This window comes from Argopecten irradians, chromosome 5 (genome assembly GCF_041381155.1).
Source record: "Argopecten irradians isolate NY chromosome 5, Ai_NY, whole genome shotgun sequence".
Classification (NCBI taxonomy): Eukaryota; Metazoa; Mollusca; class Bivalvia; order Pectinida; family Pectinidae; genus Argopecten; species Argopecten irradians.
In genome coordinates, this window is record NC_091138.1 from 5,220,698 (window position 1) to 5,292,786 (window position 72,089).

The 72,089-nt window shown below is 35.9% G+C and overlaps 2 protein-coding genes and 1 non-coding gene across 3 annotated transcripts; 2 read left to right on the forward strand and 1 right to left on the reverse strand.

Annotated features, from left to right (window-relative positions):
• Positions 1-843: 843 nt before the first annotated feature.
• On the forward strand, positions 844-1,065 carry LOC138324616 (small nucleolar RNA U3). Its single transcript, XR_011208653.1, has one exon. It is a non-coding gene; the product is annotated as a small nucleolar RNA U3 (small nucleolar RNA).
• Positions 1,066-9,333: 8,268 nt separating this feature from the next.
• On the reverse strand, positions 9,334-27,661 carry LOC138324224 (radical S-adenosyl methionine domain-containing protein 1, mitochondrial-like). The gene is made up of 11 exons (XM_069269304.1): positions 24,922-27,661; positions 24,587-24,639; positions 22,736-22,842; positions 22,294-22,426; positions 22,075-22,120; positions 21,787-21,848; positions 14,394-14,499; positions 13,920-14,012; positions 13,723-13,773; positions 10,239-10,292; positions 9,334-9,375 (listed from the first exon to the last, which is right to left on the reverse strand). The coding sequence occupies exons 1-11, from the start codon at positions 25,078-25,080 to the stop codon at positions 9,334-9,336; spliced, it is 906 nt and encodes a 301-aa protein (XP_069125405.1). The 5' UTR covers positions 25,081-27,661.
• A 5,827-nt stretch (positions 27,662-33,488) lies between these two features.
• LOC138322712 (dual oxidase maturation factor 1-like) lies at positions 33,489-45,676 on the forward strand. The gene is made up of 12 exons (XM_069266762.1): positions 33,489-33,639; positions 37,962-38,142; positions 38,519-38,576; positions 39,006-39,143; positions 39,530-39,634; positions 39,938-40,091; positions 40,426-40,640; positions 41,153-41,272; positions 42,427-42,572; positions 43,871-44,025; positions 44,188-44,234; positions 44,627-45,676. Exons 2-11 carry the CDS (start codon positions 37,969-37,971, stop codon positions 44,201-44,203), a joined length of 1,281 nt encoding a protein of 426 aa, XP_069122863.1. The 5' UTR covers positions 33,489-33,639; positions 37,962-37,968; the 3' UTR covers positions 44,204-44,234; positions 44,627-45,676.
• The last annotated feature ends 26,413 nt before the right edge of the window (positions 45,677-72,089 follow it).

The following is a 72,089-nucleotide window of genomic DNA, read 5'->3' on the forward strand; positions in this document are numbered from 1 at the left end:
TCGGACACTTAAATCTACACCTTGTTATATTTAGCAATAAACAAAAGAAAATATAAAAATGTTATCATCCGTAACATGTGAAACAATACAAGGAACCATTATCAAATTCAGAACTTGCAAGTATGAAAGTTATAGTCGCCCATACTCTGTGTTCTTTAGCAAGTTTGAGGGACCACGGATGTAAAATTTCTGTGACGATTCACACCATACTTTTCTGAGAAAAAATCTTTTTATTCCCGGTTCATAGGCGTCTCGCGTGGTGTTTAGTAATGTAAAGAGACAGACACGAATCCTTCTCACTTATAAATCCTTGTTCTTATTTTTATTTGTGAGTTGGAAAAACACGCTTCCAAAGTTTTGATTTCTTGCGACTTTTTATCACTTTTATTATACATGTATTTATTTATATTTCTTTACTAATCCGTATGAAAAACTAGAAAACTACTTTAGACTATAAATCAGCCGACAAGAATGTCGTGTAATTAATGAGAGTCGAAATGACACACTGGTTCTATTAGTTTTCAGATAACCTGCCAGAAAAACGCTGGAGTTCTCTCCCTTCATACCGACATTCCTTAATTTCAGCAGGGGTTGTCTCCCTTATAATAAATCTAATAATTTTCTTAAATTTTCATGTTTATTATCTTTTTTGAGGCAATAATGGCATTTTCTAATTTATTAGAATCTTAAAAATAATAATTAAATGCTCTGTATATCAAAAATCGCTATAAACCATTAACAAATATAGAATTTAAAAAATATGTATTCTTCAGATGCTAATTTATATAAATAATAATGTTCGCTTTCATATCGAATAAAAGCATGCATATTCAACAACATGGTAAGATCATACTTTTAGGGATCATTTCTATAGTATGTATCGCCGGGATGTCAGGTAAAACTGACCAGACCGAAAACCACGATGACGAGTCAGAGCGTCCCCTTCTGAGCGTGAAGCGGGCAGGGGTTGTCTGCAGCACCGCGGACAATGCCCCTTTGACATTGATGACCGTTCCTCTCCTCCCTACGTGGGGAGTTGGAGGAAGGGGACGCATTCTGAGTGGTTCCTTCAAATTATTAAAAAACAAAACAGAATTAGATCTAATTAGTTTACAGGTAGAGAACGTAAAGGACTAGATATGGTAATGGCTCTTTTTGGCCCCTAAATCTACCAAATTTCAAATTAAGAATTTAGAAATTAATTTGCTGCGTTTGAAATATTGAATATGCCCCTGATAAAAACTTAATGGAATTTTTGTTGACAGAAAGTATGTTTTTGCCATGGTAACTTTGTATAAATTATGCAAATTTGAAAATTTGGTCAATTTTGGCATATTTTTGATAGCTTTTCCTTTAAAATCAGTAGAGCGCAACCTAGAACACACTTTATATTTTAAGTGAATTAGCAGACACGAAGAATACATCATTTTGAGAAATACAAAGTTTGTTCTAGAATGCGCTCTATGTTAACTAGATGAAAAACTGCATAAAAAAGGTAATTTTGATGAAATTTTCACATTTTGCCTAATTTATGTACAATAAAAATGGTTGCCATTGGCAAACTAGGAATGCTATATTACCTAATAGCACTATCAAATATGTCAGGTATGTAGTTAATATTTGAAATGCAAGATTAACATTTTAAATAACAAATTTTGAAAAATAGAGGATTTGGGGGCCACATAATACCCTTACCATACCTAGTCCTTTATTTCAGAAGAAATGGCCAATATAGGATTGTAGGTTATATACATAATTCATGTATGTCAGCAATATCGTATTTAATTTCAGAAGGATCTTGTGCAATCGTATAATGATTATGCAATATGGCAAGCCGTTTTAACATTTAATCATATTCCCTCTTAAGTTAAAATATTATTTGAATATATTTCCCTTAAGTGTAATACTTTTTATCTTAAGGTAAATAAACGCTTTTGCATTATGTGTCATTTTCCCTTAAGATAAAACGAATATCACTTAAGGGAAATTAGTATAATTCATCTTAAGGTGAAATCATTTTCACTTAAGTTAAAATCGTTTTCACTTAAAACTTCATGTCAAACTAGAATTCTGACATAAAATACATTTGAGAACCTGCATAAGAGTAATTTTACAAAATGAATTATTTTATCCTTATTTGGATGATAAAAGTATTACACTATTACATTGTCACCATTTGAATAGTGGAGTTATAGTGAGTTCCAGGCAAATTTGTCTGTTCTCTGAAATTTTGATGATTTTAAACCAAATTCAAATTGATGCAGAAATGTGTGGTTTTGCTCTCAAACAAAATATACAGGTACATGATATAGGATATAACACTCACATGTATTTATAAACATAATTTTATTACAAACAAAAATTAACAGGTTCAGGTAAGATAGGTGCAATCTACTGGTAGGCTATACATCTCCGTTATAAGAGTAATTAAATAATAAAAAAATGGAATAAGCTGGGAGAACTTGTCTATCCCAAAATTTTAGCAATATCTTCATATCATGTTGATAAGTTGTGTCAGGTCTACATCCAGGGGAGATAACACCCACATATTGCACCATACATGTTTAATAGAGAGTCAATGTATTCTGTTGTTTATAATTTAGATAAGAAATTACCAGTTATAAGTTCATTTTATTTTGGAGTTGAAGACGAATTGGACCAGTGAATTGTTGGACATACCGATGAGAAGCACTGTAGATTTTGTAAACATAAACAATAACCAACTGTCCTGGAGTTAATCACATGAGTTTTCCATTGTGAAACCTGACGATACCCCGACAGATTTAACTGTTATTTGGACTGATTCTTTTCCTGTTGACCTACATTGTCTCCACTATCACAGTCTGTGTATAGATTGTCTCCACTATCACAGTCTGTGTATAGATGATCTGGTATGGAGTCATGGAATTTATTTTCAATGGCAAGAATAAGATCTGGTAACATGGCATCCAATACAGCCATTCCCTTCCTTGTTGTCCGGAGACCCCTGTAAATAAAAGAAAAAAAATAGCTGTATCTAAGAGGCCTAATGTGATGCACTGCTAATTTGATTAAAAAAAACCAATAATACTATATATAGAGAAATTCTCTATGTCAACAAGTTAATGATTGGTGGAATATAAGTCGTGCAGAGGCCAGTTTGGAGACACTAAACATTGGAAGAGAAAGTGATTTCCATGTGTACCTAAGTGTCACAGATCGAGTGATGTGTTGTCCTGATCTACCAGAGTTACTTCCCTTCATTCACTCCATTTGCACTGTGCAAATTAGAAATACATGTATAATCTATAGCTTTGCTTTCTTTGGGTCAGACTACAACAACAAAATTTCAATGTTATTTTCATTTTGAAATGAAAATAACAATATACTTGACTGGGTTTGTTTGGTATTGATGAGTAAGACGCTATAGAGTATGTAGATTTCTGTAGGAGGGGCTAGAGTGATCCTTTTCCAGCTAGTATCACAGTCACTGGTACGACAGTACCACTGGTACGACAAAAATACAAGTATGATACCGGGGTACCATAGATAGATTATGTAGATTTCTGTAGGAGGGGCTAGAGTGATCCTTTTCCAGCTAGTATCACAGTCACTGGTACGACAAAAATACAAGTATGATACCGGGGTACCATAGATAGATTATGTAGATTTCTGTAGGAGGGGCTAGAGTGATCCTGTTCCAGCTAGTATCACAACCACTGGTACGACAAAAATACAAGTATGATGCCGGGGTACCATAGATAAAGTATGTAGATTTCTGTAGGAGGGGCTAGAGTGATCCTGTTCCAGCTAGTATCACAACCACTGGTACGACAAAAATACAAGTATGATACCGGGGTACCTAGATAAAGTATGTAGATTTCTGTAGGAGGGGCTAGAGTGATCCTGTTCCAGCTAGTATCACAGTCACTGGTACGACAAAAATACAAGTATGATACCGGGTACCATAGATAAAGTATGTAGATTTCTGTAGGAGGGGCTAGAGTGATCCTGTTCCAGCTAGTATCACAACCACTGGTACGACAAAAATACAAGTATGATACCGGGGTACCGTAGATAAAGTATGTAGATTTCTGTAGGAGGGGCTAGAGTGATCCTGTTCCAGCTAGTATCACAGTCACTAGTACGACAAAAATACAAGTATGATACCGGGGTACCATAGATAAAGTATGTAGATTTCTGTAGGAGGGGCTAGAGTGATCCTTTTCCAGCTAGTATCACAACCACTGGTACGACAAAAATACAAGTATGATACCGGGGTACCATAGATAAAGTATGTAGATTTCTGTAGGAGGGGCTAGAGTGATCCTTTTCCAGCTAGTATCACAGTCACTAGTACGACAAAAATACAAGTATGATACCGGGGTACCATAGATAAAGTATGTAGATTTCTGTAGGAGGGGCTAGAGTGATCCTGTTCCAGCTAGTATCACAGTCACTAGTACGACAAAAATACAAGTATGATACCTGGGGTACCATAGATAAAGTATGTAGATTTCTGTAGGAGGGGCTAGAGTGATCCTTTTCCAGCTAGTATCACAGTCACTAGTACGACAAAAATACAAGTATGATACCGGGGTACCATAGATAAAGTATGTAGATTTCTGTAGGAGGGGCTAGAGTGATCCTGTTCCAGCTAGTATCACAGTCACTAGTACGACAAAAATACAAGTATGATACCGAGGTACCGTAGATAAAGTATGTAGATTTCTGTAGGAGGGGCTAGAGTGATCCTTTTCCAGCTAGTATCAGTCACTAGTACGACAAAAAATACAAGTATGATACCGGGGTACCATAGATAGATTATGTAGATTTCTGTAGGAGGGGCTAGAGAGATCCTTTTCCAGCTAGTATCACAACCACTGGTACGACAAAAATACAAGATCTATGATACCGGGGTACCATAGATAAAGTATGTATGTAGAGTTCTCCAGTATGTATCACAGGGGCTAGAGTGATACCGGGGTGTGTTTGGATGTTATCTTGTATGTTACAGGGTACCAGCTGATGTGTTGGATGTTATCTGTATGTTACAGGGTACCAGAGGATATGTTGGATGTTATCTGTATGTTACAGCAGGGTACCAGTGGATGTGTTGGATGTTATCTGTATGTTACAGGTACCAGTGGATGTGTTGGATGTTAATCTGTATGTTACAGTGTACCAGCAGATGTGTTGGATGTTATCTGTATGTTACAGAATGTACCAGCTGGATGTGTTGGATGTTATCTGTATGTTACAGTGTGTACCAGCCAGATGTGTTGGATGTTATCTGTATGTTACAGTGTACCAGTGGATGTGTTGGATGTTATCTGTATGTTACAGTGTACCAGTGGGGATGTGTTGGATGTTATCTGTATGTTACAGTGTACCAGTGGATGTGTTGGATGTTATCTGTATGTTACCAGTGTACCAGCAGGATGTGTTGGATGTTATTCTGTATGTTACAGGGTACCAGTGGATGTGTTGGATGTTATCTGTATGTTACAGTGCGTACCAGTGGATGTATGGTTGGATGTTATCTGTATGTGTACCAGAGGATGTGTTGGATGTTATCTGTATGTTACAGTGTACCAGTGGATGTGTTGGATGTTATCTGTATGTTACAGTGTACCAGTGGATGATGTTGGATGTTATCTGTATGTTACAGTGCTTACCAGTGGATTGTGTTGGATGTTATCTGTATGTTACAGTGTACCAGTGGATGTGTTGGATGTTATCTGTATGTTACAGTGTACCAGTGGATGTGTTGGATGTTATCTGTATGTTACAGTGTACCAGTGGATGTGTTGGATGTTATCTTTATGTTACAGTGTACCAGTGGATGTGTTGGATGTTATCTGTATGTTACAGGGTACCAGTGGATGTGTTGGATGTTATCTGTATGTTACAGTGTACCAGTGGATGTGTTGGATGTTATCTGTATGTTACAGTGTAACCAGTGGATGTGTTGGATGTTATCTGTATGTTACAGGGTACCAGTGGATGTGTTGGATGTTATCTGTATGTTACAGTGTACCAGTGGATGTGTTGGATGTTATCTGTATGTTACAGTGTACCAGTGGATGTGTTGGATGTTATCTGTATGTTACAGGGTACCAGTGGATGTGTTGGATGTTATCTGTATGTTACAGTGTACCAGTGGATGTGTTGGATGTTATCTGTATGTTACAGGGTACCAGTGGATGTGTTGGATGTTATCTGTATGTTACAGTGTACCAGTGGATGTGTTGGATGTTATCTGTATGTTACAGTGTACCAGTGGATGTGTTGGATGTTATCTGTATGTTACAGTGTACCAGTGGATGTGTTGGATGTTATCTGTATGTTACAGTGTACCAGTGGATGTGTTGGATGTTATCTGTATGTTACAGTGTACCAGTGGATGTGTTGGATGTTATCTGTATGTTACAGGGTACCAGTGGATGTGTTGGATGTTATCTGTATGTTACAGTGTACCAGTGGATGTGTTGGATGTTATCTGTATGTTACAGGTGTACCAGTGGATGTGTTGGATGTTATCTGTATGTTACAGTGTACCAGTGGATGTGTTGGATGTTATCTGTATGTTACAGTGTACCAGTGGATGTGTTGGATGTTATCTGTATGTTACAGGGTACCAGTGGATGTGTTGGATGTTATCTGTATGTTACAGTGTACCAGTGGATGTGTTGGATGTTATCTGTATGTTACAGTGTACCAGTGGATGTGTTGGATGTTATCTGTATGTTACAGTGGGTACCAGTGGATGTGTTGGATGTTTTCTGTATGTTACAGTGTACCAGTGGATGTGTTGGATGTTATCTGTATGTTACAGTGTACCAGTGGATGTGTTGGATGTTATCTGTATGTTACAGTGTACCAGTGGATGTGTTGGATGTTATCTGTATGTTACAGTGTACCAGTGGATGTGTTGGATGTTATCTGTATGTTACAGTGTACCAGGGGATGTGTTGGATGTTATCTGTATGTTACAGTGTACCAGTGGATGTGTTGGATGTTATCTGTATGTTACAGTGTACCAGTGGATGTGTTGGATGTTATCTGTATGTTACAGTGTACCAGTGGATGTGTTGGATGTTATCTGTATGTTACAGTGTACCAGTGGATGTGTTGGATGTTATCTGTATGTTACAGTGTACCAGTGGATGTGTTGGATGTTATCTGTATGTTACAGTGTACCAGTGGATGTGTTGGATGTTATCTGTATGTTACAGGTACCAGTGGATGTGTTGGATGTTATCTGTATGTTACAGTGTACCAGTGGATGTGTTGGATGTTATCTGTATGTTACAGTGTACCAGCTGGATGTGTTGGATGTTATCTGTATGTTACAGTGTACCAGTGGATGTGTTGGATGTTATCTGTATGTTACAGTGTACCAGCAGATGTGTTGGATGTTATCTGTATGTTACAGTGTACCAGTGGATGTGTTGGATGTTATCTGTATGTTACAGTGTACCAGTGGATGTGTTGGATGTTATCTGTATGTTACAGTGTACCAGTGGATGTGTTGGATGTTATCTGTATGTTACAGTGTACCAGCAGATGTGTTGGATGTTATCTGTATGTTACAGTGTACCAGTGGATGTGTTGGATGTTATCTGTATGTTACAGTGTACCAGTGGATGTGTTGGATGTTATCTGTATGTTACAGTGTACCAGTGGATGTGTTGGATGTTATCTGTATGTTACAGTGTACCAGCAGATGTGTTGGATGTTATCTGTATGTTACAGTGTACAGTGGTGGATGTTCACATGATGTTTATCCAGGGTACTGATAGTAATCTGTATGTTACAGTGTACCAGCAGCTGTGTTGGATGTATCTGGTATGTATGTGTACCAGTGGAACCTTGGATGATGGTGTATGTTACAGTTCTCTGTATGTTACCTCAAACATACCAGTGGATGTGTTTTGGATGTTATCTGTATGTTACAGTGTACCAGTGGGATGTTATTGATGTTATCCTACGTCCGTGGATGTGTTAGATCATCATTCGTGTATGTATACAGGTACCAGCAGTTTGTGTTGGATGTTGTTATCTGTATGTTACAGGTACCAGCGGATGTGTTATTCAATAATCCCAGGACTCATGTTACCCAACATATCAATGCAGTCTGTTGTGAAACCTTCCGGGTATGTTACTATTTCCAGGTAGGTCTCAGTGGATGTATGGATGTTCCCTCTACGTCCTATGATAAAATCTGAATAGGTCCTGCAACAAAATAGACTAGGAATTGAATACTAAATCCCAGTTGTTACATCTCTGTAGTGAAAGGCCCAGTATGGTGACTGATGCCATTATAACGTACCAGGTCCCACACCTATGTACTGCTGCCATTATACGTACCAGGTCCCACACCTATATACTGCTGCCATTATACGTACCAGGTCCCACACCTCCTATATACTGCTGCCATTATACGTACCAGGTCCCACACCTATATACTGCTGTCATTATATATACCAGGTCCCACACCTATATACTGCTGCCATTATACGTACCAGGTCCCACACCTATATACTGCTGCCATTATACGTACCAGGTCCCACACCTATATACTGCTGCCATTATACGTACCAGGTCCCACACCTATATACTGCTGCCATTATACGTACCAGGTCCCACACCTATATACTGCTGCCATTATACGTACCAGGTCCCACACCTATATACTGCTGCCATTATACGTACCAGGTCCCACACCTATATACTGCTGCCATTATACGTACCAGGTCCCACACCTATATACTGCTGCCATTATACGTACCAGGTCCCACACCTATATACTGCTGCCATTATACGTACCAGGTCCCACACCTATATACTGCTGCCATTATACGTACCAGGTCCCACACCTATATACTGCTGCCATTATATGTACCAGGTCCCACACCTATATACTGCTGCCATTATACGTACCAGGTCCCACACCTATATACTGCTGCCATTATACGTACCAGGTCCCACACCTATATACTGCTGCCATTATACGTACCAGGTCCCACACCTATATACTGCTGCCATTATACGTACCAGGTCCCACACCTATATACTGCTGCCATTATACGTACCAGGTCCCACACCTATATACTGCTGCCATTATACGTACCAGGTCCCACACCTATATACTGCTGCCATTATACGTACCAGGTCCCACACCTATATACTGCTGCCATTATTATGTACCAGGTCCCCACACATACGTACAGGTCCACACCTATATACTGCTGCCATTATACGTACCAGGTCCCACACCTATATACTGCTGCCATGATACGTACCAGGTCCCACACCTATATACTGCTGCTCCCACCCCCCCCCCTGTCCCTATATTGTCCAGTAGGCAGTGTTGTGGTCACTTGTTGCACCCTAAAATGACAATGACAGCATTTAAAGGCTAGTAGATAATTACATTATTTCTACAAAAGAAAATATTCTGTTGTCTGCTGTCATGTTTGTTATACAAAGTATGCAGGCAGAAGTTCTATTTATAGACATGTAATGCACTCGTTCTCACTATGCCATTCATTACCATGGTATGGGAACCATTAGTAGTAAAGTTAAGGTATATTGTTACCTGACTCTCTATATAAATGTAAATGAAGTAATTTCGACTGTTTTCGCCAGAAATTGCTACAAAATCATTACATATGTACAATCCTCAAAAAATATTGACCGGTCAATATTCTGACTGCTGACCGGCTGAGAATGTTTGCACGCGCTTAATTGTTGACGTCACGAAACGAAAGCGTCCGTGCCAAATTTCCAGTTGTCGTACTGCCTTTAAGATCGACATTTGTGACGGACGTAAAATGGTGTCAGAACCAGAACGGTTTGACAAAATTTCTGATCAAGGAATTTTGGATCTGATTGAAAACAGAGATTCTTGGAATACCAAAAATGTGATTAAGGGAGTAGTGAGGATTTTGGAGTGGTATTGCCACGGATTTAAATATCAAAACAATACTCTTGTTTCGTTGTTTACTATTACGATGTTTAGCCTAGAATATTCAGGTAACAAAACAGTTGTTTCATGCCCTATCAGTCAACAGTCAAAACTCTTTTCCCTCGGTGTTGGGAGCAACCTGAGGAACTGTTTCCCTCGGCCTGCGACCTCGGGAAACCATTCCTCAGGTTGGTCCCAACACTTGGGAAAAGAGTTTTGACTGTTGACTGATAAGGCATGAAACACCTGTATAATGTTTTAGGTGTTATTCAATCATCATACTTACATTTTTAGCAAAATTAGATACTTCATATTGTTTAAAACCATGTATTTCCAGAGTCTGAAATGTAAAATGAATCACACTGATAATTATTTTATAACTGTTCAAAGGAGAAATTGTAAAATCTATATAACATTACAAGGAAAGATGTAACTAGTTTATGTTTAGTGTTGATAAAGGATAGCTCCTTTCACTTAATCAAAGTGCCAAGGCCACTCATAGATGCTGTGATTGAAGGATTCAAACCAAATAAGAAAGAAATTGGTTTTTCATTTAAATATTGAATTTAGTATACTTTAAGTGTGCAGTGTTGAATTTCAGAGTTTAACAAAATATATTCACGGTATACCGTATTTATTTTATGATATTTAAAGTTTTTCAAGAACAATAAGTTGAATAACTCATTTTCCTGCAATAACTGTAATAAATTTTATATCTAAATTATTTCTGAAATAACGATTTCAACACCAATGAAATCGCTCAGAATCTGAGTATCATTTTTGATAATTCTTTTTAAATTACTAAATTATCAATTTCATCAATGTCTCTTCAAAGACAAAAAATAATAAGTAAACATATCCGTATCTTAATATCCACTTAACATTGAAGAATATTTTTGGAAAAATAACATTAGAAATATTACCATTTCCGGACATGTTTTGGTTTCCTTTTTAGAAAACTTACATGGGTTGCTTTGACGACTTTTGACAAATAAATTATGGCCAGATACTTTTGTCTAATAAAAGGTACATTATTACATTATGCATATCACGTGGATTTCTAGATCGCTAGCCGTTAACATCAAGAAAACTTCAAGTAATGTACCGGACTTTAGCAAGTCTTCGTAAGCCTAACAGTAACTGGTTGGCGAGATATTATCGTGCAGAACATTATACTGTGAGTTGTGCTTTGCCGACTTTTTACTCATTATAAAACATGGCCATATACTTTTGCCAAGTAAAAAATACATTATTTGGTTACTTGTAACAGTCAAATTTCTTTTGAATTGATAAGAACACTAACATCAAGAAAACTTCATGGAATACATCGGACTTTAGTAGGTCTTCATAAGGCTACCATACATTACACGGCAATATAAGTTTATTTGTCACTTTAAAATGCTCATACATATATAAATCTATATTATCATTATATTTTGTAAGTTTATGTTGATAAATTTTGTGCCTTTCCCCTTTCAATATAACACAGTTGTCGATTAACAAAAGACACAACTCCCAGTGACAGATCAAGAGAGGAAACACATACTCAAAACTATTATTTTTTACTGTGCAATAATATCATCGGATATAGTTTGTCAATGAAACTAACACAAAAATAACTTTATAAGCGTTATAGGACCTTTCTTTAGTAATAACCTTCCTAATATTTGATTACAATAATCGATCAGTAGCATGAATTACGTAAAATTTAAATAAACATACACAATCCAAAAACCACCGAAAGTCTGCTGCGGAGGAAGACAGCGAAGAAGGCGTTGTTTGTGATTTTCGGGAGACTATTATCTCGGAGTAATACCAATATCATAGAGTCCCAACTGAACACTTAAAACACTCCATCCATGGTGTATATGTATGTACAAATTCCATGTCTGTGGTTTTGAATATTGGGGTTTTATTTTTCATACCATCAAGTATAACGTGAAATGAACAAAACAACTTTTAATTTTCATCGCGGAGTGGTTTCATTGTTTTGCTGTGCACAGGCTCGCCAAGCATACCTAAGAATGCTGTTTCACAGCATCAAAAAGTCTACACCTAAGATAAGGGGAGATAACTGTACTTTATGTTATCCTTTCACTTAATAGTCTACACTTAAGATAAGGGGAGATAACTGTACTTTGTGTTTAGTGATGATACTGGACATCTCCTCTCACTTATAAGTCTACACCTAAGATAAGGGGAGATAATTGTAGTTTATGTTAAGTTATGATACATGACATCTCCTTTCACTTAATAGTCTACACTTAAGATAAGGGGAGATAACTGTACTTTGTGTTTAGTGATGATACTGGACATCTCCTCTCACTTATAAGTCTACACCTAAGATAAGGGGAGATAATTGTAGTTTATGTTAAGTTATGATACATGACATCTCCTTTCACCTTATAGTCTACACTTAAGATAAGGGGAGATAACTGTACTTTGTGTTTAGTGATGATACTGGACATCTCCTCTCACTTATAAGTCTACACCTAAGATAAGGAGATAATTGTAGTTTATGTTAAGTTATGACACATGACATCTCCTTTCACTTAAAAAGTCTACACTTAAGATAAGGGGAGATAACTGTACTTTGTGTTTAGTGATGATACTGGACATCTCCTCTCACTTATAAGTCTACACCTAAGATAAGGGGAGATAATTGTAGTTTATGTTAAGTTATGATACATGACATCTCCTCTCACTTAAAAGTATACACTTAAGATAGGGGAGATAATTGTAGTTTATGTTAAGTTATGATACATGACATCTCCTTTCACTTAATAGTCTACACTTAAGATAAGGGGAGATAACTGTACTTTGTGTTTAGTGATGATACTGGACATCTCCTCTCACTTAAAAGTATACACTTAAGATAAGGGGAGATAATTGTAGTTTATGTTAAGTTATGATACATGACATCTCCTTTCACTTAAAAGTCTACACTTAAGATAAGGGGAGATAACTGTACTTTGTGTTTAGTGATGATACTGGACATCTCCTCTCACTTATAAGTCTACACCTAAGATAAGGGGAGATAATTGTAGTTTATGTTAAGTTATGATACATGACATCTCCTTTCACTTAAAAGTCTACACCTAAGATAAGGGGAGATAACTAGTTTATGTTATGTTTAGTGATGATACATGACATCTCCTTTCACTTAAAAGTCTACACCCAAGATAAGGGGAGATAACTAGTCATGTTAATGTTTAGTGTTGATACAGGACATCTCCTTTCACTTAAAAGTCTACATCCAAGATAAGGGGAGATAACTACCCGGTAGTTATGTTATGTTTAGTGATGATACATGACATCTCATTTCACTTAAAAGTCTACATCTAAGATAAGGGGAGATAACTAGTTATGTTAATGATTATAGTGTTCATACAGGACATCTCCTTTCACTTAAAGGGCTACATCCAAGAAAAGGCGAGATAACTAGTCTATGTTTAGTGATGATACTGGACATCTCATTTCACTTAAAAGTCTACATCTAAGATAAGGGGAGATAACTAGTTTATGTTCATGTTTAGTGTTAATACAGGAAATCTCATTTCACTTAAAAGTCTAAATCTAAGTTAAGGGGAGATAACTAGTTTATGTTATGTATAGTGATGATACTGGACATCTCATTTCACTTAAAAGTCTACATCTAAGATAAGGGGAGATAACTGTAGTTTATGTTTACTGATGATGCTGGACTAGGATATCTTTCACTTATAAGACTACATCTAAGATAAGGAGAGATAACAGCTGAAGAGACTCACTTTAACAGCTTCCAGATACATGTCTGCCATAGCGTCTTCATCTGGTAATTCCTGTGTAAAAATTAAACATCTCATCAATGTATCAAAGTCATTGTGTTTTTTAAAGGCATCTTTGTTTTAGCTCACACCACAAAGACGAATTCCTAGAGTGGATTATGATTGTATTTACAGGATCGTATCAATATGGAGGCACTTACAATCAGTCCATTTTGGACCCACTTGAAGAGTTGTGTGCCCCTTTCTAAGGTCAGCTGGTACAAAGAAATATGTTGATCACTAACAGCCAAGATCTGAAACAGGTTCAGGAAAAATTCAATACTAAGCTACACAACCTTAAATATTGTACAAAAAATACTTCATTTATTAAACGAAATTTGACATCATGTCAAAAAAGTAAACCATAGAAAATTAAATTGATCACAAAACACAACAACCATCAGCTCATGGAAATCTAAACTTATTCATCTGTATCTAGAAATGATTATACAGAAATTTCCATACATTTTAAAATCCTATAGCTGCCATCACGAAAGTCTTATTAAATCTACATAGATCTATAGATCACTACTAGACCATATCAGTGTAATGTTTGAGACATTAGAGAATTGGAAACATGACCCAGTTAGCAGAGCAGAACTCTTAAGACATTATATATATCATTGTTCCCTTACTTTTTGTAGCTCTGAGATCCAGCTCCCAAGGGTCTGACCAGGTCGACCAAAGATGACGTCTATAGACACACATCCAGGGAATAGATTCCTTGCCTCCTCTATACATCTGTCAAAAACAAATAATGGATTCTCCACTGGAGAAATAGGCATAGAAAGTAAACAAATGATCCACTGGAGAAATAGGAATAGAAAGTATACAAATGATCCACTGAAGATATAGGCACAGAAAGTATACAAATGATCCACTGGAGAAATGGGCATAGAAAGTATACAAATGATCCACTGGAGAAATAGGCATAGAAAGTATACAAATGATCCACTGGAGAAATAGGCATAGAAAGTATACAAATGATCCACTGGAGAAATAGGGCATAGAAAGTATACAAATGATCCACTGGAGATATAGGCATAGAAAGTATACAAATGATCCACTGGAGGCATAGAAAGTATACAAATGATCCACTGGAGAAAAGGCATAGAAATATACAAATGATCCACTGGAGAAATAGCACATAGAAAGTATACAAATGATCCACTGGAGAAATAGGCATAGAAAGTATACAAATGATCCACTGGAGAAATGGGCATAGAAAGTATACAAATGATCCACTGGAGAAATAGGCATAGAAAGTATACAAATGATCCACTGGAGAAATAGGCATAGAAAGTATACAAATGATCCACTGGAGAAATAGGCATAGAAAGTATACAAATGATCCACTGGAGATATAGGCATAGAAAGTATACAAATGATCCACTGGAGAAATAGGCATAGAAAGTATACAAATGATCCACTGGAGAAATAGGCACAGAAAGTATACAAATGATCCACTGGAGAAATAGGCATAGAAAGTATACAAATGATCCACTGGAGAAATAGGCATAGAAAGTATACAAATGACCCACTGGAGAAATAGGCATAGAAAGTATACAAATGATCCACTGGAGAAATAGGCATAGAAAGTATACAAATGATCCACTGGAGATATAGGCACAGAAAGTATACAAATGATCCACTGGAGAAATAGGCATAGAAAGTATACAAATGATCCACTGGAGAAATAGGCATAGAAAGTATACAAATGATCCACTGGAGAAATAGCATAGAAAGTATACAAATGATCCACATAGGCATAGAAAGTATACAAATGATCCACTGGAGAAATAGGCATAGAAAGTATACAAATGATCCACTGGAGAAATAGGCATAGAAAGTATACAAATGATCCACTGGAGATATAGGCACAGAAAGTATACAAATGATCCACTGGAGAAATAGGCACAGAAAGTATACAAATGATCCACTGGAGAAATAGGCATAGAAAGTATACAAATGATCCACTGGAGAAATAGGCATAGAAAGTATACAAATGATCCACTGGAGAAATAGGCACAGAAAGTATACAAATGATCCACTGGAGAAATAGGCATAGAAAGTATACAAATGATCCACTGGAGAAATGGGCATAGAAAGTATACAAATGATCCACTGGAGAAATAGGCACAGAAAGTATACAAATGATCCACTGGAGAAATAGGCACAGAAAGTATACAAATGATCCACTGGAGAAATAGGCATAGAAAGTATACAAATGATCCACTGGAGAAATAGGCATAGAAAGTATACAAATGATCCACTGGAGAAATAGGCATAGAAAGTATACAAATGATCCACTGGAGAAATAGGCATAGAAAGTATACAAATGATCCACTGGAGAAATAGGCATAGAAAGTATACAAATGATCCACTGGAGAAATAGGCATAGAAAGTATACAAATGATCCACTGGAGAAATAGGCATAGAAAGTATACAAATGATCCACTGGAGAAAAAGGCACAGAAAGTATACAAATGATCCACTGGAGAAATAGGCATAGAAAGTATACAAATGATCCACTGGAGAAATAGGCATAGAAAGTATACAAATGATCCACTGGAGAAATAGGGCATAGAAAGTATACAAATGATCCACTGGAGAAATAGGCACAGAAAGTATACAAATGATCCACTGGAGAAATAGGCAAGAAAGTATACAAATGATCCACTGGAGAAATAGGCATAGAAAGTATACAAATGATCCACTGGAGAAAAAGGCACAGAAAGTATACAAATGATCAACTGGAGAAATAGGCATAGAAAGTATACAAATGATCCACTGGAGAAATAGGCATAGAAAGTATACAAATGATCCACTGGAGAAATAGGCATAGAAAGTATACAAATGATCCACTGGAGAAATAGGCATAGAAAGTATACAAATGATCCACTGGAGAAATAGGCATAGAAAGTATACAAATGATCCACTGGAGAAATAGGCATAGAAAGTATACAAATGATCCACTGGAGAAATAGGCACAGAAAGTATACAAATGATCCACTGGAGAAATAGGCATAGAAAGTATACAAATGATCCACTGGAGAAATAGGCATAGAAAGTATACAAATGATCCACTGGAGATATAGGCATAGAAAGTATACAAATGATCCACTGGAGAAATAGGCATAGAAAGTATACAAATGATCCACTGGAGAAATAGGCACAGAAAGTATACAAATGATCCACTGGAGAAATAGGCATAGAAAGTATACAAATGATCCACTGGAGAAATAGGCATAGAAAGTATACAAATGATCCACTGGAGAAATAGGCATAGAAAGTATACAAATGATCCACTGGAGAAATAGGCACAGAAAGTATACAAATGATCCACTGGAGAAATAGGCATAGAAAGTATACAAATGATCCACTGGAGATATAGGCACAGAAAGTATACAAATGATCCACTGGAGAAATAGGCATAGAAAGTATACAAATGATCCACTGGAGAAATAGGCATAGAAAGTATACAAATGATCCACTGGAGAAATAGGCACAGAAAGTATACAAATACAAATGATCCACTGGAGAAATAGGCACAGAAAATATACAAATGATCCACTGAGATATAGGCACAGAAAGTATACAAATGATCCACTGGAGAAATAGGCACAGAAAGTATACAAATGATCCACTGGAGATATAGGCATAGAAAGTATACAAATGATCCACTGGAGATATAGGCACAGAAAGTATACAAATGATCCACTGGAGAAATAGGCATAGAAAGTATACAAATGATCCACTGGAGAAATAGGCATAGAAAGTATACAAATGATCCACTGGAGAAATAGGCATAGAAAGTATACAAATGATCCACTGGAGAAATAGGCATAGAAAGTATACAAATGATCCACTGGAGATATAGGCACAGAAAGTATACAAATGATCCACTGGAGAAATAGGCATAGAAAGTATACAAATGATCCACTGGAGAAATAGGCATAGAAAGTATACAAATGATCCACTGGAGATATAGGCATAGAAAGTATACAAATGATCCACTGGAGAAATAGGCAAGAAATAACAAATGATCCACTGGAGAATATAGGCATAGAAAGTATACAAATGATCCACTGGAGAAATAGGCACAGAAAGTATACAAATGATCCACTGGAGAAATAGGCATAGAAAGTATACAAATGATCCACTGGAGAAATAGGCATAGAAAGTATACAAATGATCCACTGGAGAAATAGGCATAGAAAGTATATACAAATGATCCACTGGAGAAATAGGCATAGAAAGTATACAAATGATCCACTGGAGAAATAGGCATAGAAAGTATACAAATGATCCACTGGAGAAATAGGCATAGAAAGTATACAAATGATCCACTGGAGAAATAGGCATAGAAAGTATACAAATGATCCACTGGAGAAATAGGCATAGAAAGTATACAAATGATCCACTGGAGAAATAGGCATAGAAAGTATACAAATGATCCACTGGAGAAATAGGCATAGAAAGTATACAAATGATCCACTGGAGAAATAGGCATAGAAAGTATACAAATGATCCACTGGAGAAATAGGCATAGAAAGTATACAAATGATCCACTGGAGAAATAGGCATAGAAAGTATACAAATGATCCACTGGAGAAATAGGCATAGAAAGTATACAAATGATCCACTGGAGAAATAGGCATAGAAAGTATACAAATGATCCACTGGAGATATAGGCACAGAAAGTATACAAATGATCCACTGGAGAAATAGGCACAGAAAGTATACAAATGATCCACTGGAGAAATAGGCATAGAAAGTATACAAATGATCCACTGGAGATATAGGCACAGAAAGTATACAAATGACCCACTGGAGAAATAGGCATAGAAAGTATACAAATGATCCACTGGAGAAATAGGCATAGAAAGTATACAAATGATCCACTGGAGAAATAGGCACAGAAAGTATACAAATGATCCACTGGAGAAATAGGCATAGAAAGTATACAAATGATCCACTGGAGAAATAGGCACAGAAAGTATACAAATGATCCACTGGAGAAATAGGCACAGAAAGTATACAAATGACCCACTGGAGAAATAGGCATAGAAAGTATACAAATGATCCACTGGAGATATAGGCACAGAAAGTATACAAATGGTCCACTGGAGATATAGGCACAGAAAGTATACAAATGACCCACTGGAGAAATGGGCATAGAAAGTATACAAATGATCCACTGGAGATATAGGCACAGAAAGTATACAAATGGTCCACTGAAGATATAGGCACAGAAAGTATACAAATGACCCACTGGAGAAATGGGCATAGAAAGTATACAAATGATCCACTGGAGATATAGGCACAGAAAGTATACAAATGACCCACTGGAGAAATAGGCACAGAAAATATACAAATGGAGATATAGGCATAGAAAGTATACAAATGGTCCACTGAAGATATAGGCACAGAAAGTATACAAATGATCCACTGGAGAAATGGAGGGCATAGAAAGTATACAAATGATCCACTGGAGATATAGGCACAGAAAGTATACAAATGGATCCACTGGAGATATAGGCACAGAAAGTATACAAATGACCACTGGAGAAATAGGCATAGAAAGTATACAAATGATCCACTGGAGAAATGGGCATAGAAAGTATACAAATGATCCACTGGAGAAATAGGCATAGAAAGTATACAAATGATCCACTGGAGAAATAGGCATAGAAAGTATACAAATGATCCACTGGAGAAATGGGCATAGAAAGTATACAAATGATCCACTGGAGATATAGGCACAGAAAGTATACAAATGACCCACTGGAGAAATAGGCATAGAAAGTATACAAATGATCCACTGGAGAAATAGGCATAGAAAGTATACAAATGATCCACTGGAGATATAGGCATAGAAAGTATACAAATGATCCACTGGAGAAATAGGCATAGAAAGTATACAAATGATCCACTGGAGAAATAGGCATAGAAAGTATACAAATGATCCACTGGGAGAAATAGGCATAGAAAGTATACAAATGATCCACTGGAGAAATAGGCATAGAAAGTATACAAATGATCCACTGGAGATATAGGCATAGAAAGTATACAAATGATCCACTGGAGAAATAGGCATAGAAAGTATACAAATGATCCACTGGAAAATAGGCATAGAAAGTATACAAATGATCCACTGGAGATATAGGCAAGAAAGTATACAAATGATCCACTGGAGAATGCATAGAAAGTATACAAATGATCCACTGGAGAAATAGGCATAGAAAGTATACAAATGATCCACTGGAGAAATAGGCATAGAAAGTATACAAATGATCCATGGAGATATAGGCATAGAAAGTATACAAATGATCCATTGGAGAAATAGGCATAGAAAGTATACAAATGATCCACTGGAGAAATAGGCATAGAAAGTATACAAATGATCCACTGGAGAAATAGGCACAGAAAGTATACAAATGATCCACTGGAGAAATAGGCATAGAAAGTATACAAATGATCCACTGGAGAAATAGGCATAGAAAGTATACAAATGATCCACTGGAGAAATAGGCATAGAAAGTATACAAATGATCCACTGGAGAAATGGGCATAGAAAGTATACAAATGATCCACTGGAGAAATGGGCATAGAAAGTATACAAATAATTCACTGAAGAAATAGGCATAGAAAGTACCGGGGGGTTACAAACAATTCACTAAAGAAATAGGCATAGGAAGCTATACAAATCACACAGACAGCCCAGATGGACTAACACAGTAAAATTTATAGTACGAGCTCCCCAACTTCAGTAGGATAGGACAGAACTGCAAAATTTGTAGTTTCCCCCCCTTGAGATCGGAATAAACAGCAAAATTTGTAGTATCCCCCTGGAGATCAGAATAAACAGCAAAATTTGTAGCACCCCCCTGGAGATCGGAATAAACAACAAAATTTGTAGTATCGCCCATTAACCATGGAATGATGGGACAAAACAGAAAAATTGATGGTCTTACCCCTCAACCCCAGAGGGTTTACATAAAACAGCAAAATTGATGGTCTCATATCTCGACCAGAAGTCTGATTGGAACTGGGAGGAGATTTATATTATAGTTGGTATTGGGCCAGAAGACAGACTCTATTTGCATCTCTATATCTATAATCAACGGAATGTTATTGAAAATTTCATTTATACATACCAGTACTTTAATAAGATTTAATTTGATTCCAATACTGCATATATAAAGTAAAATCTGTCTTGGTAACCCTCTCTGAATAAAGACCACCTGCTTAATAAGACCACTTTACTTGAATCCCAAATGACAGATTTCAACACAATTTAACTTGTATATAAAGACCACCTGGCTATAAAGACCACTTGTCTTCAGTCCTTTGACTGGTTGTTATAGATAGGTTTGCTGTATATTTATCTTCATTAGTATTAACATCCGCATCTGACTGAACAATCAATCAAGTAAAACTTTAAGAGTTGTTTTATGTCAGTAAAGGAATTTAAATCACATCTTCACCTGATGAATCCATATTACCAATAAAAAAGTAAATGCACACTCATATACACATGACAACACATGTGTTATGGCACATATGATTAGGATTTGCTTGTTTATACTTCACACTGAGTAGGGGAGAAATCTGTCAGGAAGAGGTACTTGATCTGTAGTTTAGTGTATTATACTAGTCTGGAGACACACATGTATCCACCTAGTGTTGATCTCGTCTGGCTCCCAAATATGTCTCCAGTGTAATGTCAGACTTACTGGTAGACATTAATTGTATTGTAATATCATTCACCTGTGGACTGCAGTAAACAAATGAAAATATCACCTTGGCATATGTCTTTCTTATTTTCCAAGAATATCACAGAGCATTATGATTTTAATCCTGAAGGAAATTCACTAATCATTGTAAATTCAAAATAAGTTATAATGGTAGAAAACAAATTTTCTCCAGTCACAATTTTTGCTTTGCCATTTATCGTATATAAGCTTTAAGAGATCTTGTTCTAAATTAAGATCAGTACTAGTTCAACATAATCTAAGCCCTTACCTCATGGAGTCCTGAGTATCATGTTCTCTGCCTAACAACTTAAGATCCGAGTCATTCAAAGCCTGCAACAGAAATTAAACTTTCATACTGACAATACATGTATTTCAAAGTAATTACCTAAACTTTTCAACCAACTATTTCATTCTGAAAAAGCAAATTAACTTGGTTTACTGCTACAAACCGAGTTAATTTGCTTTTTTAGGAGTAATACAATTATTATTTTTTTCAATGCAGAGAAACAACAAATGACCAGTGAAATGTTTTGTTGTCTAAATATGGTATATTTACCTGAACACCTATAGACACTCTGTTTACACCAGCTGACCGGAAATCTCTGAACAAACAAAGATATCACACTTAATAATAGATAACTTATACAGTACCAACTCTTGTTAAAATACATCTAGAAAAAAAAAAAAAAAAAAAAAAGGAAAAAAAACATAGTGAATTGATCATCAAATGAAATTGAAAATATCATTTTTTTTCTAAGATTCAGAAGATGCTTGCCTTAACTTCCCGGTTTCCAGATGAGTAGGGTTGACCTCCAAGGTGACCTCAGCATTGCCATGAAGCCATGTTGTCTTGGTGACCGTTTCAATAACCTTGGCAATTGTCCTTGGCGTTGCTAGACTAGGTGTTCCTGATAAGCGATAATCAATGCTCTAAACCAACTACCTTTCACAGCTACTAAAGTTTACTATTTCCATTTTTAAGAAGTTCAAAAACATAACATTTGAGGATTAAAAAATTGATCAGATATTCATATCAATATAAATGATGTAGATATTTCTGAAAGAAAACCTTTTAAACATTTACTTGGAAATTTTCTAAAGTAAATTGTACACAGAAGAAAGTAAGTTTACAACTGAATTAAAATATATTGATTGAATTAATTTTACACTGATACATTTCTGTATTTTACAGCATTGAGCCAAACTTCAGTACACACCTCCACCAAAGAAAATAGAATTGATTCTGCTGACATGGCTGCACTCAATCAGAGTTTGGGTCTCTTTCATTAGACACCTAGTCATTCTTTCATTGTCCACATTACGGCTGTAACAGATAACTAGATACAGTAATATACGGTTATACGAAACACAAGGAACCAATAAAATCACTTTGTTATAAGCATAATTCGCTATACATATATTACAGATACATTATAGGAATTTTGTCTGGGAATGAAAAAAAACTATGCTATAACCATGAATTTGTTGTTAGCGTGTTCATCTTAGACATGGTTAACTGTTATTATACTACATTTACAGTCAAACCTGCATAACAACCTCTGTATAAAGACCACCTGCTTAATAAGACCACTTTCTTTAGGTTCAAAATGGTCTACTTCAACACAATTTGACTTGTGTATGAAGACAAAAAAACAACATTTTATACATATTGTGAAACATATAAAAACAAGAGGCCCAGAGGGCCTGTATCGCTCACCTGGTTTGAAATGCCAAGTAATGTTCTGAATACAGGTTCATTGTTTCTTTTGTAAAGGAATTTTAATATTTACCTCTAAATCCCCTATTGGGCCCCACCCCTCCTGCCCCCAGGAGGTCAGAGCCAAAGTTCTGTTCTCCTTCCCCCAAGGATGTTTATGGCCAAATTTGGTCACAATCCAAGCAAAACTCTAGGACAAGTAGCGATTTATAGGATTTACCTCTATTTCCCCTATTGGGCCCCGCCCCTCCTGGCCCCGGGGGATATATCAGAGCCAAAATTTATACAAGTACTGTTTCCCTTCCCCCAAGGATGTTTGTGGCCAAATTTGGTTACAATACGTGCAGAACTCGATGACTAGTAGCGATTTACAGGATTTACCTCTATTTCCCCTATTGAGCCCCGCCCCTCCTGCCCCCTGGACCAGTGCCAAAATTTATACAAACTCAGTTCTTATTCTCCCAAGGATATTTCTGGCCAAATTTGGTTACATTCCATGCAGAACTCTATGACTAGTAGAGCTACATGTAGCCCCCGGGGGGTCAGAGCCAAAATTTATACGAGTTCTGTTCCGCTTCCAAAAAGGATGTTTGTGGCCAAATTTGGTTACAATTCATGTAGTGACTAGTAGCGATTTAAAGGATTTACCTCTATTTCCCCTATTAGGCCCCGCCCCTCCTGCCCCTGGGGGATCAGAGCCAAAATTTATACAAGTTCTGTTCTCCTACTCCAAAGGATGTTTATGACCAAATTTGGTTACAATCCATGCAGAACTCTAGAACAAGTAGCGATTTAAAGAATTTACCTCTATTTCCCCTATTAGGCCCCGCCCCTCCTGCCCCCGGGGGGTCAGAGCCAAAATTTATACAAGTTCTGTTCCCCCTCCCCCAAGAATGTTTGTGGCCAAATTTGGTTACATTCCATGCAGAACTCTAGGACAAGTAGCGATTTAAAGGATTTACCTCTATCTCCCCTATTGGGCCCCGCCCCTCCTGCCCCCGGGGGGTCAGAGCCAAAATTTATACAAGTTCTGTTCCCCCTTCCCCAAGGATGCTTGTGGCCAAATTTGGTTACAATCCATGCAGAACTCTATGACTAGTAGCGATTTAAAAGAAATGTTGACGGACGGACGGACGGACGGACGGACGGACGGACGGACGACGGACGCCACGCCATGACATAAGCTCACCGGCCCTTCGGGCCAGGTGAGCTAAAAAACACAAGAGTACATTGAAATGAGTGACAAGTGGAAGTTTTATTTTGATTATATGAATGAAATAAATTCTGACTGATAGCTAAAGAGTTTTACATTAAACCACAACTTCAATGTTTATCTAGTTTAATTACTTACCTGATGTATTTGTTGAAATTACAGTAAGTACAGCGCTTAGAACAATACGGCCACTGTAAACAAATATCAGACATACATATGTATTTATCACACTCTACCTTTTATACTCATTAGTAATTTGGTCTTATTCATGTGATGGAATGATAATGAAACGAAAAACATGTATAACTGTAACAGCTTCATGTACATGTCAATTTCTATTGATGAGATTTCCTTCATATAAAATAACATTTTAGATCACCGACTACACCTATATGCAAATGTATAGAGTAAACGTAAATTCAACCCAAGACTTCTGCAGATTTTTAGTAATTGACATATTTTAAAGCACTTACATGTACATAGAGCACTGCCTGGTCATCAATGGGCAAGTCACTTATATCAACACCTTGGGAATACTGAGTTCTCTTTCCATAGACAGCATGCAGTCTCATGTCCAAAACATTTTTGGAATGAAAACATTTAGAGAGATTTCGGTACAAGGTCGTCTTCATTTTTTACCGACTTTTTTAGTTAGATGTGTCATTTTGACTAATACTTCCACTGAAACATACTTGATACTTGTCAGAGACACATATACTTGTACAATGTAACTTCGTATTCACTTTTCTGTTCCTGTGGATAAATTCAATAAAAATAAAAGAACAAGTGCGACCCTCATTGGAATACGCTTTGTCTTTGTGGGATTCACATTATTGACATAATTGGGACATTCATAAATTAGACATGGTCCACCGTAGAGCTGTTCGTTATGTCACTAACCGATCTCATAGCACCTCCAGTGACATGCTGAAACATCTTGAGTGGCCTACCCTAACTAATAGGCAGAAACACTGACAATTCAAAAAGTTATATAAAATTAGTAACAACATTGTAGCAATAAAAAGAGATAAGTATCTGACCCCACAGTTAGGCACGACTCGACACTCACATCCTCTGGGTGACACCCTTATATCCCTACAGCCTAATAGTCCTAAGGCCTATTAGTCCGAAGGCCCAATAGTCCGAAAGCCCAATATTCCGAAGGCCCGATAGTCCGAAAACAGATAATGTATCTGAAATTTAAATGCGAACAGTACCCAAAATGAAACAAATATTTATAGCAGTTTTTTATTCAAAAGGGTCTGTAGTAAACTTGCTAAGATAAACTTATCTGCCTATTTAGATTTGACAATGAAAATGATAGGCAAAAAAAAAAAAAAAAAAAAAAAGAGCATAATCTTGAAATACGTATTTGATGTTTAAGAGTATATAATTTTATATTTTAACACTGCAATCCTGTTTAACATATCCCCTAACAAATATCATTATACTAACGATTTCCATCATTTTAGGAGAGAATGGGTCAAAGAAAGGAGTAAGGAAACGCAAAAATAAGTCGTTAGTGCAAATGTGCATTTATCAAATTACGGACCTCAGCAAGGTGTTATAACGCCTTGGTATAATTAAATAATGGCCGAGGATGTAGACTGAGATCATTAATTTCTGTATTAGGTATGTCATTCCATTGAGAAATGTCAAAAGAATTTTACGATTTATATATTAATTACAGGTTACAGGACGTCACCTTGAAGAGTAATGATGTCACAGAAGGCATATTGACTCGATGTTTCTAAAAATGGAAACTTCGATTGAATTGATGCTATAGTATATATCGAACCTCACGTGACCATGTATTAACCAATGGAAAAAGAGCAAAAACAGAGCATATCTATCAAGTCGAGTCAATTCACCTTCTGTTACGCCATTACCAAAATGTTGAGTTTTTCGGGGTGACATCTTGTATCCACCATTCTTCCTGCTGTGTAATGAACATGTACATCAGATAATTATTTTGGCATTTACCAAAGTAACAACCTATCCAATATAAAAATTGAGAACCTTTGATTGGTTCCATAATTGATAAATATAGCGACCTTTACAGGTATATATAAAGGTCATTTTTTCGGTAAGACTTGATGATTTATATACATCATTATACAATCAAATTACAGATCACATAATGTTTACATTTGGACATCATAAAGCTTGTATATTTGTAAGATAATCCATAGAATGTATGCTTATGAGATATTTTATATATTGTGATTTCATTTTTTCTTTTTATAATTTTTTAAAAAGTTTTGATGTAAGCTTGATCATGCAATGCTACATAAAACAAGAGGCCCAGAGGGCCTGTATCGCTCACCTGGTTTTTTGTTAGTAATTATCACAAGACTCTGACAATTAGAAAAATAAGCAAAATTGACTCCCAAAGTTTAATTTGGAATCACAACCATACAATGATGCTATTGATACCATACAAATATGCTATCCAATACATAGGTTCAGAGACAAAGTAATTTATATGAAAATAGTAGCCTAATTGACCTTTTTGACCTCGCATATATTGCCGTTTAAAGCCAGGGGGTAAGCCCTATCATTTGTACAATTTCAATTGCAGGGAAAAAGTCATTTATATGGAAATTGACCACTTTTGACCCCGCTCCTCAGGTCCCCGGGGGTCAGCCCTATCATTTGCTCAATTTGGAATCCCCAGCCTACAAGGATGCTACCATTGCATTATGGGTGCTATACCATGCTTAAGTTTCAGAGAAGAAGTCATTTATATGGAAATAGCCAAATTGACCCCTTTTGACCCCGCCCCTCAGGCCCCCCGGGGGTCAGCCCCATCATTTGTACAATTTTGAATCCCCACCCTATAACGATACTACAATTGCATTATGAGTGCTATCTCATGCTTAGTTTCAGAGAAGAAGTCGTTTATATGGAAATAGCCAAATTGACCCCATTTGACCCTGCCCCTCAGGCCCCCCGGGGGTCAGCCCCATCATTTGTACAATTTTGAATCCCCACCCAATAACGATACTACAATTGCATTATGAGTGCTATCTCATGCTTAGTTTCAGAGAAGAAGTCGTTTATATGGAAATAGCCAAATTGACCCAATTTGACCCCGCCCCTCAGGCCCCCGGGGGGGTCAGCCCCATCATTAGTACAATTTTGAATCCCCACCCTATAAGGATGCTACCATTGCATTATGGGTGCTATCCCATGCTTAGTTTCAGAGAAGAAGTCGTTTATATGGAAATAGCCAAATTGACCCCTTTTGACCCCGCCCCTCAGGCCCCCCGGGGGTCAGCCCCATCATTTGTACAATTTTGAATCCCCACCCAATAACGATACTACAATTGCATTATGAGTGCTATCTCATGCTTAGTTTCAGAGAAGAAGTCGTTTATATGGAAATAGCCAAATTGACCCCATTTGACCCTGCCCCTCAGGCCCCCCGGGGGTCAGCCCCATCATTTGTACAATTTTGAATCCCCACCCAATAACGATACTACAATTGCATTATGAGTGCTATCTCATGCTTAGTTTCAGAGAAGAAGTCGTTTATATGGAAATAGCCAAATTGACCCCTTTTGGCCCCGCCCCTCAGGCCCCCGGGGGGTCAGCCCCATCATTTGTACAATTTTCAGTTAGTAGCCCATAAGGATGCTACCAGTCAAATTTTGTTGAAATCCGACCAGCGGTTATGGAGAAGAAGTCGATTGTTGACAGACGACGGACGCCGGACGCTGTGGTATCCCATAAGCTCACCTCCGTCCTTTGGACCAGGTGAGCTAAAAATGACACCTTTTTGTTCATATAAATTGAATTGGCTGATCAATTACTTTAAAGCAGTGCCAAAACATATATTCATCAAAACCCATCGAAAACATACCAAACTATGAAAATAACGTGAATTATAACAACGGTATAACTTGAAATATTTTCTGATTTTCGGACTAACAGGCCTTTGGATTATTGGGCCTTCGGACTAACGGGCCTTCGGACTAACAGGCCTTCGGACTATTAGGCCGTAGAGATATAAGGGTGTCACCATCCTCTGGCAGACCAAATCCCTTACTGTAGAACAGACTCTCGTAAACACTCTAAAGTCTCTTTCTTTCCCCGCACTATGCAAGACTGGAATACACTTCATCCAGATCTTGCATCATCCAAATCTCTAGACTGTTTTAAATCACAACTTTCCAAAATATAGGTGTGCATACTGTACCTGTGGACATCATCTGTAAACTACACTTAACTACACAATGACGTTAACTATTTGTGACAAACATCTAACCAGGTCATATAGTACCCTGATACGGGTACATGTACATGTATATAAGGTCAAAAAACGCTACATGTAGTTATAACCTCTGTGCATGGAACAATATGCAGCTTCAAGATAATGTATTTGGGACTTACAAAACAGAAAAAAGAAACAGAAAATGCATGTGTATTGCATAAACATTGCCTTAACGCATGGACACATAACATACGCTAGGGTGTTATCTCACAATCTGACGAACAGTATGCTCTAGTCCAGTTTGACATTACACACACGTGTTTGTTGTTTTGATTTCCGCCATCTTGTTTTTTCTTCTCTGTCATCGACAAGCTTAGGTTGCTATAAAGTTGTCTGCTTTTGCGATAAACGTTTCAACGACAAAGCGAAATTAGGACTGCAATATAGTAGATAATTAATTTTAGAAAATTAAAACGCATGAACAAAGAGTCTAATAATATGAATGGAAGAGCGAAGCTTTAGTTGTTTATTTTATTTTCTATTTCATGTAGAAGACATAATTTAGAAATAAAAGAAAGTACTTTAAACTTTTGAAGTAGACTAGATATCTAGATATTATGTGATATATAATAATTTTCTAGCGTAAACTTAAAAAATGCTCAAAAATTCGGATTTCTCTGTGTCCATGCAATACCTGGAGTGCCGCGAATGCGAACCCTATGATTTCGCGCCATTTGTTGACGCCATGTGACGTCATGATTCCTTGTGCTCGTCTTCGATCGCTTGGTGGATATTTTGCAATCTCTCCCAGGGTGCACTGGTCCCCACATTTTAATATGTAGGGACCGTAATGAACTCCGAGATAGATTGTTGAAAGAGGTGAGTGTGGGGACCGCAATTAACCCTGTGAGAGATTGTAAACGGCGTCCACCCTTTCAAAAAATATCACTGTGACTTCATATATGAAGAGGGCACAATGTATTAATGGAGCAATCATCATGACGTAATATTCTGTGACCCTTGGTCAACAGACGCCAGTCCGACTCAGTGAGCTGTTGACAGAGGTGAATGTGGGGACCACAATTGCAATGAACCCTGGGAGATTGGATATTTTGACAGCACTTCATAGCTTTTAATTTTCAAAGCGTTATTATCATTATTTTAAAAAATAATACAAAAAATGTTTAAAGATGCTCCATCGCCAACAGAGCATAAATGATATTCATCATTTGAACAATAATTGGTGTTTAATCGTGTATATAATAGTCTAATTAACACAAAAAATAATATAAAATAGTTTATTTTGCCTTTGGTGCATGCGCAATCATTACTTCATTCCATATAGGGAATAGTGCTATGGATTTTTTTCGGGATGCAATTAATTATTTTTCATATTTTGAACTTGAAGTAAAATTAGAAGCTCAAACTTTTTAATGGTGATAATGGTGTAAAGTAAGTAACTTTTGTAACTGAAGAAAAATACTAAATCGTCTGCTCTTGTTTTAAATTGTAAAAAAATACCATTTGTCAGCGATGGAGCATCTTTAATTACTCCTGTTAATGCATTAGTTGAATATATTTATTGTGGAAAGCAACGTAAAACCTGCTTCGAGCGTCGAAAGAGCTTCCTATGTGTACAGAGAAATAAATAATGATGACTCCATTATTACTTCAGTCATTGATTGATTTATTGATTGATTGATTGATTGATTGATTGATTGATTAGTTTAACGTCCTATTAACAGTCAGGGTCATTTAAGGACGTGCCAGGTTTGTTGATGGAGGAAAGACGGAATACCCGGAGAAAAACCACCGGCCAGCGGTCAGTACCTGGCAACTGCCCCACATGGAATTCGAACTCGCGACCCAGAGGTGGAGGGCATGTGGTAATATGTCGGTACATCTTAACCACTCGGCCACCGCGGCCCCTTACTTCAGTCAGAAACATACAGCATGCATGTTTCTGCTTCAATCAGATCTCAATGCTGCAGCAAGATGGGAAGCAGAACGAATATAAGTTATATTCTTCCGAATAAATCCATGTGCAATAGTTGCGCTTATCCGCAAAGTATAACAAATATTCGCAAATGAATATACGCAATATTCGCAATACTTATTAATTTTTCGATGTCAATCGGCTTCCGTAAGTACTATTTATATCGCTAGTTAAATGTCTGACATTCATCATCTGGAATTACTACACAACGAAAATTGACAACTGATTATTATTTTCACCGAGGGCCGTATTATGGCAGATATTAAAAGGCGTCCTTAATTTTTGTTAAAAGAAAAAGATTGAAGTGGTGCGCGTGTGTTGCAGGAGACTGCGGTACGTTGGTGTTGTTTTCCCCCCTTCTAGTTTTACCACTTTCTTGCATACTTTAACTGAAGATATATTATCAAAGTTTGTTTAGTTTTAGTTTAAATAAATTTTATTGAAACAAAAGACAAATGGATTCGACAAAAGTTATTAGAACTTACTGACGTCCTTTCCGAACAGATAAATATATAATTACAATGATATTTTGTCTCGTGATAGCTTAAATATGTCTATATATGTTTACTTTATATATCAAAACAAAACAAAGGTTACAAATTAGGATATAGCTAAAGAGATAAAGGAGGGATGAGAGACACCAACGCATATTTATGTTTGTTATAGAGGGTTTTACTTAGAACGTGTGAGTGGTTATTCTTAACTAGGCGGCGTAAGTATAATCCATGTCTACACACACATATGTAAGATGGCGCATATCGGCCGGTATCGACCTAAAAGTGATCGTTTTCAAATCCAAACATATATATATATATATAAAATATATATATATATATAAAAGAGGGTTCTAAATAAACATACATTTAATTTATAAATTATTTTATTTGGGGAAAAAGTAGTTAATTGCAATAGATTAATTTATTAAATGACCACAAAGTTGCATCATCGTGCGATTTGTGATTTAATATTCCTACAGTTTATAAGCTATCTCAATTAATATATCAGATTTCGTATATAATTGTAATCATGTTGCTATATAAGATATTTATATATAATAAGATTTTGTTGAATTTTAAACCTTTTGGCCTTTTGATGAAATGTCGTTCCCATTGAAGATATCTTATTTAACTATATAACAATGATATTTTAATGATATGAGATGTCTTATATACGATATAAGATATTTTATTAATAATTTCTGTTGATATCTATATAAGATATCTCATATAGTATATAAAATATTGCATATATTATATAAGATATCTAATATATTATATGAAGTATCTCATTTATTACTATGAGATGTATTACATCGTATTCGAGATAACTTCACGATTGACATTGCTCCTTGAATGACTGTCATGTTGGCTTGCCATACTATTCCCAAAAAAGTAGACCTCCGATGCGCTCTTGACGAAAAATAAGAAAAACGTGATTGATACAATATTTTTTATTTAATATCATCCAGACTGCGTATGAATTAATGTCGCAACAAATTAGAGTTTCAAGTTTGTGTAACTCGGATGTTTGAGACGTGGCACCGAGTACTAAGGATTCAGTGTTCGAATCACTATCAGGTCCTATCGTCTTTAGACAGTAATCACACATACCATGTACGAACCAGTTTACACTATTCAGAATACAGAAAAATCAGTTAAATGACACATTTTCAAAAGGTGAAACGTAACTATGGCAACGAAAACGCTCAGTAAATCACCCACATTTAAAAAAGTGCTTTAGATTTTACAGCTGATCATTGCTCCGATCAAACATTAATGTGTTGTTTCTCTAATGGGAAACACAGTTATTTAGGAGTCTGGCTCATTCAGGAGTGAAGGAAACACGTAGATACTGTTACTTGTATTGGAGTGACAGATAAATGCACCCTGACAGAGACTGATATGTTACACTTTACCGTCCCTATTCTCCCGAGAGGACAGGGGCTGGTTAAGATATAGGTGGCACAAAAAAAAAAAAACAACAAAAATCTCAACAGGAGTTATTGCCAGCAATGGAAAAGACGAGGCTCCATCGCTCTGTTTCCACGACACTTAAATCCCTATAACGTTAGGACTAGGTCTCCTTGGTAATCAAAACTGTAAAACAAGCAAAAACATAAAAAAAAACAGCAAAAACTATGTTTTCATTCGAAGCCAATTGCAGACACCATAAAACGATACAGAAGGGAATACCAGATACAGAGGTAAACATGGCGGATTAATGGGTAATGTGGGAATGAATGACTTCACTTATATCACAACAAAGGTTACAACAAACACACGCTCTCTCTCTCTCTCTCTTTCTCTCTGAAAACAACTAACATGTATAGGAAGTATTGATAAGGAAGGCAAATAAAGCCGAAACTTTATACACATTCCACAATACACAAGAATATACAATGTGTGTAAGTACGCCCCCATGACTTCAGGATATGAGATTTTTTGATAAATTCAATAATTTTGTGAACCATATCACTATATAAATGCATTCAAACGCGACGAAAATATATCTTTATCATCCAATTGCGACATGTCAGCGTTAATATAGTGTCAAAATATCATAACATCAAGATAATTGTCAATTTAAGTCACTTTCTTCGCTTTTAGTAAAGTATTCATATGTCATTATGCCGTTGACGCAGAAATTCTTATTTTTAGTTTTAATTGGCCAGGCATTTATATAAATATTTCTTTAATTCTAATGATACCACATGCTCCGGTCCATTGAAGGGGATCATCGTGTCCTGGACTCAGGTGGACGATCCTGGAGTAACTGATAAGTACTCCGGAACTCCATTGAGGCAGTGTATAGCTAAACATAATAATAACACTGACTTAACAATCAACAGGTCACGTGATCTATAAACGAGGAAGTTAAAAGCCCGATACAATATAACATTATAGAGAGAGTCGGAGAAGGTGAAGGAGGTCCTGATATTTGTGACATTTCATCGTCTTTGTTGGGAGGGACGTATCACAGGTAAATATAGAAATAATGACAATAATTGATGAACGTTTTATAGAGAGAAATGTTGGAAACATTCTATATCTGTTAAAAGTGAAAGCTAGAGCTTTGGATTTCCTACTCGTAGATTCGGCTCTTATTTACTGAATACTTCTGATTGCATGATTATATTTGCTTGGGTTTACGAACGAAAGTTTAGTTTACTAACGTGTATGATACATATATTAATTAAAGCACTGTTTAAGATGAATATTCTGTCTATCGAACAGAAGGACGATAACATTGCTATTCCCCCCTTGAAGTAATTGAAATTATTCATTTTACACCTTGCATTAAGGCGTTGTCAAACATGTGAAGAGACATAACTTAAAACGTCCACTTCCTCATGTGTAAACACATATCTTCACACATACATTAAGTCCGCGTAGACAGGAAATCAGTGAGTAAAACCAATCTCCGTGAAAGGGTGTCGTTTAATGTAAAAGATACCCAATACACACACACAATGTAAACTATGTGGCATGGCCCTTATGTTAAATTGTTTGTGTAAACTTTATATCGATAAATGGCTGTGTTGTAGTGCATGGCGAATCGCTCTGTTTACTTATTCAAAATTATCTTAATTAAATGTCATAACTTTAAAGATCAGACCTAATATTTATGAATACAAGAAGCTTGAAAAGTTGACAAGGCAGTCATCGAAACATCCTGAACATTGGAGAGGTTAAGACCAGTTGATCCGACTGAAAAGTGTGTACGTGATGTGACTGAAACATCAAAAGATTATAGTGTTTGAAACCATTTATTTCCAAAATCTCAGTACGTAAGTATGCATTCGCGATATACCGCTTCATTATGGCTATATTTTGCTAATACGTCAGTTTCGAGATCCCAAAACGACGTGAGTAGAGAACAATTTACCGTCGATTAGTCCAACCATCCGGTGATTATTACGTCATCATTTGACGTGAGTTTCGTGACGTCATAATCACCGGAAGGTGCGACTAATCGACGGTAAATTGTACTTTACCACCGTCGTTTTTGGATCTCAAAACCCCCGTATTCGGACTAACAACTAGTTCGTCAGTTTATCCCATTAGATGATCTATCCTATAAGGTGAGGTTTCAGGTCATGTTGGACAATATCGATAGAACACTAATCGTAGTTCACACGGTAACACGCGATAATGATTTTAAACACATACATATGTATATGTGTGTCAAGTCTTAAAAGCATGCTCTTGGAAAAAGTTGTTCTAAAATTTTGCTCTTAAAAGCACCATATTAACAAAAATAATAACAATTTTCTAGGTTGATGTCTAAAGGTATTCTAAAGAGGAAGGGAGAGGGAGAGAAAGAAAAAAAAATCGATATCTTTTAAATACAGCCGCAATATTTTCACTTAGCCATTCATATTTTTGACATATTTGAACGAAGACGAAATTAAACAATATGAATAGAAAGTCGTTTTGATTTTTTTTTTGAAAACCACCATAACTCATATTACGAAACATATCACATAATTATATCATCAATCAAACATTTGCTTCGTGATATAGTGCCTGTTTCTATCTAGCTTGTTATCAACAGATCGTGAACATTGTGTTGCCATCAAACAGGAAGATTACTCCTTATTTAGACATCGTCTATATTTACAAATCGTGATCGGCCAACCCGGAAGTATACCCTAATGTTCCACGTTACGTTTAATACAAATACATAAGTTAATGGAATGTTAAGGTCATATCAGTGATTTAGCTTGACATATAACTTGTATAGGAAAAGGAAACTTAGTTTATCTTTCAAAAAAGAAACTACCATGTTGATGTTATAAAGTTACGGCAAGGACTAATGTGGACTAGTCGACTGAGGAAGGGGTCATCTTCTGAACTGAATTAACAAATTTTGTAGCAAAAGATAAAATTGAAACAAGATACATTATTCCACGTTTAAAACTGTTTCGTTACTCTTAATGACTTTAAGTTACCTCGCGAAGTTATACGATAATACAGTACTTCGACAACCTCACCTCCCCCCTTTCGCCATTAGGATAAATTCTATTACATATGACATATAAAATCTTACACTTTCGGAGGTGCCTCATTACAAAGCATTATACATATTTCGTCGTTAAAATCACACACCCTGGATATCGGACACCCCCAGCCCGCACCTTTGACCTTTAGGTGTCCAGCAGATGATTACATCATCCCCATACACCCGATACTTATCTAAATCCAGTAGGAGGCGAATGAAATATAATTCACTGGCTAGGCTAATCTAACATGGCATTAATCGCTGTGACGGTATCACACACAGTTCATCTGGTACACTTACAACAATGCTCAGCAACAAACTCTTCTAAAACTAGGATCCAGTAAAGAGGTCTAAAGATACCGATTGATTAAAACACATCGTAGAAATATGTGCTCCATTTGTGATTTAGAGCTAGACAGAATGCCTCCAACATTAAAGGCAACACAGGTTACTAGGTTGAATAAAAGACCTAAAGGTGATGTTGATTTCCTACAGGTATGGAGTGGGTGTAGGCAAGATATGACATCTTTAACTAAAACAATCATTCAACCATATACTTATTGTATTTAAATGATTAAAAACTGCTTCTGTCCATAATACAGCAATATTTCTTTAAAGAGGATATTAAAACAAGCAAGCCATTTTGACCTAAAACGGCTTAATTCATTCGGGATAAAGACCTTTACTTCATGTACTAAAAAAGTGATGTATATACTGTAGTATACACCTGGCGCATTAATAAGCTCAGTTTCACCACAATTATACTAATTCTAATGAAGTATTTTTACAAAAAGTCACCCTTTACCACGTGTATGGCTATACTGTGGCACCTAATACATGTGTATATAGTAAACTATCTATTTCATACACAGCGTGGTAAAAAATATTATTTCTTCCAAATGTTTTAAGTAAAACGTAAATTTGATTTTTAACACTTTGAAAATCAGAAATAGTTGAACTGAAACGAAATAGATCAGTATTTTCAACTTCTTATACTTTATATGTAACTTCGAAAGATGCTATCATAGACGATTTGTACGATGATTAATGACATGTTTTATGTTATCCTTTTATTACATTTTTTAAATCATGTATGATACAAGATTTTACCCTCTGGTTTGTCACTTGGGAAAACAGAAGGAAATTGGTGATGGCATAAAATCTTGAACATTTGCTGATCAATTTATTTATATGCAGCACAAAGCTCCTTCAAAGTCTTGTCGGTCGTGCCAGTGACAAATATCGTTAGACTAGACTTACGAAACAATACGGCTAAGCTCCTGTTATTTAGGGGACTTATTTCCTCTGACATAATAATTTACTCTCTTAAAGCCTGAATCACCCACTAAATCTCCGTCCACAAGTCAAACTAAACATAGTAACATATTCATTCGCTACTGTCGCTTATAGAATATCAACAGAACTGGGTATTATTGCAAGTTCCTGTTCTAAAATGATATATATGGCAGGGCGATTATATGGGATTATTGTACTTTAAAGTTAATTTGATAAAATAAACTACACCTTGGACTGACGACTTTCCAATCGCGTCCGTACCTTGATCCGATAGAGATAAGCACGTCTTTGACAGTTCCACAGCCGTCGTGATTATTATTGTGATGACGTTGCCTGATAGATTGGTCGTAATTGATCAACACAAACTAAATCTATTGTTGACCTACATTCGCCGCTTGAGGAGTATCGGGATATTATTTTTTTTTATTTACGACACATATGATCTTATTCCAAATGTATTTAGCTTAGACAGGTATTTTGTAGTTGCAAAACGCTCTACGTTATTTTATAATTGTCATGGGTTTTGTAGGTACAAGATGAGTTTCCCTTTACGTTATTTTATAATTGTCATGGGTTTTGTAGGTACAAGATGAGTTTCCCTTTACGTTATTTTATAATTGTCATGGGTTTTGTAGGTACAAGATGAGTTTCCCTTTACGTTATTTTATAATTGTCATGGGTTTTGTAGGTACAAGATGAGTTTCCCTTTACGTTATTTTATAATTGTCATGGGTTTTGTAGGTACAAGATGAGTTTCCCTTTAGGTTATTTTATAATTGTCATGGGTTTTGTAGGTACAAGATGAGTTTCCCTTTACGTTATTTTATAATTGTCATGGGTTTTGTAGGTACAAGATGAGTTTCCCTTTACGTTATTTTATAATTGTCATGGGTTTTGTAGGTACAAGATGAGTTTCCCTTTACGTTATTTTATAATTGTCATGGGTTTTAGGTACAAGATGAGTTTCCCTTTAGGTTATTTTATAATTGTCATGGGTTTTGCAGTTACAAGATGAGTTTCCCTGCTGGCCTCTATGACGCGTTTCGCGAAAATGGCGCGCCAACCTACTATGGGCCTAACCAGACAGCTTTTATGACAGACGTCCTAGAGGCCGGATTTATATTTGCCTTCATCATCCTAGCCATATCCTTCTACGTCGTCCTACCTGGTATCAGAGGCAAAGAGGTAAGTCACATAGTAACGCACTCAAACACTTCCCTCTTATTATAACTATGTAGACAAATGCCAAAATTCAAGAGTTTTCCGATCGGTGCAACATTGGGGACGAAACGGAACAACATTCAGATGCTACATTTAGGTACATGTAACTTCAGTGCTACGACAAGATATGATGCTGCTGGTAAAAACATTGAATTCTTACACCTTATTACATAACAATGCATCCACTTACACTCGTCAGCTTGACACCACAGAAACGCGTTTCTACTTTGCCATTTCTCAATAACGTAAAATGTGATGGACTAAAGCAGTTTTTATTGTTATTGGTGTTGTCATTGTTATTGCCGTTGTTGTTATTAATCGTTTTCGCCTTATTTTACAGAGAATATTCGCTTTCATCCGGATCACATCGTTTCTGTTCCTTGGAGCAGTGATAATTCGTAAGTTTATACAGTGAAATATGTTTGTGTAAACAAACCTCGCTTTGGTAGAGCCACGAAACAAGCAATAACGATATAAACATTTAAAACATACAATATGCATATAAAAATAATTGAAGCAAATCTTTACGTAAGTTCAGATATTTTTCTCGTTCGAAACCTCTTTTCCTATTACCAACTTGTATTTGTTATTCAGGTTGTATTTGATGCTAGTTTGATGTGAACGTAGTTAAATAGGAAAGCACTTTTCCTTAGCTATTTTAATCTCCGGGAACCATTCATCTATATAATCTTCGCAATCTAGGCTACATTTCTTGCTTGAAACTCATTTCATGAGTAATTGGTCACTACAAATAGTTTTATTAATTGATTGTTACAAATGAGAGCTCCGGAGGTGAACAAACGCTACTGTGATTCTCTGTGTTACAGTGGCCAACTTTACGTATGACTGGGAGGTATCAGAAATCAAAGATCTCACCACAAAGTACAAGGCCGGATCAAAGGCAGACATCCATGCTGATGTGGCCGTCCATGTAGGACTCCGCGGCATCAATATCACACTAAAAGGTATAGGGGGTCAGGTAACAACGCGTGCATCATAAATGGACAGGTATAACGCGTGGAATTTTATCAAGTATTAACTACTAAGTAACATTATTGGTATACACGCAAAGTATGCCGTGGGGTAGTTCAGAAAGTGTTCCATACAATATAAATTAAAGTTCTATGGATATACATATATATTTTCTGTTATGGCAAGTGAACCATATATGTATCATTGTGTCAGATGCTAATGGTTTTGAACTAATTTAAGTAATCTAACTAGACGGCCTAAACCGGCCAACGTTTCCCCCGCAAAATCTGTACTTCAGCCTACAAATCACAGTGCGATATCTTGCGATAATTCATGGGCATTGATTCGGGGTGTGGTTTATCTACTGAATGTTTTACAGGACTACCGGAAGTTCAGAGTGTAGACAACCTAAATGAGACCATCGACTACAACGAACATTTTGATTGGAGATGGGAGCAGGGCAGATTTGGCTTCGGTATCTTTGGTAAGCTATTCTTAAATGTATCGTGGTTGAGAAAGATAGCAAAGTCAAGTTGAACAAAGACAATGTTCGGTTAATTAACTTAGCCTTAATAACTTAGTTTTTACTAAATGTTTCTGTAGAAGGAATGGACTGGGTCGATGGTTGGTGACAAGGTAGCTCAATCGGTAAAGCATCCGGCTATAGTGTTCGGAGGTCCCGAGTTCGAGCCGCGGTCGTCTCTCCTGTTAAAACTTTAATCCGAAAACACAAACGTTATTGAGAATATTACTCATAAATCTCAACAATTAAATTGTTACTCCACAGCTGGCAGGTTTAACCGTGAGTTCCGAGCAGCCCAGTTCCGCGGTCTGCCCCTCCCAATCCTGTGGATAGCCGAGTACTTCACGTTTGACGGAGAAGGTATCCGTTGGGGACGACATTACCGCCAGGCGGGCTGGTACGCCCATATCATGATGTGGTTGGTACATTATATAAAAAGACTGTCATAGAAATCAATCTGAAACAAGTTATTTCTTACAATAGATGCTGTTATTTTTACGGATGATACATAAACTATTTTAGGTACAGACTTTATAGTAATCAGGGGCTATATCGGATTTCATTTGCACAGACAGAGCACTAGACTATATTTTTTCATGTATTTTTTATATTTTGTTTTAAGTGATAATTTTCTGCTTGAAATAAAATATGTGTAGTAAACGTAGTTTTTCAAAATTTCTATTAAAATTACCAAAATAAATTGAAATATTTTAGAAAATGTGTAAAATATGTTTCCTTTTGTGTGAGCGTAGGTTGGCCTTGCCGTTGTGGGTCCTCACAGTGATTCTGTTCTACGTCCTTCTCCGGTACGGGGCCTGTATGTTGATGTTGACTGGAGCTGTCATGGTGACAGCCAATATTATTTGGTCCTCCATAAGGAATTTCAATGAATTGATAATCCCCTTTACTGAAACGAAGCAGCTTGTGTTCACCTACGGTGGTTCATACTGGATAAATCTTGTAGTCGGTGGGTACCAAGTCGAGTGTGAAACACATTGGAAACAATGTAACCGTTTAAAAGATTGTAGTGTATGGAAATAAACACTTATTTCTTTGAGCTTAGGTGTTCTCTAAGCAGACAATGTACTAAAAACTATCAAAATAGCAGTCTAGTTCAACTTCGAACTAAGCTGATTATCATTACCTTTTAAAGATGCTCTTAAACGTATGTCACATAAAGTTGACAGAAACAAGTTTTGGCACATCAATATTATATCATTTTCTAGTTATTCCTTATCTATAAGGAATTCCTTAACTTTATTTATAGAACACCATTACAGAAGGTTAGGAAAACTCTCTTAGGGAACGTTCTGTACCTCTGTAACGCTTTCCTATGGATGCTTTATGTTAAGGAATTCTTTAAAGTTAAGAAATGCTAATGACATTGAGTCAAGCAATGATGACTTTTACTGGTAATACAATATGCAGGTGAATTTTTCGACAGCTTTATTTGATGTACTCATTTATATCACTTGACAGGGATCCTTTGTATCGTCCTGGGAATCATCATTTATATCATGGACCTGAGGTTTCCAACTGCCATATCCTCCTTTTTCGGTGTCGATGTCCTCCAAGATATTGATGAGGTCCAGGAGGAAGGTATTTATCTGTAAAAAAAACACCCCCCCCCTTAAAAAAAACCCAACGAAATTAATTATTGCATATTGCACTGCAGTTTTAACACAGTTTAAGCTTTATCAATTTCTTTAAAATAATGCACACCGCACTGCAGATGTGTTAACACAAGCTAGATACAAATGTATACCGATTTCTTTATCCATTATCACAATTTAAAGATAGACCGATTTCTTTATCCATTATCACAAGTTAGAGATAAACCGATTTCTTCATGCATTATACACCAGTTTCTTTACGCGTTAACACAATCTAGAGACACATGTATACCGATTTCTTTAAGCGTTACCACAAGTTAGAGATATACCAATTTCTTTATGCATTATTACCAGTTAGAGATATACCAGTTCTTTAAGCGTTACCACAAGTTAGAGATATACCGATTTCTTTAAGCATTACCACAAGGTAAATATATTTCAAGCATTAAATTGCCAAACGCGCGTTATTCAATTTGTCTGCAATCCGGGAGAAATATAGGACCATAAATCCCCCCAAAAGGCAATTTAATGCTTATATTTCGGGTTCGTATTATTTTTAAGCTAACCTGTAATGTACACTGTAATCGCTATTACCAAATCAAATTAACCGCTGCCCCCGTCAGTAGAGCCTCTTCTTGTGACGTCATAAGTACCTCCGACGTCATGAGAACTCCCGACGTCATTCGCGGATAAAAAATATGTCCATGGAAATAAACATAAAATCATTAGTACGCCTTTTAATCAATATGTTCCATCATTAGGATGTTCAACATTTTAAAATCATAACTACAAATATTGTTGCGAATTACAAAGAAAAATTGGGGATTTTCATTTCGGTAGCACGCAAGTACGCACAAAAAATGCACATCGCGTCATTACATCATGACGTCGCTCAGAACGACGTCACAATACATGTTATGCATATCACTACACCAATAGAAATTATAGGAAAATTATGATCTCATAAAATCCCTTTTTGGTTTGTAAAGTTATATAGTGTCAGTCCCGAGCAAATGGAAATATACCGATTTCTTTTAATAAAGCTAAGTGTATGTCCTTTGCAACTGTGGAATAAAGTAAATACGTACTACGTGCAAGAAACTTGTTTATTTGTTATACATAGGAATATTGTTATTTCAGACCTTAGTCTCCAGAAATCTGACAATGGTGGAATGGAGATGGGTGAGATGCCAAGCTCCTCCGCTAATGGACATCGTCCTGCACCGCCTCCTCCTACTACGGCTGACGACAGTGACGAGGACGATGACGAAATATACGAACCTCCGGTAGGGGACGCTGTTTCAGCTATAATTGGGCGTCTAAAGATTTATTTTTTGGGGTTCATAATTCAATACTGTGTATTTAGACACCGATCGATCTAAACAACCTGTTATCACAGGTTACCTGTTAACTAGCTTCCGGACTGCAATGTTATACTGTAAAATACGAGACAAAAATTCTTCTTTTTCTCTTTTATCAACATTTTTCTTAAAACTGATAAGGGAATTAGCACAAGATACATAGAAAATGATGAAGTATTTTTCGAATTATTTCCTTTTTATAGTTAAAAATATCGTGGTTAAATCATCAAAGGAACTTATAGCAGATAAAAGATATTTAGACATACTCTATGTACATAATTTTGTAGAGTATTCTCTACTCAAGTCGGTATTTGAAATAGAACAAGAAGTACGTGTCTTTTACTCTTATATACACATCGTGAAATGAGATACATAAGATGCTGAACCACAGATACTGTATCTATGGTAACATAATAATTGACAGTTACTCGTGACCCCAGGGACATCTGCTTTGCTTACATTTCTCTTTAAGTCCTCACGAACACCCCCCTTATGAGTTGTAGAAATAAAGCAGTGTTTGCATTTGTCAAGTGATGGTGTTACATTGACTAGTTTTAGGCTATAGGATTGTCATTAGAACAGATGTGCAGGTATAAACAGGGCTGTTGTGTCCGACTTTTAAACAGAACAAGATCACCTGCTGGGCAAACATATACTGTTATTTTCTCGTGATCAATCAATAAAGAAATTGGACATACAATAGAACACAAGCGAAGCTATACCGAGTTCAGTCATCGTGTCTTCATATGCTTACATATATGTCTATATGTGTTGCGTTCATGGCAATTTTCAAAAACCGAAAATGGTAAATGGGTACCTATAAAATGTTACTGGTTCAGTGAAAGCTATCCCTTTTGTGTCATAGATGTGTCACCATTGTATGTAATATGATGGATAAACACCAGCGACTTAGTTAAACGGTAGTAATTATGTATATTGAATTTCACGTTTTAGATTAAAATTGACACTTATTCAACATGATATCAAAATGAGCAGGCAACCATTGAACACATAATATTAATAAGTAAACATTGATGTCGGAAAGGTGTTTAACAAAAGGAAGTGAAATCCTAATAAAATTACCTTATCTACAGAGAGATTGTATTCCTCTGATCTCTTAAGAAGATCGTATCGTGTTAACACCCTTGCTGTCTGAACTTAATGCTAATATTTCGATTTTCTGATTTCTCACAGTTTTATTATTTTCAAATTTTGGTTTGCAGACGTTCCATGTACAACAGCAACAAGAAACGAGAGAGGAACGTTACCAGAAGCGAAAATCCCGTAATTTGACCAAGAGGTTGCAGGCACCCCGCCGAAGGCCGCCACCTCCCATTCCAGGAGACGAATCTCCGGAAGAACTCTATGAGAATGCAGCGTGAGTATTACCTAATATAGCTGATCTAATGATATGCTACGTAACGACAAGATTTGAATTATCGGACATTCCTTTCTGGAATTCAAGAAGCTCTCATATCTGTGAAAATGCAAATATGTAGTGATGTCTCAGAACTTACACGGATTTGTTTTTTGCTTTCAGTTTCAATCGAGTGTAGAACCTCACCATGACAGTTGGACGAATTTTTGGTAAGATGGTAACAATGCCATAGCTATGCATTACATGCGTAATTGGATGAGGTTACATAACAAGGACTTAATAGGATTGAACAAACTTTCCTTGGTGTTTAATATGCATGTGTTAAAGTATAAAAAAAATAATAATTTGGGATGGGATTATGTTTTCTACATGTTTTAGTGTATGAACCCAAGATGTGTTGTGTATTATATTCTTCTTTTTGTATACTTTATTTCGTATCTAGAAAAGTAAATAAAAATTACATAGTATAACAAATTTTAAAGAAGCAATTTAAAATAAAAAAGTATAAAAATGAATTAGAAAATAAATAATCAATTGCAAACCTTTCAAAACTATAAAGACATATACTTTCTGAAAGAAGTTCACAGTAAATTTTTTTCAGGTTTAAAAAGGCAAGTGGTAGTGATATGTTGAGACATCAACCTGTACTTTTGATCGATATGATCAGACGTTCGCTGTTCTGGTAATGGCCTTACTTAAGACACAGTCTGTCGATCCTGGGAGGATAGTCCTGTTATGTGAGGAATAGGACGAGGAATGGAATGTTTATGGAGGAACAACCTCATAATCTACACTATCTACATTATCATCACTATCGAGACGTCGTCTGAATGATACCAGAACTGTTATTTACTGACCATTTGTACTTCGTTAGCCTATTGTTCCTAGGACAATATTTCTGTGCCATACTGTATAGTAAAATGTGAATGCAAAATATGCGACACTTGAAAGGGACTTGTTTACATTTATTATCATTTACATTGTAATAATATTGCTACACCTACACTACTGTATATTGCATGCTCAATTAACTGATATTTAATCTCATTTTATGGTTTAAAACTAGGTCTTACGTTTATAACGTTTATAGCTGTTTATTATGTAAACTGACTAAAGTATCGTGTCCTAAAGCTGTTGTCATATACTTGTATTGAGCTAAAGAACTAGATTGCAGTATCATTTAACAATCCTAGGCTTAAGTGTTTATTTAGCGAGTCAAAAATGATGAAAAGATTCGTGATGTCATATGTAATTGGCTAAGTAAAAACTTAAAAACTGTAGTCAGGTTCTCATCAATGATATGTATTAATATTCACTGAATTGTATAACCCTTTAAATAATACAATTTGTACAAACAATGAATTTCAGTCCGTTATACTTTTATACTATATGTTTTGTAAGTTATAGCATATTCAACCACACATTTTAAAATTTCTATAATATAAGGGGATATTTACAATACAAGATAGATTTGTTTTTCTGAAAAGGGTATTGTACGATGTACCTGGTAAATATGGACTTTTCATTTGGCTTTTTCATGAATGTTTTCTTCATAGATTGTATGCTAAGTATGTAATTTGGTTTGTCTTAACACTGACCTTTGTAATTGGTTGAATAAAAGGCTATTATATTGAACAAAATCTTCCCTAAATGATATTGTTTCTCCATTTTTCCTTTCCGAGACCTCCACTATCATTTTTTTACTTATAACATTAACACATAGCATATACTGGTACGAAGGACCTACCTGTCATACAGTACTGTGGCATAGAGTACATAACCTTGAAAGCTGTATTGCTGAATATTCAAGTAAGGGCGATGCTAAGGCTTTTGGTGACTTGAATAGCAGAACACGTACGGATGATGATTTTATTAGACAAGATTATATAAATCAGAATATACAACAACATTTGCAAAGTTTTCAGATGTTGGCATTACAAGAGAATATGGTACAAAATTGTTAAATCTATCTAAGGCATCTGTCCTAAAAATAACAAATGGAAGGAATAAATTTTAGATAATAGATTTTACATTCCATGGTAGAATCAGTATGAGTGTAATTTATCATCTTATTATGCATACCCAGCTAATTTCAATTATTGATACGTATATATACAAACATATCCAAATTAAATAAGATTTATCTGGTACACGTGATAATGTTAATGTCAGATACTAAGAGGTCTGTATATAAATTGGATTATGATTTTAAGAATCAATGCGTTACAACAACACGTGATGATATTGATAGGATTAACGCTGCAAGTAATATTGAAGGGGGCATAACTCATAAATATATAAACACCTGTGTTTACAATGCCACGCATGAGTTGACAAAATTACTATCTCCATTCACGAAAGTAGAACAGGCTGATGAGCGACCTGAGAGGTCAGACCAGAACTTCCGGTTTCAGTCACGTGTTTCTGAGAAAAACAAACCATGGTTTGACGAAGAACTACAGAGATTAAGAGGTCTGTATATATATAAGTTAAAAGTATTAAATAGAGACAAATCCCACAGTAATAACTAAAAGCTACATGCAAGTAATCGAGAATACAAAATAGCAGAGATACGCAAGAACATGTATAGGAAGGTAGAAGGTGATATATTGGAGCATTTAAAAGGAAATATAACCCTAGAATTTTTATATATTTTTTTTCTATAAAACGCGTTAATCAAGCAGCACAAATATCTGCCGTTTATGATTATTTTAAAGAGCTTGCTGTCAATAATAATGACATGACCAGGGTCACAATGATAATACGGATGACTCTACTGTGTTTTAGGAATTAAATCACTCAGGAATTTGAAAAGGCTATTAGGGGGTTGAAAAGAGGTAAATTTCACGGCCTGGATGGCATTCATAACGAATATTTTATTGAATTCAGTACAAATACATACTTGAATTCTGTTCTAAAGACAATTTTCAATAATATTTTGAGCTCAGGTTTGTTCCCTGAAGCTAGGTCAACTGCTGTAATTATACCAGTTTATAAGAAAGGAGACAGTAGTGACCCTGTCAATTATAGAATTATTAAATCAATATATAGCCAAGTAAAATTTTGTGTAATCGTAAATGGGAGATGTTCAGATTTTTTTGTAAACAATATGGGCCTCGCTCAAGGAGAAATTATGTCACCGATAATGTTTTCATTGTATGTTAATGACTTTGAAAACTATTTTATAGAACATGGAGTAAATGATTACCAATTTGGTGAGTTAAACCTTTTTCTCATGATGTATGCTGATGACATTGGTTTTGTTTGCGGAGTCTGCCTGGGATTTACAAAACATGCTGGACAACCTACATAATTATTTGGAAACGTGGAATCTAACTATGAATGTTAAAAAAGGTGGCAAGATACGTAAAGAAGATTGTTGGTTTTATGATGACAAACAGTTGGAAGTTATAGACCAATTTACATATTTGGGAGTTGTTTTTAGATTTAATAACAAGTTAAATGCATTACAAAAAAGTTGTTGGAACAATGGCGAAAGACTGTTTTTGCTTAGTTTTCAAATTGTAAATTTATGCAAATGAATTTATATACTCTTTTAACTTTATTTGATACCTATGTTATCAGTGTATTAAGTCATCGGAACTCTGGGGTGACTGTAAAGCTCCAGATATTGAAAAAATACAGCTTGAAGTAAAAGTATAATACATGTTACAAATCCACATGCAATGGTGTAAGACTCTTTCATATGTGGATATGAAGGATATGGATATTTTACCCGAGGGTCACAAAATGTTGTAAAACCCGAGGCTTGCAAGTTTTCCTCTTTTCACACCAGAAAGTAACGTATGATAAAATACTGGTTGGAAATTATAAATTTTAATAACTGTATTTTGAAAACTGCCGATAATGTTTTATTGAATTGAACAAAATCGAACATGTATAGAAGACATGTTGTACAGTCATGGTTTTGGTGATCTTTGAGTAAACATAAAGCATACAGTTGTTCCTTCAAAAATTATACCAATATCAAACAAAGAATAAATGATATAAATTTTCAAGAGTTGTCAGCTATATTAGAAAACTCTTCTAGGTGTTATTTATATCGTCACCTGGTGAATCAAGTTGATATTGAGGACGAATATAATTTTATTCGTATCTGTCCAATTTACCAAGATATTAGAAAGAAATTTATAAAAAGACATTATTGGGGGAAACCTTCTGTGTTTAAGTTAACCAAACTTTTGAGGACTACAAATATAAAGGAAGTAAATCGACTGAGTAATTATATATATAATGCAACTACTTTGAGAAAATCATAAATGTAATGCTGTTGTCTATTCTCCACTTATCCTTTATGCTAATTGTATTTGGATTTTATTCTTATATTCATAAAAAGCAAACATTAAGTTGAAAAACTTACTGCAAATAAAATAATTTGAATGTGAATTTTAACCTACCAGTGTGTCACACGGAAACCTGTGATGTTACCTAGCTGTCGGTAATACGTGACAGTTGAGATGACCACCTACAACAGCTCGCTAGAGAGAAGCCAAAGTGTGCCAGCATCTGACAATGGATTAATTACCTATATATTATTTTCTATATAAAAGTACGGACTTGAGGGCGTTATCACACAAAAGCTGTTAATATGAAGCCTGTCTTCCGTAATTCCTGTGTATAGTTAATTCACGAAATGACATAAATACAATACGTACAGAGGTACCATAGAAACCGATATAATACTTCATGTATGGACAGAGAGTTTGATGAAAACGCAGATAAATAATAAAAATATCATGTAAACTCAAAATGTGAGAATGTTCATTTAAAACGTGCAACGTTTTAGATATAGTTTAAAACTACAATATTATAATTGACCTCATTGGGTATTGTCTATTTGGTATATGATCATCTATATAACATTTCAGTATCATGGTGGCGATGACCGTAGCTACTGTCCAGGCGATGACCATAGCTATTGTCCAGGTGATGACCGTAGCTACTGTTCAGGCGATAACCGTCGCTACTGTCCAGGCGATGACCGTACGTAGCTACTGTCCAGGCGATGACCGGATGGTGTTTGGTCAAGGAGAGATATTCTTTTTAAGGACAATGACATGTATCACATACAGAAGGCAACACCACGTGTAATGTTAGTATAATCATAATGATTTCACATCTGGATTATTACCAGTCGGATTGGTAGATTATTGACCTAGCTAAGATCCGCTTTTGTTTACCAGATTAGATTGAACATAAATTTCAACCATCGCTGATTTTTGTTATTTTATCAGCAATGATTATGTTGTGTTTTTCTACTAGTGCTTTCTGCAACACGGTTTGATAAAGTTGTAATATAACATAGACAACATGCCAGAATAATTATGTTATAGTGAAACAACAAAAACAGATTAATTTCAAAAGGGGTATCAGGTATATGGAAGTTATAAAATATACCATATGGCAATAACACGTGCGGTCCTCGTGGTCATATTAAATCTCTCACAATCTGCCATAAGTCACCAACACGTGGTAATATCACAACTCTTATGCCCATTTTGTACAATCTACAACAACACGTGAAGTATCAAATTGGAGTTTTGTATAATTGGATCATTCTGCTCGTAAAAAGAATAACATGTCATAAACACGTTCTATAAATTATGGACTGTTGTAATGAAAGCTTTTTTCCTTAGGAAAAATCAATTCGCCATTCTTAGCAAATGAGTATTTGTGTAGGAGTTCTAAACATCTAAAGGTCATAACACTATTGCATTGAGATTGTTTGATGCTCATTTGCGAATAGTATAAAATAAATGTTTAATTTGAAGATAAAAAGAAGACATAAAATAAGATAGAAAAGATCAGCAATAATGATCCTTTTGGTGGTTCAATAGAACACAAACGTAGTCGTACTTTACAGAAATACGTAATGCGACACATACGGGAACTGATAGTAGTTACCACCGACTATACATCTTACCCAATCAGGATGAGGGTCCTTGTTGCCAGATGAAAGAACACTTTGATAAGATAACTCTGTGTAGACTTGGTTTCATATAAATCAGGAAATGCTATTCAACATGTCACTGCGCTTATATGCTATACATGCAGTAGGATTTGCAATAAAAATTATTTCACTTAGTAAATGCCAGTAATAAAAAAATCCTCTCACTTAATTCCCATTTAACCCATCTTATTGATTAACTACTTATTTACAAATCAATAACCTGACCCGGATGCGTCCTACATCTATATGGTTACAGATGTCGATGGAGCAGAGAACGCGTACACTTTTACGGATAAATTAGTTTTTTTATTATGCCAAAAGTTTTCTTACAAATTTGTGACCCAGTTATTAACACCAAATGTCCTACAAAATGTATGACAAAACAGCCAGGACAGGTTGACATATAACACTGGAACACCTATTGCGGACAATCAAAAACAATTGAAGAATGGGTACCAAACGCAAGTTCGAAACAGGTCTGAATATTAACACAAAATTCTTATCATTTTAGATAGTTCGTGGAAAAATATTTCCTGGTCAGCCAAATCACAACACATTCATCGGTTAGATAGGATACAAAGATTATACACGAAAGCAAGTAAAACGAACATGCAGGACAATTACAGACATATATGAAAATCATGCAAACGACGACTTAAAAAGTAGAGTGGAATAGCATCCCTTCTGGAAATGCATAAAATCTAAGCAAACAGTCAAAATCGGACACCACTCATACCCGAAGGTATACTTACAATGGATTCAGATCAATTTTGAACAATTACACGTTATGACATAAACAAATAATAATAAAAAAGTCTCTTATAATATAACATTCAATTCAAATGCTTTACCGAGCGACAGTATTACGCAAAGTAAATCAATCAAAATTACCAGGGCCCGACAACATCCCTAATAGAATGATAAAGGATAGTGCTGATTAGAGAACATCAGCCTGACTCTCAGTAGTATGTCACATGACCTTAAACACTGGGCTATTACCAACGCCTATCTTTAAAACAACATCATGCAGTAGAGAGCCCAGTATAGACCATGGTCATTAACACCTGTAGCGTGCAAGCTGCTAGGATATATTACTTGTATTATTATTGTTTTTGGAGCGAATTACCTGATCCTGACAAAGATCTATAAACATTAAATGCATATTTTTCATTTTGTATTACCTTATTACCACTGTAGGATGTTGATACTTGCTGGTGTGTAGGCGTGTCGCCACACCCTGACGACTAAGTGAGGATGAGTCCATCAACCCTGGCCTTCCTCATTGTGTTTCGGAGGCCTGATGGGACAGCCATTAGGGTCCTTACCGTAAACGTTTTGTATGGAAAATTAAGGTTTTACTTTGTCAACATTATTGGAGACATGTTTAATTTACCACATATAAAATTAAAATACAAACAAGTTAAGTTAACCCAAAATACATCATTATAGCTTCAAAAGAACCAAATTCATAGAGAATTCCATCTACAGTCATAAACTATTCGATACCATAGAGGATGTCCTCTGGTGAAAAGTCAAAATTTTCTGATGACTAACTTTTTTTCTAATAGAGATTTTTGGAAATATGAATTCATACCAAAGTTAAAAATGTAATAAGAACAATATAGTGGTGTGCTTGATTTTCAGCCATTATGAATCAAAGATAGTTATTTGACATAAATTGTGGTTTTCAGTTTTGAGCATACATACGACAAACTTAAGCAATATTTTACAAATTGGTTGTCTGATAAATATGAATATTCGCAAAGTTGACAATATCAATGTTTTCTTTGAAAAAATAATAATATCCCATTTTCAATCCATTATTTTGCTCAGAACAGTTGTAATGTTACCCCTACTCCCCTAAATTTAAAAAATGAAACTATCTGGAATATTATTTTTTTTACAATTTTTGGCAGATTCAACGCTTCACAGAAAAAGTAATGATGACCAATTTTTTATATAAAATTTTCGAGTTCAAAAGAAAAAAAGTAACGTTTTCTAAATCCATCATAAAAATAGGGGGTCAGTGTGTTTGATTTTTATTCCAATACAAAATTTGTCATTTTTCAGCATTTCTTGATAAAAAAATTGAAATAACTTAAATGCTTATCAATTTCTTCTCAGTTAACCCAAAAAGATTTACAGCAAACATTAACTTGATGGGGTTAAAAATATTGTCGCACCGGCGAAGTAAGTAAAAATGGGTGAAAATTCAACTCTCTACAAAGTGTAAGAAATGCGCCTTTTCAAAATGGTCACCTAATTGGCCATTTCTTAAAATTTGTGTGTAAAAATTCTACAAGCAATAGAAATATAATTTTCTGACCTATGGTAGCTTGCTAAAAAGTGAGGCAATTAGTTTTTGAAAATCATAAAATCGCTAAGATTAATGTTGAAACCAGACTTCAACGAGACTTAAATCTCACCAGAGCAGATCCCTAACAAAGCTCTGGTCATCTTCTTCCACCCCTTTTTCAATTATTTTCCATTCTTGTAGGTTGACGTCTCACACCCACGTGGTCTCGTGTGCATCCGACTATTATAAGGGTTGTGAATGAAATTAGTCGAGACATTCTAGGTAATATTAAGTCAGCAAAAAATATAACGAAACCAAAATCATATGCATGTGACACGTGATCAGTTCTGTTCAGTATCGTGCATTAACTCATTTAATGAAGGATATTTTTAACTGCATGTATATAATTATATCACGTTACTAGCGCACCAGTTTACATACACATGGTAGATGAAAATAGAAGATCAGGTGCGAGTGTGTGGGAGAAGGTAGACAATATCCGCAGGCTTCATGATTAAAAGGAAACTAAAATCATCAGAAAAAGACAAATTTATTATTCCACAAACGCCACATGGCACGAACTGCTAGCAATAAAAATTCTCCGTCACGTTGTTATCAAAAGACAGTGGGCATGCCTCGATAATATATAGACTGGAGGATCACGCGACTCAAAATGACATCTTTCACGGAAAAATGGCGGCAAATCCTGCCACATCAGACATATGTTTCATGCAAGACAGCTTGTATTACCACGCAATCCTTGTAATTCGTGGCCTAAAACCATCTCTATATTGGTATCTGTTTGACTGTGTAATCTCGTATTCGAAATCATAAAATTTTGAAGAACATTCGATCAAAAGATTATGTGGCTCGAATATCTGCATGGACATTGAAGAGTTTACTAACAAATAAACATTTCTTTCACCTTTTTACATTATTTCAGGTGTATAACACTATTTATTACTGAGGTATATGATTTATTGACAAGCAAAGTCGTCGTACATTATCGTAATACAAAATTAAATGTAAACGATGCATAATTTGATTTGGATACGCTTCGCGGACCAACTTATTATAATTGGAATCACGAACATTGTACTACACTGTATTTTTTTCATAATACATGTAATACATGTACAGGGTAAATCTTTTGATTTCAAAATGAACTCTAAATATTTGCAAAGAGTATGGCCTCTAAAGCCTTACCAACGTTTTTGGAGTTCTTAGGAGATACAATCAAATATATTCAATACATTTACCAAGAAAATAACATGCTTCAATACAGGGAGGGAACTAGATATTTATGGACCTATATTCTGGGCATGAGAAGAGGTTCAGATGACCGACTGTTACATTGACGTTTTAGGTAGAGACCCCCCCATCATGAATCTTATTGCAATGTGAATATATCAGATAGGTATTAAGGAACACAGTTTTCTCCAAACCGTTACTTTTCATACTGGAGAAAAACATATTTTATCAGCATAAACCACCGCATCCCTTAACGTAAAGAATAAACCACCACATCCCTTAATGTAACAAATAACCCATCACATCTATTAACGTAACGAATAAAGCACCACATCCTTTAACCTAACGAATCGAATAAACCATCACATCCCTTAACGTAACGAATAAAACACCACATCCCTAAACGTAACGAATCGAATAAACCATCACATCCCTTAACGTTACGAATAAAACACCACATCCCTTAACGTAAGGAATAACACATCACATCTCTTAACGTAACGAATAAACCAACACATCCCTTAGCGTAACGAATCGAGTAACCCACCACATCCCTTAACGTAACGAATAAACCACCACATTCCTTTACGTAATGAATAAATCATCGCATCTTTAACTTAACGAAGAAACCACCACATCCCTTAACGTAACGAATAACCCATCACATCACTTACCGTAACGTATAAACCATCACACCCCTTAACGTAAAGAATAAACCACCACATCCCTTACCGTAACATATAAACCATCACATCCCTTCACGTAAAGAATAAACCACCACATCCCTTAATGTAACGGATAAATCACCACATCTCTTAACGTAACGAATAAACCACCACATCCCTTAACGTAACGAATAAACTACCACATCCCTTAACGTAACGAATAAACGACCACAACTCTTAACGTTATGAATAACCTATCACATCCCTTAACGTAACGAATAAACCATCTCATCCCTTAACGTAACGAATAAATCACCACAGCTCTTAGCGTAAGGAATTAACCACAACATCCCTTAACGTAACGAATAACCCACCACATCCTTTAACGTAATGAATACATCATCACATCCCTTAACGTAACGAATAAACCGACACATTCTTTAACGTAACGAATAATCCATCACATCTCTTAACGTAACGAATAACCCATCACATCCCTTAACGTAACGAATAAACCAACACATCCCTTAACGTAACGAATAAACCACCACATCCCTTAACGTAATGAATAAATCATCAGATCACTTAACGTATCGAATAAACCACCACATCCCTTAACGTAAGGAATAAATCACCACATCCCTCAACGTAACGAATAAACCATCACATCCCTTAACGTAATGAATAAATCATCACATCCCTTAACGTAACGAAAATATTACCACATCCCTTAACGGAATGAATAAACCATCACATCCCTTAATGTAACGAATAAATCAACATATCCCTAAATTTAACGAACAAACGACCACATCCCCTAACATAACGAATAAACGACCACATCCCTTAACATAACAAATAACCATCCACATCCCTTAACGTAACGAAAAAATCACCACATCCCTTAACGTAATGAATAAATCATCAGATCACTTAACGTATCGAATAAACCACCACATCCCTTAACGAAACGAATAAACCACCACATCCCAAAACGTAACGAATAACCCACCACATCCCTTAACGTAACGAATAAACCATCACATCCCAAAACGTAACGAATAACCCACCACATCCCTTAACGTAACGAATAAACCATCACATCCCTTAACATAACGAATAACCCACCACATCCCTTAACATAACGAATAACCCACCACATCCCTTAACATAACAAATAACCCACCACATCCCTTAACGTAACGAAAAAATCACCACATCCCTTAACGGAATGAATAAACCACCACATCCTTTTACGTAACGAATAAACCATCACATTCCTTTACGTAATGAATAAATCATCACATCCCTTAACGTAACGAATAAACCACCACATCCCTTAACGTAACGAATAAACCATCACATCCCTTAAAGTAACGAATAAACCACCACATCCCTTAACTTAACGAATAAACCATCACATCCCTTAACGTAACGAATAAACCACCACATCCCTTAACGTAACGAATAACCAATCACATCCCTTAACGTAACGAATAAACCATCACATCCCTTTACGTAGTGAATAAATCATCGCATCTTTTAACGTAACGAATAAACCACAACATCCCTTAACGTAACGAATAACCCACCACACCAATTAACGTAACCACATCCCTTAATGTGATGAATAAACCACCACATCCCTTAACGTAACGAATAACCCACCACATCCCTTAATGTAACGAATCGAGTAACTCACCACATCCCTTAACGTAACGAATAAACCACCACTTCCCTTAATGTAATGAATAAACCACCACATCCCTTAACGTAACGAATAACCCACCACATCCTTAACGTAACGAATAAATCACCACATCCCTTAACGTAACGTACCACCACTTCCCTTTATGTAATGAATAAACCACCACATCCCTTAACGTAACGAATAAACTACCACAGCACTTAACGTAATGAATAACCCATCACATCCCTTAACGTAACGTATAAACACACCACATCCCTTCATGTAACGAATAAACCACCACATCCCTTAACGTAACGAATAAACCATCACATCCCTTAACGTAATTAATAAACCACCACTTCCCTTAATGTAACGAATAAACTACCACAGCACTTAACGTAATGAATAACCCATCACATCCCTTAACGTAACGTATAAACCACCACATCCCTTCATGTAACGAATAAACCACCACATCCCTTAACGTAACGAATAAACCACCACATCCCTTAACGTAACGAATAAACCACCACATCCCTTAACGTAACGAATAAACCATCACATCCCTTAACGTAACGAATAAACCACCACATCCCTTAACGTAACGAATAAACCACCACATCCCTTAACGTAACGTATAAACCACCACATCCCTTCATGTAATGAATAAACCACCACATCCCTTAACGTAACGAATAAACTACCACAGCACTTAACGTAAGGAATAAACCATCACATCCCTTAACGTAACGAATAAACCACCACATCCCTTAATGTAACGAATAAACCACCACATCCCTTAACGTAACGAATAAACCATCACATCCCTTAACGTAATTAATAAACCACCACTTCCCTTAATGTAACGAATAAACTACCACAGCACTTAACGTAATGAATAACCCATCACATCCCTTAACGTAACGTATAAACCACCACATCCCTTCATGTAACGAATAAACCACCACATCCCTTAACGTAACGAATAAACCATCACATCCCTTAACGTAATTAATAAACCACCACTTCCCTTAATGTAACGAATAAACTACCACAGCACTTAACGTAATGAATAACCCATCACATCCCTTAACGTAACGTATAAACCACCACATCCCTTAACGTTATTAATAAACCACCACTTCCCTTAATGTAACGAATAAACTACCACAGCTCTTAACGTAATGAATAATCCATCACATCCCTTAACGTAACGAATAAACCACCACATCCCTTAACGTTACTTTTAAACCACCACATCCCTCAACGTAACGAATAACCCATCACATCCCTTAACGTAACGTTTAAACCACCACATCCCTTAATGTAACGAATAAGCCAACATATCCCTTAATGTAACGAATAAACTACCACATTCCTTAACGTAATTAAGAAACCATCAACTCCCTTAATGTAACGAATAAACCACCACATCCCTTAACGTAACGATAATCTACCACATCACTTAACGTAACGAATAAACCATCAGATCCCTTAACATAACGAATAAACGACCACATCCCTTAACGTAACGAATAAACCACCACATCCCTTAATGTAACGAATAAACCACCACATCCCTTAATGTAACGAATAAACCACCACATCCCTTAACGTAAGGAATAAACCAACATATCCCTTAACGTAACGAATAACCCACCACATCCCTTAACGTAACGAATAACCTACCACATCCCTTAACGTAACGAATAACCCACCACATCCCTTAACGTAACGAATAACCCACCACATCCCTTAACGTAACGAATAAACCACCACATCCCTTAACGTAACGAATAACCCACCACATCCCTTAACATAACGAATAACCCATCACATCCCTTAACGTAACGAATAAACCACCACATCCCTTAACGTAACGAATAAACCACCACATCCCTTAATGTAACGAATAAGCCAACATGTTCTTTAATGTAAGAAAAAACGACCACATTCCTTAACGTAACGAATAGCCCATCACATCCCTTAATGTAACGAATAAACTAACATATCCCTAAATTTAACGAAAAAACGACCACATCCCTTAACGTAACGAATAAACCATCACATCCCTTAACGTAACGAATAAACCACCACATCCCTTAATGTAACGAAGAAACCAACACATCCCTTAACGTAACGAATAACCCACCACATCCCTTAACATAACGAATAAACGACCACATCCCTTAACGTAACGAATAACCCATCACATTCCTTAACATAACGAATAATCGACCACATCCCTTAACGTAACGAATAACCAAACATATCCCTTAATGTAACGAATAACTTATCACATCTCTTAACGTAACGAATAAACCACCACATCCCTTAATGTAATGAATAAACGACCACATCCCTTAACGTAACGAATAAACGACCACATCCTTTAACGTAACGAATAACCCATCACATCTCTCAACGTAACGAATAACCCATCACATCTCTTAACATTACGAACAAACCACCACATCCCTTAACGTAACAAATAAACCACCACATCCCTTAATGTAGCGAATAAACCACCACATCCCTTAACGTTACGAATAAACCACCACATCCCTTAACGTAACGAATAAACCACCACATCCCTAAATGTAACGAATAATAAACCACCACATCCCTTAACGTAACGAATAACCCATCACATCCCTTAACATAACGAATAACCCATCACATCCCCTAGTAATGAATAAACCACCACATCCGTTAACGTAACGAATAAACCACCACATCCCTTAACGTAACGAACAAACCACCACATCCCTTAACGTAACGAATAAACCACCACATCCCTTAACGTAATGAATAAATCATCACATCCCTTAACGTAACGAAAATATTACCACATCCCTTAACGTAACGAATAAACCACCACATCCCTTAACGTAACGAACAAACCACCACATCCCTTAATGTAACGAAATAAACCACCACATCCCCATCCCTTAATGTAACGAATAAATCCCACAATGTTTCCCAAATAACGATGAAATCACATATCCCTTAACGTAACGAATAAACCACCATTATACATAACCCTTCCCAAAACGTAACGAATAAACCACATCCCACATCCCATTTAATGTAACGAATAAGCCAACATGTTCTTTAATGTAAGAAAAAACGACCACATTCCTTAACGTAACGAATAGCCCATCACATCCCTTAATGTAACGAATAAACTAACATATCCCTAAATTTAACGAAAAAAAACGACCACATCCCTTAACGTAACGAAATAAACCACCACATCCCTTAACATAACGAAGAAACCAAACATATCTCTTAATGTAACCAAAAAAAAAACCACCACATCCCTTAACGTAACGAATAACCCACCACATCCCTTAACATAACGACATTCCTTAATAAACGACCACATCCCTTAACGTAACGAATAACCCCATCACAATCCTTAAACATAACGAATAATCGTCGACCACATCCCTTAACGTATAACGAATAACCAAACATATCCCTTTAATGTAACGAATAACTTATCACATCTCTTAACGTAAAACGAATAAACACCACCATCCCTTAATGTAATGAATAACTTGACCACATCTCTTAAACGTAACGAATAAAACGACAATAACATCCTCATTAACCGTTAACGTAACAAATTAATCCCCATCACATAACTAACTAAACCACCACAACCTAACGTAACGAATATCCTCTAAATGTAACGAAAATAATTAACCACCACATGATAACGAAAAACCCATCACATCCCATCTACTTAACATTAACGAATAAACCACCACATCCCTTAACGTAACGCATCCCATAACGTTATAAATAAACCACCACATCCCTTAATGTAGCGAATAAAACCACCACATCCCTTAACGTAAAACGAATAACCCACCACATCCCTTAACGTAACGAATAAACACACCACATCCCTAAAATATGTAACGAATAATAAACCACCACATTCCCTTAACGTAACGAAAATAACCCATCACATCCCTTAACATAACGAAAACCCATCACATCCCCTAGTAATGAATAAACCACCACATCCGTTCATAACGTAACGGAATAAACACACCACATCCCTATACGTAACGAACAAACCACCACATCCTCTTAACGTTATTAATAACCACCACCTTCCCTAATGTAACGGAATAAACTACCACAGCTCTCTAACGTAATGAATAATCCATCACATCCCTTAACGTAACGAATAAACCACCACATCCCTTAACGTTATTAAATAAACCACCACTTCACCTTAATGTAACGTATAAAATCTACCAAACAGCTCTTAACGTAATGAAAATAATCCATCACATCCCTTAACGTAACGAATAAACCCACCACCATCCCTTAACGTTACTTTTTAAACCACCACATCCCTTAACGTAACGAATAAACCCATCAATCCCTTAAACGTAACGTTTAAACCACACATCCCTTAATGTACACGAATAAGCCTACATTATCCCTTAATGTAACGAATAAACTACACATTCCTTAACGTAATTAAGGAAACCATCAACTCCCTTAATGTAACGAATAAACCACCACATCCTTAACGTAACGATAATCCACCACATCACTTAACGTAAGAATAAAACCATCAGATCCCTTAACATAACGAATAAACGACCACATCCCTTAACGTTAACGAATAAACCACCACATCCCTATAAGTAACGAATAAATCACCACATCCCTTAATGTAACGAATAAACCACCACATCCCTTCACGTAAGGAATAAACCAACATATCACCTTAACGTACGAATAACCAACCACATCCATTTAACATAACGAATAACCCATCACACTCCCCTTAACGTAACGAATTAAAACCACCATCATCCTTCACGTACGAATAACGAATAACACCACCACATCCCTTAATGTAACGAATAAGCCAACATGTTCTTTAATGTAAGAAAAAACGACCACATTCCTTAACGTAACGAATAGCCCATCACATCCCTTAATGTAACGAATAAACTAACATATCCCTAAATTTAAACGAAAAAACGACCACATCCCTTAACATAACGAAGAAAACCAAACATATCTCTTAATGTAACCAAAAAACCATCACACATGTTCCCTTAACGTAACGAATAAAACCACCACATCCTTAACATAACGAATACCCGATCACATCCCTTAACTGTAACGAATAAACCAACAATTCCCTAAACATAACGAATAATCGACCACATCCCTTAACGTAACGAAGAAACCAAACATATCCTTAATGTAACAAAAAACTTACCACATCCTCTTAACGTAACGAATAAACCACCACATCCCTTAAATGTAATGAATAAACATGACCACATCCCTTAACGTAACGAATAAACGACCACATCCCTTAACGTAACGAATAATCCACCACATCTTAACGTAACGAATAACCAAAAACACATCTCCTTAACATAACGAACAAACATCACATCTCTTAACGTAACGAATTAAACCGACCAACTCCCTTAATGTAATGAATAACCATGCCACATCCCTTAACGTAACGAATAAACCACCACATCCCTTAACGTACGAATGTAAAACGATCACATCCCTAAACGTAACGACATAAACACCACATCCTTTAACGTAACGAAAATTAACCCATCACATCCCTTAACCCATCACATCCCTTAACGCGAATAAACCACCACATCCCTTAACGTAACAAATAAACCACCACATCCCTTAACGTAACGAATATAAACCACCACATCCCTTAATGTAACGAATATTAAATCACCACATCCCTTAACGTAACGAATAACCACCACATCCCTTAAAATGTAACGAATAAAACCACACACATCCCTAACGTAACGAATAAACCAGCAATCCGTTAACATAACGAATAACCCATCACATCCCCTAGTAATGAATAAAACCACCACATCCGTTAACGAAACGAAAATAAACCACCACCAATCCCTTAACGTAACGAATCTAAACCACCACATCCCTTAATGTAATGAATAAATCATCACATCCCTTAACGTAACGAAAATATTACCACATCCCTTAACGTAACGAATAAACCACCACATCCCTTAACGTAACGAACAAACCACCACATCCCTTAATGTAACGAATAAACCACCACATCCCTTCCCCAATGATGTTTCATACCAAATATGGATGAAATCAATCCAAGGATGAAAGAGGAGAAGGATTTTAAAGCCTAAATAAGAAAATTTGCCCTTTTGGGGCCCCACCCCTCAGCTCCTAGGGGTCGGACCAGGCTCATTTATATAAAATATGATTGTCCTTCCCCAATGATGTTTCACACCAAATATGGATGAAATCCATCCAAGGATGAAGGAGGAGTAGGATTTTAAAACTTAAAATAAGAAAATTTGCCCTTTTGGGGCCCCACCCCTCAGCCCCTAGGGGTCGGACCAGGCTCATTTATATTTAAAGCTTAAAATAAGAAAATTTGCCCTTTCGGGGCCCCACCCCTCAGCCCTTAGGGGCCGGACCAGGCTCATTTATATAAAATATGATTGTCCTTCCCCAATGATGTTTCACACCAAATATGGATGAAATCCATTCAAGGATGAAGGAGGAGTATACGTAGGATTTTAAAGCTAAAATTAAGAAAATTTGCCTTTTTGGGGCCCCACCCCTTAGCCCCTAGGGGTCGGACCAGGCTTATTTATATAGGATATGATTGTCCGTCCCAATAATGTTTCACACCAAATATGGATGAAATCCATCCAAGGATGAAGGAGGAGTAAGTTTTAAAAGCTAAAATTAAGAAAATTTGCCATTTTTGGGGCCCCACCCCTCAGCCCCTAGGGGTCGGACCATGCTCATTTATATAAAATATGATTGTCCTTCCCCAATAATGTTTCACACCAAATATGGATGAAATCCATCCAAGGATGAAGGAGGGGTAGGATTTGAAAGCTTAAAATAAGAAAATTCGAAGTTTTGGGGCCCCACCCCTCAGCCCCTAGGGGTCGGACAGGCTCATTTATATAAAATATGATTGTCCTTCCCCAATGATGTTTCACATCAAATATGGATATAATCCACTCAAGAGTTAAGGAGGAGTAGGCTTTTGTATAAATAGTCTTACACACGACGCACGGCGGACGGCGGACGGCGCACGACGACGGACAAAACATGATGACAATAGGTCATCCTGACCTTCGGTCAGATGACCTAAAAAACTAGAAAAGTGAGGAAACATGTGTCATGTAATGTTTATCGGTAATAAACATTATCATGTAGCTTCAAATTTCAGGTTTTTTTTTAAGTTTTATCAGTCGAGCCATAGAAAATTTAATACGATTCCTTTATGACTGTGACTTCCTCACATAGACATATCTTAACACCTGCCCATGTCTAAGCACGTGTTTAAGGCATGCCAAGTATACAAACAAGGAAAAGACGATTAGGGTGTAGTACAGAAAAGAACGGCAAGTATACAAACAAGGGAAAGACGATTAGGGTAATGTAGTACAGAAAAAGGTATGGCAAAGTACAGAAAAGGTATGGCAAGTATACAAACAAGGGAGGAAAGTTAGGGTAATGTAGTACAGAAAAGGTATGGCAAGTATATAAACAAGGGAAAGACGATTATGGTAATGTAGTACAGAAAAGGCATGGCAAGTATACAAACAAGGGGACGGTTAGGGTAATGTAGTAGAGAAAAGGTATGGCAAGTATAATTAGGGTAATGTAGTACAGAAAAAGGCATGGCAAGAATACAAACAAGTGAGGACGATTAGGGAAAAGGTAGTGGCAGAAGTATACAAACAAGGAATATACGATTAGGGTAATGTAGTACAGAAAAAGGCATGGCAAGATTGGGTTAATACAGAAAAAACAAGTTACAAACTGAGGACGATTAGGGTAATGTAGTACGAAAAAGTATGGCAAGTATACAAAACAAGGGAAAGACGATTAGGGTAATGTAGTACAGAAAAAGGTATGGCAAGTATACAAACAAGGGAGGACGATTAGGGTAATGTAGTACAGAAAAGGTATGGCAAGTATACAAACAAGGGAAAGACGATTTGGTAATGTAGTACAGAAAAAGGTATGACAAGTATACAAACAAGGGAAAGACGATTAGGGTAATGTAGTACAGAAAAAGGTATGGCAAGTATACAAACAAGGAAAGACGATTAGGGTAATGTAGTACAGAAAAGGTATGGCAAGTATACAAACAAGGGAAAGACGATTAGGGTAATGTAGTACAGAAAAGGTATGGCAAGTATACAAACAAGGGAAAGACGATTAGGGTAATGTAGTACAGAAAAGGTATGGCAAGTATACAAACAAGGGAAAGACGATTAGGGTAATGTAGTACAGAAAAGGTATGGCAAGTATACAAACAAGGGAAAGACGATTAGGGTAATGTAGTACAGAAAAAGGTATGGCAAGTATACAAACAAGGGAGGACGGTTAGGGTAATGTAGTACAGAAAAGGTATGGCAAGTATACAAACAAGGGAAAGACGATTAGGGTAATGTAGTACAGAAAAAGGCATGGCAAGTATACAAACAAGGGAATGACGATTAGGGTAATGTAGTACAGAAAAAGGTATGGCAAGTATACAAACAAGGTAAGGACGGTTAGGGTAATGTAGTACAGAAAAGGTATGGCAAGTATACAAACAAGGGAAAGACGATTAGGGTAATGTAGTACAGAAAAAGGTATGGCAAGTATACAAACAAGGGAAAGGACGATTAGGGTAATGTAGTACAGAAAAGGTATGGCAAGTATACAAACAAGGGAAAGACGATTAGGGTAATGTAGTACAGAAAAAGGTATGGCAAGTATACAAACAAGGTAAGGACGGTTAGGGTAATGTAGTACAGAAAAGGTATGGCAAGTATACAAACAAGGGAGGACGATTAGGGTAATGTAGTACAGAAAAAGGTATGGCAAGTATACAAACAAGGGAGGAAAGTTAGGGTAATGTAGTACAGAAAAAGGTATGGCAAGTATACAAACAAGGGAAGGACGATTAGGTAATGTAGTACAGAAAAAGGTATGGCAAGTATACAAACAAGGGAAAGACGATTAGGGTAATGTAGTACAGAAAAAGGTATGGCAAGTATACAAACAAGGGAAAGACGATTAGGGTAATGTAGTACAGAAAAGGTATGGCAAGTATACAAACAAGGGAAAGACGATTAGGGTAATGTAGTACAGAAAAAGGTATGGCAAGTATACAAACAAGGGAAAGACGATTAGGGTAATGTAGTACAGAAAAGGTATGGCAAGTATACAAACAAGGGAAAGACGATTAGGGTATGTAGTACAGAAAAGGTATGGCAAGTATACAAACAAGGGAAAGACGATTAGGGTAATGTAGTACAGAAAAGGTATGGCAAGTATACAAACAAGGGAAAGACGATTAGGGTAATGTAGTACAGAAAAGGTATGGCAAGTATACAAACAAGGGAAAGACGATTAGGGTAATGTAGTACAGAAAAGAAAGCATGGCAAGTATACAAACAAGGGAAAGACGATTAGGGTAATGTAGTACAGAAAAAGGTATGGCAAGTATACAAACAAGGGAAAGACGATTAGGGTAATGTAGTACAGAAAAGGTATGGCAAGTATACAAACAAGGGAAAGACGATTAGGGTAATGTAGTACAGAAAAGGTATGGCAAGTATAAAACGATGGAAAGACGATTAGGGTATAGTACAGAAAAGGTATGGCAAGTATACAAACAAGGGAAAGACGATTAGGGTAATGTAGTACAGTACAGAAAAAGGTATGGGCAAGTATACAAACAAGGGAAAGACGATTAGTGTAATGTAGTACAGAAAAGGTATGGCAAGTATACAAACAAGGGAAATACGATTAGGGTAATGTAGTACAGAAAAAAGCATGACAAGTATAAAACGATGGAAAGACGATTAGGGTATAGTACAGAAAAGGTATGGCAAGTATACAAATAAGGAAAGATGATTAGGGTATAGTACAGAAAAGGTATGGTAAGTATACAAACAAGGGAAAGACGATTAGGGTAATGTAGTACAGAAAAAAGCATGACAAGTATAAAACGATGGAAAGACGATTAGGGTATAGTATAGAAAAGAATGGCAAGTATACAAACAAGGGAAAGACGGTTAGGGTAATGTAGTACAGAAAAAAGCATGACAAGTATAAAACGATGGAAAGACGATTAGGGTATAGTATAGAAAAGAATGGCAAGTATACAAACAAGGGAAAGACGATTTGGGTAATGTAGTACAGAAAAGAATGGCAAGTATACAAACAATCGAAAGACGATTAGGGTAATATAGTACAGAAAAGAATGGCAAGTATACAAACAAGGGAACGACGATTAGGGTATAGTACAGAAAAGGTATGGCAAGTATACAAACAAGGGAAAGATGATTAGGGTAATGTAGTACAGAAAAGGTATGGTAAGTATACAAACAAGGGAGGACAGTTAGGGTAATGTAGTACAGAAAAGGCATGGCAAGTTTACAAACAAGGGAAAACGATTAGGGTAATGTAGTACAGAAAAGAATGGCAAGTATACAAACAAGGGAGGACAGTTAGGGTAATGTAGTACAGAAAAGGCATGGCAAGTATACAAACAAGGGAAAACGATTAGGGTAATGTAGTACAGAAAAGAATGGCAAGTATACAAACAAGGGAGGACAGTTAGGGTAATGTAGTACAGAAAAGGCATGGCAAGTATACAAACAAGGGAGGACGGTTAGGGTAATGTAGTACAGAAAGGCACGCCACAAAACCAAACAAAGTGGGCGGTATATATACTAGTTTTGTTTGAATTTAGAAATGAAATATTAATTGAACACTTGTTGGAAGGTAAAATATCGTCAGTACGATGTAGATGAAAGCATTACACTCTGTTTAAATGATTCGTCATATTTTAAGTAAACCTATACAAAACAAATTAAAAACATATTGATGACGTGTGTATGTGATCGGACAGCGGTTTTTAGGAAATGCAATAAAAACCATAAAATAACTATCTACATAATATAAAAATGATATTAAGTATAACAAAATAGAAACTTATCTTGATTATATATATATGAAAGTCCAATACATATTTCTAAGTAATTTATAAATGTTTATAAAATTAAAGAAGAAGAAAATTGTATCATCAAATTATATTCAGAATATTTTAGAAAAAAATTAAGAATTAAGGAATGAGCTTCAATGAGAATATAGGGAAATGAATGTTGAATGAAAGCTCTATTGCAAGAAGACAATTATGTACGGATGCTGAATCTAGGGTCCCAACCCGGGCAGTCATCTATATATGCTTATCATGTCTGGGGAATATTTTTTTTGCATTAAAAAGAAAAAAAACTAACCAATCAAAGAAGGCAATCAAACAAAGGAAATAATTTCTGTATGATATCATGTTTCACAAGTCTTTTATAATAATGAGTGTTAAGTGATAATAGACCGACAAAAAAATCCAAGACGTCTAAATACGTGGTATTCTAGATATTGTAGGATATACAAGACATTGGAATTCATGGTATTCTAGGTATTATAGGATATACAAGATGTTTGAATTGGTCGTATTCTAGATATTTTAGGATATACAAGATGTCTGAATTTGTGGTATTCTAGGTATTATAGGATATACAGGATGTCTGACTTTGTGGTATTCTAGGTATTATAGGATATACAAGATGTCTGAATTAGTGATATTGTAGGTATTATAGGATATACAAGATGTCTGAATTCGTGGTATTCTAGATATTGTAGGATATACAAGATGTCTGACTTTGTGGTATTCTAGGTATTATAGAATCGGTATTCTAGATATTATAGGCTATACAAGATGTCTGAATTAGTGATATTCTAGGTATTATAGGATGTACAAGATGTCTGAATTAGTGATATTCTAGGTATTATAGGACATACAAGACGTAGGAATTTATTGTATTCTAGATTTTAAAGGATATACAAGATGTCTGAATTCGTGGTGTTCTAGCTATTAAAGGATATACAAGATGTCTGAATTCGTGGTGTTCTAGCTATTAAAGGATATACAAGATGTCTGAATTTGTGGTATTCTAGATATTAAAGGATATACAAGATGTCTGAATTCGTGGTGTTCTAGCTATTAAAGGATATACAAGATGTCTGAATTCGTGGTGTTCTAGCTATTATAGGAAATACATGACGTAGGAATTCATGGTATTCTAGGTATTATAGGATATACAAGATGTCTGAATTCGTGGTATTCTAGATATTATAGAATTGGTATTCTAGATATTATAGGCTATACAAGATGTCTGAATTAGTGATATTCTAGGTATTATAGGACATACAAGACGTAGGAATTCATGGTATTCTAGGTATTAAAGGATATACAAGATGTCTGAATTCGTGGTGTTCTAGATATTATAGGATATACAAACATAGGAATTCATGGTATTCAACAAGGTATTAAAGGATATACAAAATGTCTGAATTCGTGATATTCTAGATAATCAAGATGCCTATTATTGAAAAATCTGTCACCAATGATATTGTGGAGTTTGATTTACGACGTGTCTTCCAATCCTTCTAAACCTACAGTTAAACATGTCTATAAGGCCACCAAAGGGACAAATATATCCTTTATATCAGGTTTGACTAAAATATACAAGAGACTAAGATGGTAATGATCAGCCTAAAAAGCACCACAATGGAGACACAATAAGTGATGAACAGTTTTACACCGCTTATAATTGATATACAGTGATGACAGTAGGGGCCATTTTATTACTTATTGTTAGATTTAATATCGTCTGTTAATTATCGGAATACATATCATCTGGCTACAGCTTTCATGGTTGTTCACATAAAGTTTATAGCTTTCGTTAGATCTGTTGTTGACATTTAGATTTATCCTGAGAAAGACAACATCTTATCAGTGTTACAGACGACGGGAGTGTTTTTTTAGTAGAAAACCTGGTGTAACCTAACAGAGACATATTGCCACATGTTTCACAAATGAAAGATTAACAGATTACAATATTTACATTTATTACAATTTGCAGCATAGACTATACAAAATATACAATATCCAAAACCATACACACTCCATATACACTCCCACAATACTCTTTCAGCGAATCACACTTTAAGAAGTATATATCATATATTTATAATACAATACTGTATGTTACAACAACTTTAGAATTTACACCATCTAGTAATAATACAACAATTTCCTAACACTAAATGATTCCCTCTATATAAAGTTCATGAGCTCCATACCGCTATACTGTACACTGCTGCTTCCACAAATCCCATACACAATATCAATGATATCACGGTGTGTTCCCTCTGTCGTTCCATATACCCCATATACACATCAGGCGCTGTACTGAAAGACCGTATCCAGGACTAACAACAGACTGTACTGATACCTGTGTAATAGTTCTCGAGCGCTCCTTAAGCTATATGGCCGTGTACCAATCATCAACGACCTAGCACTTATAATCTCACTGCCGCAACACACAGCTGGGCCTCCATAGTGTACAATATAACATACAAGTAGTGCACCATAAATCCTGTAAGGGTCTCAATCCCTCACCAGGAATCATCTCACCAGGCATCAACAGCATATGTTCATATTTCTGGGTAGTTGTGTATTATGGGGAACACCATCTATATATGGCTGTCCAGGCTCCCATATAGTTCACATACAGGTGGTTAGCTTATGTGTAGATGATATGGCGTAGACATGTGCATGGAACTACAATATATAAATGATAAAGCCTATCAGAATACTATATATAGCTATCTATCTTTGATAAGGTATATAATTATACTAGAATAAACCCAGGTATTGAATACCAAACACGGCAATACACCTCATCGCTCTCTACGTCGCATACGCGTACCTGTTAGATCAATACTGTCAACAAACATCACGAGCTCATACACCTGTACGCTCACGGTCGTTCATATACACGATATATAGAGGTAAATTTAACATATATTGATTTTAGCGTGACTGCATTTCACGCTCCCAATGACCTTATGGAATGTAACCACCTCCTAATCCATCAAGACGTCTGCCGAATTCCTCACGCGTAGCTTACCTTTCTGACCCACGCATGCGTAATTCCTATTATGAGGTTACGCGTGAGAAATGGCACGTAATTTAAATGTGCTTACATCTATACTTACCCAATACTTAACTAAACAAATGTACACGTCTCGAGGCGGTATGTGACACCTGGAAATCTGAGCTTCATAACGAGGTATTATAGAACCTTGAAAAATCGATTAAGGATCTGCTCTGGTGAAAAGTCAAAAATTTTCTGACAACTAACTTTTTTTTCTAAGACAGATTTTTGAACGTAAATCGTGGTTTTACCGGAGTTCCACTGTTTTGAACATACATACAACCAACTAAAGCAATATTTTGCAAATTAGTTTTCTAATAAGCATGAATATTCTCGAAATCGACAAAACCAATGTTTTCTTTAACAAAATAGTATCACACAGTCAACTCATTATTTTTTTCTCAGACAGCTGTATATGTTATCCCTATCCCCTAAATATTGATGATGAAAATACCTCGATTTTTGTAATTTTTGAAACATTCACTGCTTCACAGAAAAAGTTCTGATGACAGACTTTTTCTAAGATTTGCAGCTCAAAAAAGAAAGAAAAAAAAAAAAAGAAAAAAAGTTGCCGTTTCTTAAACCATCATGAAAATAGGGGGTCAGTGTCCTTGATTTTTTTCTGTTACAAAAATTGTTATTTTTCAGCATTTCTTGCTAAAACTTCAAATTATTTTCTCTTCACTAAAATCTAAAAATTTAAACCAACAGGTTATTATTCCACATTAGCTTATCATTTTCATCTCGGCGAACTTAAAAAAAGATTTACAACAAAATTAAAGTGATAAGCTAAAAACGTTTTCGCACCAGCGATTTAAGTAAAAAAGGTTGAAATTTCATCTCTCTACAGAGTGCATGAAATGTACCTTTTAAAAAACGGCCGCCAAATTGGTCATTTCTGAAAATGTGTGTATAATTTTTTTTTACCAGGAATAGAAGACTATTTTTTTTACATACATTTTCTATATGGTAACTTGCTACAAACTGAGGTAATTTGTTTTTGAAAATCAGAAAAACTCTTCGATTTATGTTGAAATGAGACTTCAACGAGACTGAAACCTCACCAGAGCAGATCCTTAAGGACCTGTTACAGCATCCATTAAATTTTTCCCACCCATCAATTTACAAATTTAATTTGCCGTTTGAATTGCTATGACAGAGAACCTGAAAGATACATTTATAGAACTCAAAAGCCCCCTTGGCCCTATGCTATGGGCAGTTTCATGTTGCCCTTCCAAGGTGTACATCAGAGTTCCCTTTCTGGTTCAAAACTATATCAAATTGGTGTTAAATTTCGTCAAATGATATCATTTTCATATGAGTATATATTTCTGCAAATTTTGACTGAACATGTATTGCTTAAAAAATGAGATTTAAACAAAACATGGCCAAATTTGAGGCGTATTTTTAAGCAATATCAGTTTGTTACTTTCGATTCTTGTACACCAACAATATTTTGTAATCATTTGAACCATAATGTCAACAAGTAATGATGATAAGAGAAAAAAACCCAATGAAACCGGTAAAAGTTGTCATTTAAAGATCTAACGGTTCGAAGATCTATTTTTTTAGAAACATCAAGCAAACACTTTAACGTTGCTCGTGCAATGTATAATTAAATATTGAAATAATATTTGTTATTTTCAAACCTATTAAGGTTAAAATCAATGAAGTTTCATCCAAAGTTCAAAGCAATTTGTATTGATAGATACAGTGAAACAGCAGGTTTTGAATGCCTCAAACAAACAATGTGAGGGAATGAGGCATTTTTTGATTTTATTTTTTTCCCGATTTTTTTAAATGGCTTCCAAACTCCGGTTACTGTACACCTGCTAATATTTTTATTCGCAATCTTCAGAAAGATAAGATGATATTTTAAGATCAAAGTCTAAGTATTTGATCAATTACCGCAAATTATCAATATCATATATGACACAATGCTATTCAATAAATACTATATGAAAACACAATATTCAACTCGATAATATAATATTATGTATCTTCGTTATTCATTTGTGAATCAATCAAGTCCATCGGAAAGGAAATGTACGAGTTATATAATTTGTTTCGAAATATATAAAATTTCTAGATATAT

What these genes read in the sequence shown, in the direction of transcription:
- LOC138322712 (XM_069266762.1), top strand. Translation starts at nt 37,969, where the DNA reads ATGAGTTTCCCTGCTGGCCTCTATGACGCGTTTCGCGAAAATGGCGCG. An exon ending in CCTTGGAGCAGTGATAATTC is followed by an intron (nt 38,577 to 39,005) that starts GTAAGTTTATAC and finishes TCTGTGTTACAG; the next exon opens with TGGCCAACTTTACGTATGAC. An exon ending in CATCAATATCACACTAAAAG is followed by an intron (nt 39,144 to 39,529) that starts GTATAGGGGGTC and finishes AATGTTTTACAG; the next exon opens with GACTACCGGAAGTTCAGAGT.
- LOC138324224 (XM_069269304.1), bottom strand. Translation starts at nt 25,080, where the DNA reads ATGAAGACGACCTTGTACCGAAATCTCTCTAAATGTTTTCATTCCAAA. An exon ending in GAGTGTCTATAGGTGTTCAG is followed by an intron (nt 21,849 to 22,074) that starts GTAAATATACCA and finishes TTTCTGTTGCAG; the next exon opens with GCTTTGAATGACTCGGATCT. An exon ending in TATCTAATTTTGCTAAAAAT is followed by an intron (nt 9,376 to 10,238) that starts GTAAGTATGATG and finishes TTGTCATTTTAG; the next exon opens with GGTGCAACAAGTGACCACAA.